Below are 72089 nucleotides of genomic sequence, written 5' to 3'. Positions count from 1 at the left end.
CCCCCTTCCCTTTACCCCCTCACTTTCACCCACTCCCTTTCGCCCCTACCCCACACCCCCTTTCCTCCCCACCCCCTTCCCACCCCTTCTCATCCCCCTTCTTCCCCCACCCCCCTTCTCACCCCCTTCCTCCCCCACCCCCTTCCTCCCCCACCTCCTTCCTTCCCCTTCCCTTCCCCCCTTTCTCCCCCCCACCCCGCTTCCCCCCTCCACCCTTTCCCCTCCCCTTCCCCCCTCCCCCCCTTTCCCCCCCGCAGCCCCTCTCACACCCCCTTTCCCCCTCGCTCCTCCCACTCACACCCCATTTCCCCCTCCCTCCTCCCCCCTCACACCCCCTTTCCCCTTCCCCCTCCCTCTCCCCACTCCCCCCTTTCCTTCCCTCTCCCCCCTTCCCACCCTCCCTTCCCTTCCCCTCCCACCTCCCACCACCCCCCTTTGCCCCCTTCCCCCCACCACCCCCTTCCCCCCACCGCACCCCCCTTCCCCCCAACCACCCCCCTTCCCCCCTCCCACCCCTCCCACCTTCCCTCCTCACCTCCCCTTCCCCCACACCCCCATCCCACTTCCCCCCACCCCTTCCCCCACCCCCACTTCCCCCACCCCCCTTCCCCTACCCGCTTCCCCTTTCTCTCCTTCCCTCTCTCTCTCATTCCCTCTCTCTCTCTCTCTCTCTCTCTCATTCCCTCTCTCTCTCGATCTCCTTCCCTCTCTCTCTCTCTCCTTCGCTCTCTGTCACTCTCTTCTTCCCTCTCTCTCTTTCTCTCTTCCCCCCATCTCTCACTTCTCCCCCCAGTCACTCTCTCTCTCTTTTCCAACAACAACATGCCCTCAAAAACTGTCGGCACCGCCGGGAACTCCAGCGAGTCTCTATATATATAAAAGAGCTCTTCTGTCTGTCTGTCCTTCCGTCTGTCTGCCTGTCTGTCTCTCTGTATGGTCGCTATACACTCAAAAGTTATAGCGCTTACCTACACATGTGTTATATCAAAAGAAAGCTTATGATTCTGGAATGGTCATAAGCGTATTTGCTTTTTGGTCAGGCAAAAATTGTTCAGACGGAATACAAAAAACGTTCAAAATTCCGCTCATTATCCGCTCATTAGCATTGAGTGACATGAAGGTTGACCAATCATACAGTCGAGCGATGTGACATTTGACCAATCGCTGCATCAAGGGGGCGGGTTCATTGCGTGTGTGGGCGGGCCATCCTAGCGTTGAGTGACATGATGATTGACCAATCCGACAGTTGAGTGACATGATGGTTGACCAATCGGTGCGTCACGGGGGCCATTTCATTGCGTGTGTGGGTGGGCCTAATCATTCTGAGCTGAGGTGAGTGGCCGTCATCTTGATTCCTAACTCTTCATTTATTTTTCCCACTTTCTGCGTGTTTATTTACAAATATAGATTTCCAGCAAAAAAAAAAGTTGCTTTTAAAACACAATTAAATTGTTTTAAAGAAAAGTAAATTAATTTGTGAATATTTTTTCTAAGCTGATTAATTATCCTACCTTTCACCCTCTTTTGTTCCTGTTGACTCGCTACCTCCGCCGGGCGCCGCAACCTTCCAGGGTTACCCCGACTGCAGGTCTCGAAGCCTCGGCATCTCCTTCCCAGCCACGACCGAGCTAGGCACCTCCCGTCCCGCTCAACAAGTGGCCTGCGATCACCGCCATCTTTGTAAAGGCTGGCAGGGCGGGAATGAGCCGAGCGTAGCCACCACCGCCATCTTTGTAAAGGCTGGCGGGGCGGGGCGGTACGGAGTTCCGCGGAGCCATCGCCGGTGCTGGGCTCGGGTGCTTTGTGGCCTGCGGCCGAAAGGCGGCTGTGGAGCTCGAGCTGCCCAGGGTGCTGGGCTTGGCTGGGCCATGACAGTGCGGGTGCCTGAGGCCCCGGGGCCTAGACTTTTCCAACCGCCGGCAGCGCAACTCTCAACACTGGCAGAGGGGAGAGGGTCTGCCAGCTCCCCCACTCCCTTTCCCCCCCCTTCCCCTCCTTCCCCCTCCCTCCCCCTTCCCTCCGCTCCCTCCCCTTCCCCCCTCTCCTCCCCCTACACCCCCTTCCCCCCCTTTCCCCCCCACAACACCCCCCTCACACCCCCTTTCCCCTCCCTCCTCCCCCCTCCCTCCACCCCCTCACACCCCCTTTCCACCCCCTCCTCCCCTCCCCCCTCCCCCCATTTCCCTCCCTTCCCCCTCTCTCTCCCCCCCCTCCCCAACTCCCCCCTTCCCTTTCCCCCATTCCCCCCTCCCAACCACCCCTTCCCCACCTCCCCCCCTCTCCCCCCCTTTTCCCACCACTTCTTCCCCCCTTTCCCTGCTACCTTTCCCCCCTTCCCCCACACCCCCTTTCCTCCCCCACCCCCTACCCACCCCCTTCCTCACCCACCCCCCACCCACCACCTTCCTCCCCACCCCCTTCCCTTCCCCCCTTTCTCACCCCACCCCCCTTCCCCCCCCTTCCCCAACCCCCTTTCCCCCCACCCCCACTTTCTCCCCCACCAACCCTTCCCCCCCACTCCCCCTTCCACCACACCCCCCTTCCCGCTCCCACCACCCCTTCCCCCCCAGCCCCCCTTCCCCCCTTTCCCCCCTTCTACCTTTCCCCTTCCCTGTCCTCCCCTTCCTTTTCCCCCCTCCCACACCCTCCTTCCCTCACCCCTCCCACCTCCCCACCACCCCCACTTTCCCCCCTTCCCCCAACCCCCGCTCCCCTTCCCCCCACCCCCTTCCCCCACCCCCCCTTCCCCTACCCCCTTCCTCTTTCTCTCCTTCCCTCTCTCTCTCCTACCCTCTCTCTCATTCCCTCTCTCTCTCCTTCCTTCTCTCTCTCTCTCCTTCGCTCCCTGTCTCTCTCTCCTTCCCTCTCTCTCTCTCCTTCCCTCTCTCTCTCTCTTCCCCCCATCTCTCTCTGCTCCCCCCAGTCGCTCTCTCTCTTCCCCCCAGTCACTCTCTCTCTTCCCCCCAGTCGCTCTCTCTCTTCCCCCCAGTTGCTCTCTCTCTTCCCCCCAGTCGCTCTCTCTCTACCCCCCAGTCGCTCTCTCTCTTCCTCCCGGTCGCTCTCTCTCCCCCCTGTCGCTCTCTCTCTTCCCCCCGTCGCTCTCTCTCTTCACCCCAGTCGCTCTCTCTCTTCCCCCCAGTCGCTCTCTCTCTTCCCCCCAGTCACTCTCTCTCTTCCCCCCAGTCGCTCTCTCTCTCTCTTCCAACAACAACATGCCCTCAAAAAACCCTTGGCACCGCCGGGCACTTCACCTTCTATATCTATATATATAAAGCGACTCTTCTGTCTGTCCGGATGTCTGTCTGTCCGCCTGTTCTCTATACGTTTGAAAGTTAGAGAGTGTACCGACGCGCGCGTCGCCTCAAAAGAAAGCTTGCGATTCCGGACCGGTCATAGGCGTATTTACGTTTCGGCCGGACAAAAATCCCACCCGCGGTATCCGAAAAACGTTCAGCGTTCCGCTCATTAGCATCTCATTAGCGACCATGTGACGTCGAGGTTGACCAATATGACGGGCGCGTGCCATCCTACAGTTGAGAGTCGAGTGACTCGACGATTGACCAATCCTACGCATCGGTGACCTGACGGTCGACCAATCGGTGCGTGTGTGGGCGGGCCTTATCCTTCTGAACCGAGGTGAGTGGCCGCCATCTTGATTTTTCACAATTTTTTCCCCCACACTTTCTGTGTGTTAGGGAACTAAGGTAAACATTTTAATGATGTGTTAGGGAACTAAATAACAATTTAATGGGGGGGGGAGAGCCTCGGGAAATCACGGGGGGGGGAGAGCCTCGGGAAATCGCGGGGGGCGGAGAGCCTCGGGAAATCGCGGGGGGGGGAGAGCCTCAGGAAATCGCGGGGGGGGAGAGCCTCGGGAAATCACGGGGGGGGGAGAGCCTCGGGAAATCGCAGGGGGGGGGAGAGCCTTGGGAAATCGCGGGGGGGGGGAGAGCCTCGGGAAATCGCGGCGGGGGGAGAGCCTCGGGAAATCGCGGGGGGGCGAACCTCGGGAAATCGTGGTGGGCTCGCGCCGCCCGCACTGACCGCGCATGCGCCCCCGCACTGACCGCGCATGCGCCGCCCGCACTGACCGCGCATGCGCCGCCCCGCCCGCCCACAGCGGCCGTCCATCAGCCGCGCGATACGCGGGGGACCTCAGCTCCGGACCTCAGGCGCTAGGCAGGGGGAGGGGCCAGAGAGAGGGACAGAGGGGAGTGGGGGAGGGAGGGAGGGAGACAGGGGAGGGGAGGGAGGGAGTGGAGGGGGGAGGGGAGGTAGAGGAGGGGAGGGAGGGATAGGACAGGGAGAGGACATGACAGGGAGAGGGGGGACACACAGGGGCAGGGAGACCAAGCGCCCCAAAATTGCCCTCGCAACGCGGGGCTCCCCAGCTAGTATATAATAAAAGAGCTCTTCTGTCTGTCTGTCTGCCCTTCCGTCTTTCTGTCTGTCTGTCTGTATGGTCGCTATATCCTCAAAAGTTATAGAGCGTACCTACACATGTGTTATATCAAAAGAAAGCTTATGATTCTGGAATGCTCATAAGCGTATTTACTTTTTGGTCAGACAAAAATTGTTCAGACGGTATGCAAAAAACTTTCAAAATTCCGCTCATTATCCGCTCATTAGCATTGAGTGATGTGAAGGTTGACCAATCGTACAGTCGAGCGATGTGACGGTTGAAAATCGCTGTGTCACTGGGACGGACTCATCGCGTGTGCGGGCGGGCCATCCTAGAGTTGAGTGACGTGATGATTGACCAATCCTACAGTTGAGTGACATGATGGTTGACCAATCGGTGCATCACGGGGGGCATTTCATTGCATGTGTGGGCAGGCCTAATCCTTCTGAGCTGAGGTGAGCGGCCGCCATCTTGATTCCTATCACTTCATTTATTTTTCCCACTTTCTGCGTGTTTATTTTCAAATATAGATTTCCAGCAAAAAAAAAGTTGCTTTTGAAACACAACTAAATTGTTTTTAAAAGAAGTATATTAATTTGTAAATATTTTTTTTAAGCTGATTCATTTTCATAACTTTCACCCTCTTTTTTTCATGTTGACTCGTTACCTCCTCCGGGCGCCGCAACCTTCCAGGGTTACCCCGACTGCAGGCCTCGAAGCCTCGGTGTCTCCTTCCCAGCCATGCCCGAGCTAGGCGCCTCCCGTCCCGCTCAACAAGCGGCCCGTGATGATCGCCATCTTTGTAAAGGCTGGCGGGGCGGGAATGAGCCGAGCGTAGCCACTGCCTCCATCTTTGTAAAGGCTGGCAGGGCGGGGCGGTACGGAGCTCCACGGAGCCATCGCCAGCGCTGGGCTCGGGTGCTTTGTGGCCTGCGGCCGAATGGCAGCTGCGGAGCTTGGCCTGCCCGGGGCCCTGGGATCGGCGGGGCCATGTCAGTGCGGGTGCCCGGGGCCACGGGGCCCAGCCTTTTCCAAACGCCAGCAGCGCAACTCTCAACACTGGCAGAGGGGAGAGGGTCTGCTAGCTCCCCCACTCCCTTTCCCCCCTTCCCCTCCTTCCCCCACACACTCCCCCCCTTTCCCCCTCCCCCTCCCTCCCCCTTCCTCCCTCCCCTCCCCCTTTCCCCCCCTTTCCGCCCCACACCCCCCTCACACCCCCTCTCACCCCCTCCTCTCCTCCCCCTTACACCCCTTTCCCCCTCCTCCTCCCCCTCACACCCCCTTCCCCCCCTTTCCCACCCCTTCCCCCCTCCCACACCCCTTTCCCCCCTTCCCCCTCCCTCTCCCCCCTCCACCCGTTCCCTTCCCCCCTTCCCCCCCTCCCACCCCTCCTCTCCCCCCTTTCCCCCTCCTCCCCTCCTCCTCCCCCCTTCATCCCCCCTTTCCCCCCTTCTCCCCCTTCCCCACTACCTTTCCCCCCCTTTCCTCACACCCCCTTTCCCCTCCCACCCCCTTCCTCCCCCACCCCATTACCACCACCCTCCCCCCATCCCTTTCCCTCCCCTTCCCTTCCCCAACCCCTCTTCCTGCCCCACCCCCCTCCCTTCTCCCCCCTTCCCTTCCCCCCTTTCTCCCCCCACCCCCTTCCCCCCCACGCCCCTTCCCCCCCACCCCCCCTAACACCCCACCCCCTTCCCCCCTTCCCCCTTCCCCCTTTCCCTATCCCTTTCCCCCCTTCCCACTTCCCCCCTTCCCCTTCACTTTCCCCTGCTCCCACCCCCCCTTCCCTCCCCCCTTCCCCCCCATCCCCCCCCTTCTGATTAGGGGATTATCATAAGCGTTTTTACTTTTTGGTCAGACAAAAATTGTTCGGACAGTACACAAAAAACTTCCAAGAAACGGTAAAAATCCGCTCATTAGCGTTGAGTGACGTGATGGTTGACCAATCCTACGGGGGAAGCGCGGTGCATCACGGTGGGCATTTCATGGCGTGTGTGGGCGGGGCCTAATCCTGCAGCCTGCCGTCAGTGCGGGAGCAGGGAAACAGATAAACAGACAGAGACTGAGACAATCACGCGGCCCAAGACCCCGAGCGACATCGAGCATACACCGACAGAGACAGATACAACTGTGCGGCCCAAGAGCCCGAGCGACAGCGAGCAGGGGAGCGGTGGCGGCGGTCCGGAGCGGGAGCCGCCATGCACGGGGACTCCAGGTCGCCAAGGCCTGGCTCTGAGTCCTTCCCCTTCCCCGCGGTCTCTTCCTCTCTTCTCTATCTCCTTCCCAAACTCTCTCCTTCACTCACTCTCTCTCTCTCTCTCCTCTTCTCTCTCTCTCTCACTCTCCTTCCCTCTCAATTCAAATTCAAATTCAAATTCAAATCGCTTTATTGGCATGATAAGGTACATCTTATGTTGCCAAAGCATCAAAATACATTTATGGTTGAGCACATAAACGCAGTTCTATTCATACAGTGTATAAACAGGTATATCCCTGAGTGTATAAATATACATTCGCATTATTTATATATACTCTTTTCTTAGTTTACTGGTTGTCCCTCTGTTCATGGCAAGCTGTAACATAGTGTGCCGCCAGTGTTACACAGCTTCTCTCCTCCCCCAGTAGGTATGGGAGTCTTTGGTTGTCATTCAGATTTCTGAATTCAGGGCATATTTGTGAGAATTTTTGATAGAAATTCTCCCTGATGCCCTGATATTTTCCACAGGCTGTGAGGAAGTGCATCTCTGTCTCCCTCTCTCTCTCACTCTCCTTCCCCCTCTCACTCTCTCTCCTTCCCCCTCTCTCTCTTTCTCCTTCCTTTCTCTCTCTCTCTCTCTTTCCCCCTCTCTCGCTCTCTCCTTCCCCCCCTCTCTCTCCTTCCCCCTTTCTCTCTCTCTCTTTCCCCCTCTCTCTCCTTACCCCTCTCTCTCTCTCCTTCCCTCTCTCTCCAATTTCCAATTCCAATTCCAATTCAAATGCTTTATTGGCATGAAAGTTTACAGAGAACCATATTGCCAAAGCTTCCCCCTCTCTCTCCTTCTCCTTCCCTCCCTCTCTCTCTCTCTCCTTCCCCCCTCTCTCTATCTCCTTCCCCCTCTCTCTCTCTCCTTCCCCCCTCTCTCTCCTTCCCCTCTCTCTCTCCTTCCCCCTCTCTCTCTCTCCTTCCCCCTCTCTCCTTCCCTCTCTCTCTCTCCTTCCCTCGCTCTCGCGCTCTCCTTCCCCCTCTCTCTCTCTCTCCTTCCCCCTCTCTCTCCTTACCCCTCTCTCTCTCTCCTTCCCCTCTCCATCTCTCTTTTTCTCTTTCTCTCTCCTTCCCCCTCTCTCTCTTGCTCCTTCCCCCTCTCTCTCTCTCTCCTTCCCCCTCTCTCTCCTTCTCCCTCTCTCTCTCTCCTTCCCCCTCTCTCTCTCTCCTTCCCCCTCTCTCTCCTTCCCTCTCTCTCCTTCCCTCTCTCTCCTTCCCCCTCTCTCTCTCTCCTTCCCCCTCTCTCTCCTTCCCCCCTCCCTCTATCTCTCTCTCTCCTATGTATCTACACAGAGAGATCCGCGCGACCCGAGAGACAGCGAGCGGGGCCGCGGCCGTGGCGGGCCGGAGCGAGAGCTCAGCTGAGGTGAGTCAGGCCGGGCCTGAGGTGCTAGGCCGCGCACGGGGGCTCCAGGTCACCGCGGCCGGGCTCTGAGTCCAACCCCTTCCCCGGGGTGTCTTCCTCTCTTCTCTATCTCCTTCCCTAACTCTCTCCTTCCCTCTCGCTCTGTCTCTCTCTCCTTCCCTCTCTCTCTCTGTCTCCTTCCCTCCCTCTCTCTCTCCTTCCCCCTCTCTCTCTCCTTCCCCTCTCTCTCTCTCCTTCCCCCTCTCTCTCGCTCCTTCCCCCTCTCTCTCTCTCTCTCCTTCCCCTCTCTCTTTCTCTCTCTCCTTCCCCCTCTCTCTCTCTCTCTCTCATTCCCCCTCTCTCTCTCTCTCTCCTTCCCCCTCTCTCTCTCTCTCTCCTTCCCCCCTCTCTCTCTCTCTCTTCTTCCCCCTCTCTCTCTCTCTCTCTCCTTCCCCCTCTCTCTCTCCTTCCCCCTCCCTCTCCCTCTCTCTCTCTCTCCTAACCACACTTGGAGTTACTATGAAAGGTTCCGGTCTCCATCTATTTTGTTCTGCCCTGCAGCTGCCCATCAACCTGCTCAAAGCCAATGCTATCCTCCTCCTCGGTGGCAACTTGCATTCATCTGGCACTTCTCTTGACCGGGGCAGGGATGGGCAGCAAGGACCAGGCGCGACATACCCAAGCCAGAGCCTCAGAGACTCCTGACCAGACTCATGCACGTCAAGCTGTTGACCAGGCGAGACTTACCCAAAACTCTAAAACCTGGAGTATATGGCTAATGGCGATCCGCATTCACAAAAAAAGAAGTTAAAGAACCACCTCCTGGGTGCTTAGGGAGAGTTCTTCAATCCCAACAGTTTTATGAACAGTTTTATAAACATGGCAGAGGGTTTTTCAGTTCCCTCGGCAACGCCGGGTACTCCAGCTAGTTATTAATTTCAATTCAATTTCAATTTCAATTTTATTGGTCACATAACTAAATACAGGACGTGTAATCTAGTCAGTGAAATGCTTTTTTCTTGATGAGCCGAGAGCACCAAGCAGCAAGAACACTTAGCTGCCTGGTACGCACGGAGCTCGCAAGGACGGCAGCCATCTTCATCGGCGCCATCACAAAAAAACACATACCGACATATACACGCATGCATACTTTAAATATAAATAAAGCAGACATAAAATAAATAAAAGACATAAAAAGACGTCACATAAAATGAACAAGCAATAATGTAAAAAAAGTAATTTCTACAGTAATTACATTGATATTTCTACCCAGGCTTCTAGAATAATCTCTGGTTACAGGGTGGCCGCACTGGGAGAGCATCGTGAGGAACTCACAACTTATAATTAAATAAATTTAATTAATTAATTAATAAATTAATAAAATTAAATAAATAAAGTGCCCCCTCAGTCTTTCTCGATGTTTCCATCTTGGTTTCTCTCGATGTTTCCCCTCTCTCTCTCTCGATGTTTCCTCTCAGTTTTTCTCGATGTTTCCCCTCGGTTTCTTCCACACACCTGGCCTGCACATTACCCTGGCTGTCCAACTTGGCGTCCTGGTAACCGGGTTCCGCTCCAGCTCTCATCCTTCAAACTGTCTCTCCAGCTCTCGACCTTCAAACTGTCTCTCCAGCTCTCGACCTTCAAACTGTCACTCCAGCTCTCGACCTTCAAACTGCTCTCTCCAGCTCTCGACCTTCCAACTGTCTCTCCAGCTCTCGACCTTCAAACTGTCTCTCCAGCTCTCAACCTTCAAACTGTCTCTCCAGCTCTCGACCTTCAAACTGTCACTCCAGCTCTCGACCTTCAAACTGCTCTCTCCAGCTCTCAACCTTCAAACTGTCTCTCCAGCTCTCGACCTTCAAACTGTCTCTCCAGCTCTTGACCTTCAAACTGTCTCTCCAGCTCTCGACCTTCAAACTGTCTCTCCAGCTCTCGACCTTCAAACTGTCTCTCCAGCTCTCGACCTTCAAACTGTCTCTCCAGCTCTCGACCTTCAAACTGTCTCTCCAGCTCTCGACCTTCAAACTGTCACTCCAGCTCTCAACCTTCAAACTGTCTCTCCAGCTCTCAACCTTCAAACTGTCTCTCCAGCTCTCGACCTTCAAACTGTCCTCTTTCCCCCTTGGTTGTGTTCCACACTCTGGGCTTTGGGCCTTCCCCGGGGATTCTCAGTATGAACAGGTGGGATGTGTTTGGAGACAGGGTGTCCCGGCTCTCCACCTTTAATAAAAGACATACTGGGTTTAAAAGACACAAGTCTCAGCAGAGAAGGCTGTGAACAGAAATACAGGCTTCTGAGACAAGATCAGTTGATAACAAATTTGAAAACAAGCTTTGAAATGGGAATTAGTTAAATATTCTAAAACAATGAAAGATTGAAGCGAACCATTGGTGGTTCCAAAAGGTCTACAGTTTGCAACGAAGACAATGGGAAGACCCAATTTAGAAGTTACAAACTAACACGTTGAAACAGAAATACAAACATTAAAAGAGGCTTGTGCCTTTGAAAACATGACATCAAGTAAAGAAACCTGCTGGTCAAATAGTTTTATGTTAAACTTGGATGACAGGAAATGAGATTAAATATGCAACCAATTGAGATAGCTAGAAAACAATAAACAAACAGTTAAAGTGGTTTTGATTTACAAATAGTAAAAACCATACCAACAAGACTTTGAAGATATAACTTCAATAGATGACACCAATCAATTACATTGTGTTTGTATTAAACTTGAAGCAGAACAGAGTCAAAATGTCTGCTAAAAAGCAGTTAAGCCAATATTAAGAAATGAATGAAGAATCATTGGTAAGAATGACATCAAACAAAAACCATAACTGACATTTTTATGATAGTTTTTGAAACACCTAAAAGTAGATAAATAATTATGCATGCAATAGTTGAATTGATAGTGACATAGAAAGCATTCAAACAGAGGGATCAATAAAAACAATTAGCTGACATCAGCAGAGAACATCAAAGAAGAAACCAAAGCCAAAAGGGTATAAACATAAGTCCTTTTTAACAGAATGTCAGAACACGCTGAATGGGCAGGGCATTTCTCAACTTTCCAGAGGCATCTCTGCAAGTTTTTAACTATGAGCCTCTGGTATATCAAAGTGATTGATTTTTGGTGGAGGTCCTGGATTTAGAAATAAGAAATAAGAAATGTTCTGGATTTAGAAATAAGTAAGAAATAAGAAATATAATGAAGTAAAGATTTGAGAATAAGGATCTCTGAGAAATAAGAAATGTAACCTAATTGTACTTTGAATTGTTAATGTTGCGACTGATTCAGCAGATGTTAACTGAATGCCAGCTCTTAAATAAAACTATATATTTTTAGAATTGTCTCAAAGAGTGAATCTGTATAGACTCGTGAACCCACATTTCTGTACACTCTTTTGTAAGGAGTTGCAGAAATCTGGGGGATATTCCGGACCCTCATAATATCCGGAAGATTACAGTCTAGTTCAACTTATTAGAAGTACTATCCGGAGGGCGGTATCATCTTTAGTCGTTCCTTTCCTTTAGGGAGAGATAGCCTGAACCTTTAGACCCATTTAAGCATCTTATGGAATTCGGCTATCTCTAACTTAAGTTGAGAGTGAACGTCTGGGGAATACGCCTGATCTGGAATAGCCCAAGAGGGCTACGACTGTAATTAACCCTTCAGCATCAGCAGCTTGGTTAATTACATTCCTTATCATATATGCATACAACTCTCTAGTTTTAGTAAATCTTTCACAATATCCTGGCCATTGTAGCATGATTAAGTTCATTAGTACCGGTACAATTTTGTGTCTCACATTATCATACAATTGTTCTCCCTCGGTAAAAAACACCAGTCCATTTTCGAGCCCAGGCGTCAATTTCGGACACCTTCGTTCTTCAGGCATCATTGTGATTGGGGGTGTTGTTGGTTCTAGGGTTACTCCTTGTGGTGTACTCCTTGTTGTTGGTTGCAGTGTTGTAACGCCGTGTACAATAGTCCATCGTATGATATCGTCCATGCAGCTCAGGACATATCCTTCCCCTACTTGACCCAACACCTGCCAGTGTCTACTATATCTTACCATATTGCTGGTATCTGTCATTCTACAGGTCCGCATGTTGTTGATCCAAGTTCACCCAGATACCGTTACACCTGTAGCATCCTTTTCCTTGTTTTTCACACTCGTAACTTTGTGATATAATGAAGTTCCTCGTGGAGTCTCCACTAGGGGGATCTTAACTTGCAGTTCATTTCTTCCAGCCCGTTATTTGGACTTTTAAGTGTTGTCATCAGAGTAGTTATGATAATCCATCTCACTGGATCCATGTTTATCTGTAATTTAAAAAGAGGTCTGGTCATCTTCCAAGCTCTTTCCCCTAGAGGAGAGGGTGGAATGGGGATATTTAGTGTTAAATGGTTTCACCTGGGTCCAGTGCTTCCATTGCATACCCGTCGGTTCCTGTAGACAAACACACGTATCACTTGTCATTAATACAGTATATGGCCCCATCCAACGGGGTTCCATTCCCTTTCTTCCGATAACTTGCATCATCACTTGTTGACCTATTCTGGGCAACTTGTCTGGTTTAAGTCCAGCATTCTGTCTTTCTAGATCTTTAATCTGTTGTTGGTTCCTTACTTCTTTATTTAGTGCTTGTACCTCCTGATTTAGTTGTACTAAGTATCAACTTAATCTATCTTGCATTGGTCCTGGTTCTCCCACCCCTCCAGCCAAATCCTCTGGTAGTCTCATAGCTCGTCCTGTCATTAATTCATAGGGGGTCAGTCTGGTTGTTTGTCCTGGGGTGGCTCACAGCCTCATTAATATGCTGGGTAATAATTCCGACCATCCCTTCCCTGTCTCTTGGATGGCTTTTGTCAGCGCGTTTTTCAGTGTCCCATTCATTCTTTCTACCATCCCCGAGATCTGAGAGTGATATGGTATGTGGTGTTTTTGTGTTACGTGTAACAGCTTACAAGCTTTTCTCATTGTTTTACCGGTAAAGTGAGTGCCGTTGTCTGAGTCAATTTGCAGAGGCACTCCCCAACAGGGTATAACCTCGGTAGACATAAGAACATAAGAACATAATAACATAAGAAGTAGGAGCAGGAGTAGGCCATATGGCCCCTCGGGCCTGCTCCGCCATTCAATAGGATCATGGCTGATCCGAACCTAGACTCACGTCCACTTCCCTGCCTGCTCCCCATAACCCCTAATTCCCTCATCAGCTAGGAAACTGTCTATCTCCGTTTTAAATTTATTTAATGTCGCAGCTTCCACAGCTCTCTGAGCTGACAAATTCCATAGATTTACTACCCTCTGAGTGAAGAAGTTTCTCCTCATCTCAGTTTTGAAACGGCAGCCGCTTATTCTAAGATTATGCCCCCTAGTTCTAGTCTCACCCATCAGTGGAAACATCCTCCCCGCATCCACCCGATCAAGCCTCCTCACAATCTTATATGTTTCGATAAGATCACCTCTTATTCTTCTCAATTCCAATGAGTAGAGGCCCAACGTACTCAACCTTTCCTCATAAGTCAACCCCCTCATCTCTGGAATCAACCGAGTGAACCTTCCCTGAACTGCCGCGAGAGCAATATATCTTTTCATAAATATTCCAGGTGTGGCCTCACTAGTACCCTGTATAATTGAAGCAAGACTTCCCTGCTTTTATACTCCATCCCCTTTGCAATAAAAGCCAAGATTCCATTGGCCTTCCTGATCACCTGCTGTACCTGCATACTAACCTTCTGTGTTTCATGCACCAGGGCCCCCAGATTCCTTTGTACTGTAGCGCTTTGCAGTTTCTCTCCATTTAGATAATAACTTGCTCTTTGATTTTTTCTGCCAAAGTTCATAACCTCACACTTTCTAATATTATATTCCATCTGCCAAATTTCTGCCCACTCACTTAGGCTGTCTATGTCCTTTTGCAGGTTTTTTATGTCCTCCTCACTCACTGCTTTCCCTCCCATCTTTGTATTGTCGGCAAACTTGGATACATTGCACTTGATCCCCTCCTCCAAATCATTAATATAGATTGTAAAGAGTTGGGGTCCCAGCATTGACCCCTGCGGAACACCACTAGTCACTGATTGCCAACCCGAGAATGAACCATTTATAACATAAGAACATAAGAACATAAGAAATAGGAGCAGGAGTAGGCCAATCGGCCCCTTGAGCCTGCTCCACCATTCCATAAGATCATGGCTGATCTGATCCTAACCTCACATCTTCTATCACTCTCCATCCCACCCGAACCCATGTGATCTCCCGGGAGAGGCGAAAAATCAGATAAAAAACCCAATGGCCAATTTGGGAGAAAAAATCTGGGAAATTCCTCTCCGACCCATCTAGGCGATCGAAACTCTTCCAGGAGATCACTCTGTCCCTATATTTTCTACAGTACTTACCTTCTGTAAAGGCGATCTCCACCCCAGCCAGGAACAGGAATAAAACCATCTCCTGAAATTTAACACAGAATTAGAACACAAGAAGAGCAGAACCAGGCTACACGGCCCCTGGGCCTGCTCCACTACTCACAGGGCCATGACCATTCCGAACCTAGACTCATGTCCAATTTCCTGCCCGCTCCCCGTAACCCTTAATTCCCTTTACTTCTAGGAAACTATCTATTTCTGTTTTAAATTTTTTTAATGATGTAGCTTCCACAGCTTTCTGGGGCAGCAAATTCAACAAACCTACCACCCTCTGAGTGAAGAAGTTTCTCCTCATCTCAGTTTTGAAAGAGCAGCCCCTTATTTTAAGATTATGCCCCCTAGTTCTAGTTTCACCCATCATTGGGAACATCCTCACCACATCCACCCGATCAAGCCCCTTCACAATCTTATATGTTTCAATAAGATCGCCTCTCATTCTTCTGAACTCCAATGAGTAGAGTCCCAATCTACTCAACCTCTCCTCATATGACCACCCCCTCATCCCCGGGATTAACCGAGTGAACCTTCTTTGTACTGACTTGAGAGCAAGTATGTCTTTTCTTAAGTATGGTTTTATCCCAACTCTCTGTTTTCTGTTAGATAGCCAATCTTCCACCCATGCCAGTACATTACCCCCAATCCCATGATTTTTTATCTTGTGCAGTAATCTTTTGTGTGGCACCTTGTCAAATGCCTTTTGGAAGTCCAAATACGCCACATCCACTGGTTCCCCTTTATCCACCCTGTTTGTCACATCCTCAAAGAATTCGAGCAAATTTGTCAAACATGACTTACCCTTCATAAAACCATGCTGACTCTGTCCGATTAAATTATGCTTATCCAAATGTCCTGTTACTGCTTCCTTAATAATGGACACCAACATTTTAACAACCACAGATGTTAGACTAACTGGTCTATAGTTTCCAGCCTTTTGTCTATCTCCCTTTTTAAATAAGGGCGTTACATTAGCAGTTTTCCAATCTGCTGGGACCTTTCCTGAATCCAGGGAGTTTTGGAAAATTACCACCAATGCATCCGCAATCCCTACCGTTACTTCTGTCAAGACCCTAGGATGTAAGCAATCAGGTCCAGGGGATTTATCCACCTTAAGTCCCATTATCTTACCGAGTACCATCTCCTTAGTGATTTTAATCGTGTTTAGCTCCTCCCCCCCATAGCCCCCTGTTTGTCCAGTGTTGGGATATTTTTAGTGTCCTCTACTGTAAAGACTGTTGCAAAATATTTGTTCAGCGTTTCTGCCAACTCCATGTTCCCCACCACTAATTTCCCGATCTCGTCCTCTAAGGGACCAACATTCACTTTAGCCACCCTTTTTCTTTTTATAAAACTGTAGAAACTTTTGCTATCTGTTTTTATATTTTTTGCTGGTTTACTTTCATAATCTATCTTCCCTTTCTTAATTAATCTTTTAGTTATTCTTTTTTGGCTTTTAAATGCTTCCCAATCTTCTATCCTCCCACTAGATTTGACTACTTTATATGCCCTTGTTTTCAGTCGGATACTAGCCTTTATTACTTTACTTAGCCACGGATGGTTGTCTTTTCATTTACATCCCTTTTTCCTCAGTGGAATATATTTTTCTTGAAAGTTGTGAAATATCTCCTTGAATGTACACCACTGCTCTTGTACCGTCTTACACCTTAATCTATTTTCCCAGTCCACTTTTGTCAACTCTGCTTTCATACCTTCATAGTCTCCTTTATTTAAGCTTAGTACACTGGTTTGAGATCCAACTCTCTCACCCTCCAACTGAATTTGGAATCCAACCATGTTATGGTCACTCAATCCAAGGGGATCCTTTACTAGGACATTTTTTATTAATCCTGTCTCATTACACAGGACCAGATCTAAGATTGCCTGCCCCCTGGTTGGTTCAGTAACATACTGCTCAAGGAACCCATCCCTAATGCACTCTATGAACTCTTTATCAAGGCTGCCCTGCCAATTTGATTTGTCCAGTCAATATGAAAGTTAAAATCTCCCATGATTATAGCTGTTCCCTTATTACAAGCCCCAACTATTTCCTGATTTATACTCCGACCAATAGAGTTGCAACTGTTAGGAGGCCTATAGACTACGCCCACTAGTGACTTTTTCCCCTTATTATTCCTTATTTCCACCCAAACCGTTTCACTATCCTGATCCTTTGACCCAATATTATTTCTCACTATTGCATCCTTTATTAACACAGCCACCCCACCTCCATTACCTTCCTGTCTGTCCTTCCTAATAGTCAAATACCCCTGGATATTTAGTTCCCAGTCATGGTCACCCTGCAACCATGTCACTGTAATGGCCACCAGATCATACCCATGTGTAGTTATTTGTACCGTCAACTCGTCTATTTTGTTACGAATGCTGCGTGCATTCAGATAAAGAACTTTTAAATATGTTTTGTGACAATTTATTCCTGCTTTTACCCCCTTTACTACATTACCTTTATCTTTATATATTCTGTCCCTTCCTGAAACGCTCTGGTTTTTAATTCCTCCACTGCTACCTTGCTCTATTGCCTTCTCTGCTGACATTTTTATTTTTCGCTCTCTTGAAACCTCCCCCCCGCTAATTAGTTTAAAGCCCTCTCTACAGCCCTAGTTATTCGATTCACCAGGATTCTAGTCCCTGCACTGGCCAAGTGAAGTCCATCCCAATGGAACAGCTCTCTCCTGTCCCAGTACTGGAGCCAGTGTCCCAAGAAGCAAAACCCATTTCTCCCACACCAGTCTTTGAGCCATGCATTTAACCCTCTGATTTTATTTACACGAGCCAAATTTGCTCGTGGTTCAGGTAGTAATCCAGAGATTATTACCCTTGTGGTTCTGCTTTTTAATTTGGCCCCTAGCTGCTCATACTCCCTCAGCAGAACCTCTTTCCTTGTCCTATCCATGTCATTGGTACCAACATGGACCACGACAACTGGATCCTCCTCCTCCCACTCCAAGTTTCAATCCAGCACAGAGGGGATGTCCTTAACCCTGGCACCGGGCATGCAGCACAACCTTCGGGACTCTATCTATCCCCGTAATGATACTATCCCCTACAACTACAACATTTCTTTTTACTCCCCCCACTTGAATGGCCACTCGTTCCATGGTGCTGTGGCCAGGTTCCTCATCCTCCCTGCAGTCCTCGTTCCCGTCCTTACAGGGAGTAAGATCCTCAAAACTGTTGGACAAGAGCAAGGGCTGCGGCTCCTCCAACACTACCTCTGGATCCCTGTACCTGCCTCACTCATAGTCACACCCTCCTGTCCCTGACCACGGACTTCATCTGAATTAGTTAATCTAATTGGTGTGACTACTTCCTGGAACACAGAGTCCAGGTAACTCTCCCCCTCCCTGATGTGTCGCAGTGTCTGATGCTCGGATTCCAGCTCATCAACATGGAGCCGGAGTTCCTCGAGCATCCAGCACTTACTGCACATGTGATCACTGTGAACATCAATGGTGTCCACTGTTACGTCCGTGTATAATAAGAAACGGACTGCGGAGAACGGTACAACAGGTGTTTACTCAACGTGGTACACATTACTACTCAGCGTTATATACAGTTGTGGTCACTGCCGGTACGACAGTATACATGAGCTGTACAAAGTAGTTCCCCCTTTAAAGGTACATACATTACAATTCCTCCCCTTTTAGATTAACAGTACCATAACACTCATTTAACAATTAAATATCAAACTAATTAAAATTAACACTTTTAACATGCAACATTAGCTGAAAATAGTCTATTTATAAATTCAGTCTTTGGGGAGGCTTCCTGATCCTTTCTGGATAGCACCTTTCCCGAGTGTCTTGCTCTTGATGCGGAGGCGATTCTGGCCCCCTGTCGTCGGTTGGTTCATCAGCTTCCGATGCTACTGTTTCTGGGGTAGATGCGACCTGTACGTCGGTTTCATCACCAGGTACGTATGAGCGAGGCATGGGGTTGACTTGTTCCTGTGACCCTAGGATCTGGTCAGCATGGCATCTCACGATGCTCTCCCCAACGTCCACTGTGTACAATAGTGGGCCCTGCCATGTGCATATCGTTCCTGGCTGCCATTTTTCTGTTCGGTAGTCGCCGCCCAAGACTGGTTGCCCTACATTGAAGCTCCTTGTAGGCTTCTCATGCATGTGCTGGAATTGCTTACTCTCAACGTCTCTTCGTACGTTTGGTCTGAGCAAATCCAGGCGAGATCTTAACCTTCGGTTAAAGGACATCATGGCTGGGGCCTGGTTGGTGACTGCATGTGTCGTATTCCGGTAGGCAAACAGGAAATTGTCCACCTTGTGCTGCAGCAGAATGTTGTCATTGTACATAGCTTTTATTGCCTTCTTAAAGGTTTGTACGAACCTTTCAGCCAATCCATTTGTGGCTGGATGATATGGGGCGGATGTGTAATGCCTTACCCCATTCTTTTTCAAGAACCTCTGGAACTCTTCGGACATAAACTGTGGTCCGTTGTCGGAGCAAATCTGTTCTGGCAAGCCATTCCTGGCAAAAATGGTCCGTAGGACTGCAATAGTTTTCTCCGTGGTGGTGGAGGACATTTTGATGATATCAGGCCATTTCGAGTGCGCATCAATGGCTATTAAAAACATTGAGTCCATGAATGGACCAGCAAAATCAATATGCACCCATTGCCATGGAGATGAGGGCCACTCCCATGGGTGTAGAGGGGCCTGTGGTGGTGAATTTTGGACATTCTGGCATCCTGAGCAGCTCTTGGTCAGGTCCTCGATTTGTTTATCGATTCCCGTCCACCACACATAAGCCCTGGCTAGGCGTTTCATTTTTACCCCTCCCAGCTGACCCTCATGAAGCTCATTGAGCACTCTATCCCTTAACTTGGGTGGAATTACCACTCGGGATCCACACATCAAGGTCCCCGGCACACTGACAGCTGTTCTCTCCTTGTCGAGAATGCTGGCAGCAGTGAGTCGCCATGTGCTAGCCATCCCTTCACTGTCAAATCATATACCCGAGACAGTGTCGGGTCATTTCGGGTTTCCTTTTCGATACAAGCATTAATTACCGGTAGGTATTCAACTATAGTCGAATGGAATATTTCGACAGGATCCACTGCTGGTGCTTCCTCCGCAGTAGGCAGTGGCAGGCGTGATAGCCGATCAGCATTTCCATGCTGTTTCGTGCCCTTATATTCAACCTCATAGTGGTGCGCCCCTAGAAAAAGTGACCATCTTTGTAGTCGTTGCGCAGTCATCACCGGAACGCCCTTCCTTGGATTAAAAATGGAGCAAAGAGGCTGGTGATCAGTCAGCAAGGTGAATTTCTGCCCGTGCAGATAGTGATTGAACTTTTTCACTCCCCACACTAGGCTGAGTGCCTCCCTGTCAACCTGGGCATAGTTACGCTCGGCTGAGGTTAGTGATCGTGACGCAAAGGCTATTGGCCTCTCTGAGCCGTCCGATAATTTGTGCGACAGCACCGCTCCAATGCCGTAGGGTGACACATCACATGCCAACCGAATTGGTAATGCTGGGTTGTAATGGGCCAATACCTCTTTCGATGTGATTAGTGTTTTGCTCTTCTGGAAAGCTCGTCTACATTCGTCACTCCACTTCCATGGCACCCCAGTTTGCAGTAGGGTGTTCAGTGGGTGTAGTATTGTAGACAAATTTGGCAAGAACTTATGGTAGTAGTTTACCAGTCCGAGGAACGACCTCAGTTGTGACACGTTTTCCAGTACTGGAGCCTTGACTACTGCCTCAATCTTCTCTGGGGACTTATGTAACCCCTCTTTATCGATAACGTGGCCACAATACGAGATCTGTTTTCTAAAATACTCGCATTTGGGGCGGTTAGCTCGGAGCCCATATTCCTGCAATCTAGTGAGCACCTGCTCCAGGTTGGCAAGGTGATCACTGTCATTTTCGCCCGTGACCAGGATGTCATCCAAATAACACTGGGTCCCTGGGATCCCTTGCAGGACTTGTTCCATTGCCCTCTGCCAAATAGCCGGAGCTGATGCTACTCCGAATACCAGCCGGTTGTATTAGTAGAGATCTTTATGGGTGTTGATTGTGAGGTATTTTTTTGATGCTTCTTCAACCTCCATTTGCAGATACTCCTGGGCCAGATCAATCTTAGTGAAGCGTTTCCCTCGAGAAAGCGAGGCGAAAATATCTTCAATCCGCGGAAGTGGATATTGTACGGTGTGAAGGAGCGGGTTCACTGTTACCATAAAGTCACCACAGATGCGAACCTTCCTTGGTTCCCCAGGCATGCTGCTCAACGACTTTTTCATCACAGGGACGATGGGTGTAGCCCACTCGCTCCAGTCTACCTTGGACAGTATACCTGAGCGTTCCAGACTCTCCAGCTCTGCTTCGATGGCTGGGCGGATCGCTTAAGGTACCGGTCTGGCCTTAAAAAATTTTGGGCTTGCGTTTTCTTCAATTTTAATCATCGCTGTCATGCCTTTTAGTGCTCCGAGTCCTTGCTGGAACACTTCCTTCGCGTCAGTTAGGATCTTTGACAGTCATCCTGGTGTGACGTCGTCATCCTTTTTGTCAGCCACAGTCAGTGCCTGTATGGAATGCCAATCCAGTTGTATTTTCCGGATCCATTCAAATCCCAGTAATGGTGGTCCTCCATCTTGCAATACATACAGGTCTAGTTTTGGTGTTTCCAAAATATATAACGGTCACCCTTATTTTTCCTTTGGGGTAGACTTTTTGCCCCGTGTACGTCTTCAAAATAATTTTTGTGTCTCTCAAGGGTATGTGTGAGAATAGCCGCTCATAGTCCCGTCAGTTTATGACTGTTAGAGCTGATCCTGTGTCCAATTCCATCTTTACCTGGACTCCTGCTATCTTGAGAGTGACCCAAATGGTTTGGTGATCCTCCGTTGTGATCACATTATGTAGTTTCAGACAACTCAGTTCCCTGCTTTCGGAGTCGTTATCACTCTTTTGTTCATCTGAACTATTCTCCGTTATCTTATGTACCTTCTTGTACTTCCCTTTGGTCGGTTTCTTATTGCTGGTTTTCTTTCCCGACCTGCAGACTCGTGCTATGTGTCCTAATTTTCCACACTGTCTGCACAATTTGTCTTTGAACCAGCAATCATTCTGGTCATGTGTTGTTCTGCCACAGCGATAGCACTTCTCTGTTCCATGTGACATTTCGTTTGTGCCATATTCTTGCGGTCTCTGTTGTATCTCTGCAGCGCCCCGTGCTGTTGCTTCATATGTCACCGCAATGCTGAAAGCCTTTTCCAGCATAAGGTCCTTTTCAGATAAAAGCTGTTTCTGGGTTCCTTCACTTTAAAGCCCACACACAAACTTGTCCCTTAAGGTATCTGCCAGTCCCGCTCCAAACTGGCAGTGTTTCGATAGTTTGCACAGTTCTGTTAAATAATCAGCGTTGCTTTCATCCTTATGCTGGTTCCGTTTGTGAAACTTGAATCTTTCTGCTATCAGCAGCGGTGTGTGGTTTAAATGTTCCTGTAGTATCGTTACTATGTCTTCAAAACTCTTTTCCATTGGCTTTGTTGGGGTTACTAGATTTCGTAATAAACCACACCTCTTTGCACCCATTAAATTTAACAATACCGACGCTTTCTTGTCATCTAACACCTCATTTGCCTTGCAGTACACCTCTATTCGTTCGACATATGTAGTCCAATCTTCGACTTCATTGTCAAATGCGGTGATACTGCCACTCTTCGGCATTTTGGGTGTGGTTTAAAATGGCGTCTCCCAATGGCTTATAATGGCATCTCCCGCGCTTTCCTTCCTCCCCTGCTGCTGCTGACACCACTCCCGGCGGTTCTCGTGGCAATGGCGGCGCCTCGCGGGTTTCTGCGCGTCTCTCTCTCCCTCTCTCCGATGCTGCTCAGCCCCTGAACACTGGCTGCACCCTGTGCGCTCTGCCCTCTCTCTCTCTCCCCGTCGACGCTGCTCGGCCCTTTGCTGTGCCGCTCGGTCGGGCTCTAGACCGCCGCCGTCCGGGAAGGGTCTGCGCACTACCTGTTGCCAGCCCATTTCACTAGACCACCTTGACTGGAAAGCCAAGCCTGACTCTCGACAGCCTCCCCCACAATTCTCGAGTCTCTGCTGGATGACTGGGCAGTTGCCCGTGGTCGACGCCCGAGTCTCTGGCCTTGACCTCCAATCCACTGATCTCCAGGAACGAATCCCCGGGAGGTGATGCAGAGTTGCAGGTAGGTTCGAACCTGCCTCGTCGCCAATGTTACATCCGTGTATAATAAGAAACGGACTGCGGAGAATGGTACAACAGGTGTTTACTCAACGTGGTTCAAACTGCAACTGATCTGTACAGATTATTACTCAGCGTTATATACAGGTGTGGTCACTGCCGGTACGACAGTATACATGAGCTGTACAAAGTAGTTCCCCCTTTAAAGGTACATACATTACAATTCACCAGCTCCCACATATTGCAGCAGTAACACATCACCTGCTCTCCCATTCTATGTAATTAATTAAATTTATTATTATTATTTTTAAATACCCTCTGCCCCAATTCTAGGTGATGAATGTAGGATTTTGCAATAATTTCGAAATTTCCTACCGTTCTGAAGATTAATTTTGATTAAAGAATAGCTGGGTAATATACCTTTAAAAATCCAGGGGGATCAAAATGGCCACCAGACCGCATGGCAAAAGACAAAGGACTTGAAAAGGCAGCTTGTGTGTGTGCCTTTGAAAAAGGTGAAGACCAAAGATGGCTGTCCAGACTGCCAATCAAAGGCAGTTCAGGGAGCTTCCCCTCCCTGCAGAGACAATCGATGTGTTTGCAGAAACTGCTACACAAAGGATTAACCACTTGAGACTGGTTTCAGTCTGACCACAAGGACAATAACTTTCTGTTTACAATACCTTCAGGGCTATTTACTCAAGCAATCAAGGAAATGGTCACATTTAAACTGCAACTTTATTCAAAGCCATCACAGACAGAGAGGATACATTTAAACTGAAAAGGAACAGTTTAAACAAATGTGTAATTCATCCAAACCCATCCTAGACAATGGGGCAGCTTGGATCCCTTTTGTTTTAGCCCAGATACATCCGGATCTGGGCAGGAACATTTCAGCCCCAAATTGGGGTATAAAAGATAGCTTCTCAGAAGCCTTCTCTCTCTCTGTGGCCTCGCCTCCGTGCTCCCTTCAACGTGGGAGTCTGCCTGAAGAAGTGGAACACCAGCAGTTTACTTTTAAAATACTGGGGTGTTTTTATTTCGGAGCAGTGAAGATCAAAGATCGCAGGGCATGGAGAAGGCGTTTTCATTGGTGAGCATATATTTTTCTGGCCCCTTTACAAGGCAACTTAGAATAGGTATAGGGGTGGGAATTAAGTGGGAATTTTGTTAGAACTGTGATTTTAGTCAATCTTCCCTCATTGTGTCCGTTCTCTCCTCCCCTATTCAAGTAACAGTGTTGCACTAGCAGATAAGGCTGTAGCGAACACTGAGAGTAGCTGTACTAAAGTGCTGTTTTAAGTAAAAGCCACGAAGCAAAGGTGCTGTAGTGAGCAAGGTGCTTCAGTATTTAAAAGTGCTGTATTTTAATAAAGGAGTGTTGCACTGAGCAGAGAAGTGCTCCAGTGGACACTGAGTGCTTCTATATTAAAAGTGCTGTATTTTAATAAAGGAGTGTTGCACTGAGCAGAGAAGTGCTCCAGTGGACACTGAGTGGCTGTATTTAAAAGTGCTGTATTTAAATAAAGGAGTGTTGCACTGAGCAAGGAGCACTCTAGTGGACACTGGTTGTACTGCGTTAAGCAAAAGTGCTGTACCAGGCATAAGTGCTGTATCGATTATTTTAAGTTGTTTCTTTCTTTTTGTTTCAATAAATACTGATCTGTTTTGCACCCAAACCACGAGTCACGTTTTCTGTCCACATCGCTACTGAATAAGTCCGGTGGTCAGAACCAAGAATAGGGGAGCACTTCGAAACCGCACGGGGGTCCCTGGAGCAGCTCAGAGGCTTCTAACTGACCAGAGAAAAATAACCCCAACCCCGCTAGCGTGTGCTAATTCCTTACATGAATATCACACCTCTATTTAATTGAACTTACCAACTTATAAAGGCTTAAAAGGGAAGGAAAAGTACTCACCAACCAGCCAATCACCTACCAGCTTGGCTGTGATGTCACTTTTGAATTCTGACCTCCCCTTGGAATGTTGCCTGTGGAGCCTGGTTAAGGATGCCTCGCCTCGCTGCTGTGGCTCGACTCGACACCCGCTGCTGCTCCCGGCTGCCTCTACTGGGCCTCGCCTCACTGCTCCGCCTCTGCATTGTCCAAACTCTCAATGGCACTCTCTGCTACTCGCACTCAGTGCTGCTCGCACTGGCACCGGTCTTTTAATACTGCTGGTTTGCCAAGATTAGTGCAACTGTTTTTGCAGAGCAATCTCGGGTGGCAAAAGCTTCCACCCACCTGGTAAATTGGTCAATTATTACCAGGCAATATTTTTTCCCCTGGTCCTGCGCTAAGGGGCTGGCAAAGTCAATTTGTAAGTTTTCCCAGGATCTTTGGGGCCTGGGTTAGTTTACTACTCTTGCTCTGCATCTCTGTCCTACATTATTCTTAGCGCATATTGTACAGCGGTGGCAATTATTCGTGACTTCCCGACCCATTTTTGGCCACCACCAGTACTGTGTCAGTCGGTGCAACATGTTATTTCTGCCAGTATGTGTTACACCATGGTATAGCGCCATCAGTTGTTGCCTGCAACATTCCTATGCCACCACCTGGTTACGGAGGCCCCATTTCCAAGTTCCATTCTGTAGTCAAGCACCCACTTGTCTCCATCTCTCTTTTCCCTCTTTACTAGTATTTTCTTGTACCTCCATTTTATTCACTTCCTGTATGGGAGTGAGCCTTTGGCATAGCGGTAGCATCCCCGCCGCTGGGCCAGAAGACGTAGGGTTTTGAACCCCACTCCAGACAGTCCCGGCAAGTGGAGTCGGAGCTCCAGCTCTAAATTCTGGGTTGACATCCAGCGGGATACTTGCGTCCGTGGGTGTGGGTGGCCCCCCCCTTGTATGGGTTGTGGGAGCCCGTAAAACCCTCCCGCCATAGGACTAACCACCCTAATGGCTGGTACGAAGATGGTTACGGTCACGGAAGGAGCGTTAATCGCGGCCAGAAATCCTTCCACCACTTCATACAGTTCCCCAAAGGGAACAGTGTGAAGACACGTACGACGACAACTTCCTGTATCCCACTGACTGCCATGACCATATTTATTTTGTTTTTGAATGTGTCCTCTGGTTGCATTTCTTCCGCAGCTAGTTTGGCGGCTAGATCTGCATATCTATTCCCTATAGGAGCCTGGTCCTGGGGTTCCTGTGAGTCCAATTCCTCTGTCTTTGTGTGGGCTTTTATTTTAATTACTGCTGCCTCTAAGGGTGCCCGTGCAGCCTTAACTAACCTTTCTATTAGTTTTCCATGTTTTACTACCTCTCCAGTGGAGGTCATATAACCCCTCCGGGCTCATAGTGGCATATAATCATGCACCACTCCGAAGGCATAACGGTTGTCAGTATAAACATTTATCTGTTTGTTTCTTGCTATTTCCATCGTTTTTTATTAAAGCCACTATTTCTGCTACCTGTGCTGACTTATCCCCATAAACGGCTCCTTTTAACAGGGTCTTTCCTTCTTGATTTACTACTGCCCACCCTGTTCTGGGTTCTCCATTGATATACTTTCGGGATCCATCTACATAGATTATCATATTGGGATTTTCCAGTGGGTCTTCCTTTACTCCACTACCTCTTTCTTCCTCCATTTCCATCTGACACCTGTGCTCTTCTCCTTCCGTCAATATGCCCGTGGCTGGATTAACCCCGGTAAGTTTTTGTATTATCACAGTTCCATCCCTGGGGAGTAATATAGCTTCCCATTTAGCTTTCCTGTTATCCGATATAGCCTGCAATTTTCCTGTGTTGAGTAGTTCCACTAATGTATGTTGAGTATGCAAAATTACCTTTCCCATCATCACTATTGGTTCGCTTACTTGCACCGCCTAGGTGGCGCAATCTATTGCAGCCACACATCGTGGCATCGCCTTCGCTACTGGGTCTTTTTTTGCAGAGTAATATGCAACGGGTCTCTGTTTACCTCCGTGATCTTGCATTACCACGGCTGAATAACTCTCATGATCTAAATGACAATATAGGTGGAAGGCTCGAGTGGGATCTGATAATCCTAGGGCAGGGGCAGTTATTAATTCCTGTTTAAGGGCCCTATATGCTTCCTCCTGCTCTGTCTCCCATTCTATCTTATCAGGGGCAGGTCTCCCCCCTTTAACTAATTGTTGAATCGGCTCTGCTTTCCCTGCAAAGTCTGATATAAAATTCCTGCTGTCGTTAAATAGTCCCAACACTTTCCTCATTCCCTGGATGGTCACTGGCCTTGGCATATCTTTTATGGCTGCCTTTTGTTCCTGCGGGAGTGCCTTATAGCCCTGGCTAATTTTGTGCCCTAGATACTTTACTTTGGACAGTCCAACCTGTGCCTTTTTGGGTTAAATTTAAAGCCAGCTTTCTTAAGTATCTGGAGGGTGGCTAGTAATGCTCCCATGTGTCCTTTGGCATCCTTTGAAGCAATCATTGTGTCATCGATATATTGGAGTAGGGCACTCTGGTACTTTGATAGGTCTAACTTGTCTTAAGGTTTGACTCAGTACATGGTGGAATATATTTGGACTATTGTGGAACCCCTGTGGGACCCTGGTCCATGTATCATGTCTATACCTGACAGTAAAGGCAAATTTCCCTTGTGATTCCTCTGCCAATGTTATGGACCAGAACCTGTTTGCTATATCCAAGACTGTAAATATTTTAAAGTCTGGTTTCAGACCATTAAACATCTTATTCAATACGGTCTACACAAATTTACACCAACCAGAATTTCACTGTGGCCACAATGAAAGTCTGGTTTTATTAGGTTAATTAACCTCAATAACTCCAATTCAAGCCAGGTGAATTTTTTTTTAAACTAACCAGTATCACTTGGAAAAGAAAGAAACCATAGCCACATTAACAAAGAAACAATTACCCATGCCTTGTAAACATTCAAATTCATTTTCTTCCAGGCACATTGGCAACTGTGACTTCAAGGATGAAGCTAATCCTTTGTAAAACAATTAACAAACTTAAAACAACACATGTTTGTCCATCCTTCAAGACAAGTCTTCAAAGGGTTAAACAGCTTTTAGCTCTCTGTACAAAAGAGTGTGTGGAGCTAAAACACACAACAGACATTTTTTTTTAAGGACAGCCTTTCAGACAAATGGAATAATGTAACATCTTAAACATCCATAGTCAGGAAAATTGCGATCGGAGCCGTTGCGCCCACCGGAAATTCAGCTTGAGCACCCCAAGAGGGACGCAGGGCGCTGCTCGAGGCGCCCCGCGTCCCTCTTGGGGCGCTGAAACTGAATATCGCAGTGCAACGTGCCGCAGCACCACACGCCTGGGGGGGGATCAGGAGGCCGGGGACGGAGGTGCCGCCCCGCACCTCCACCTTAATTTGTGCCACTACCGCCACAGGTAGGCCCCGTGAACCGGGCGCGATTTGCGACCGGCGTTACAGAGGCGGGCGCGACCAAATATCGCGATTGGGGCGGTAGCGGGGCGCTGTGCACACCGATGACATCATCGGTGGTGGCGCAGTGCTACAAGCTAACGCCGCCATTAGCGCCCCGCTAAATATCGCGGGAGGCGTGGCCAGTGGCGCTAAAGCCACTGAGTGCCCTCTTTGGGCGCTAACTGGTGGCGCAGCCCACTGAATTTCTAGGCCTAGGTTTCTCTTTCTAAACCATCCTAATCAACCTCCTCACTATCATTCCTTTCACTATGCACTGACCTTGTCTTCATTACAGCGGCGCACTTGGCGCCTACCTTTTTTAACTGTTCCACTAACTCCTCTTTTTCCCTCTCCCGTGTGGCCCCAATCTTACACATTTTTCAGGTGATCCTGACAAAGAACCACTACAGTTTCCTCCTCCTTATTCTTGCTCTCCTTACTCCACCATTCTTTCTGTCGGTCGGGAACCCATTCAAGATCCCACCTTCCTTTCCCATTCTTTTTATTACCTTGTCATCATATCTCTTTTTTTTAACCATCTTTTCCTTAACTTTCTCATAATTATCAGGCACAAATTCATACAGCAAGTTACGTTATGCCATCCTGTTTGTCCATCGATTTCGTTCCTGGACATTTTCTAGCCGCTCAGGAATTTCCGTGAGGTTTTCTCAATTCCCCGGGGTCTTTTTACCACGCCCCTATTGGAATTTCCATTATCCGATACTATCGCATACAAATTCATACAGCAAGTTACCTTATGCCCTACTGTTGTCCGTCGATACCTATCGCGTACAAATTCATATGGGAGTTTAGATCTTTTGGCGTCCTTTTTGTTTGCCATCCTTTTAGGGTGGATTTGTTAGTTCCCCCCTTGTTTGCTACCTCTGGGACTCCCCCGGACCTTCAGGGGCCTTTCCCTGCTTACGCGGTTTTAACTCTGCCTAGATTGGATTTTCCCTATATCCAATCGTATGTAACCCGAGCTCCTCAGCTTATTCAGACATTTTCATTTCTACAATATCCTAGCATGCACCCATGTATCCGGACTCTGCCTCAGATTTGTTGGATCTCCGGCACTGGGCTTCGATGCGAGGAGGCAATGCCTCTACTCAGCCCGTCCGGTAGATCCTGCCGACTACGCCAAGTTGTAAGGATAAACTAGGAGAGCTTATTCTCCCCGAGACGGATCCTCTGATATAAAGGGTTGACATCCGCCTTATTCCCAATCAATCACTCAGAGTCCGGAGGTTCGTTCAGTAAAGCAACTTTAATTACAAGTTGACAGGGGAGACACTAATCCTGGGATGAATGCTCCCCGATCGCTGAAAATCTCCTGCCTTATATACAGGTTTTGTTCTGAGTCGTGGCTACTGTTTGCAATTAGGTGCATTACACGTATACATTTCTTTCATCATACAGTTGGCTTCGGGTGCAAATTCTTGTGACCTGTGTGCATTGATGTTGTGACCCCATACGTTATCTCTCAATACATTCCTCAGTTAGTGATTCATGGTTTGTGCACTTTTGCCACGACTACACCAGACTTTCATTCTGGACATTGTTCATAACCATTCCTTATATGGTTGGATATATCCTCTGTTCCTTAATCCCCTCATCTTAGCTCTTTTTAACACTTTTATTCGGCTTCCACACGTGGGAAGCCTCCAATCGGAAAATACGGCCCATTGAGATTGTTTCACAGGATGGCAGATTGATTTTTCTTGTTGCTCATTGGATTAATACATAGCTTGGATTTGACACGATTGCAATAAATTGAACTGAGAGCTCTCATCTTGTCCAAAGGGTTCCAAATCAAACTATACAGGTTTTGTAAAGCATTCAACTGAGACCAATGATGATGACATTGCAAAGGCCTGCAACTCCTTCATCTGTTGACATACAGATGATATATTTGATGTAACTGTAGCAATCCTATGCATTGCATGGAATTTTTGCAACTTTATTCATACTATTTTTGGCACGTCTTCTTATGACCTCTGTGGGTGGTAATACAAATTTTGTGCAACAACGCAAAAGTTAAATTTCCCACTTAGTCTTCATTTTCCACTAACTACTGTCGCCACCGTACAATGTCACATTAATTAGTATAGGTCAAACAACTCGTTTCCTCTTATTCAGGCGGTCAAGGATGTCTCAGAGCGGCTGCAGAACATCTTGGAAGGGGAGGGTGAACAGCCAGTTGTCGTGGTATATATAGGTACCAATGATATAAGTAAAAAGTGGGATGAGGTCCTAAAAGCGGAATATAGGGAGTTAGGAGGTAAATTAAAAAATAGGACCTCAAAGGTAGTAATCTCAGGATTGCTCCCAGTGCCACGTGCTAGTCAGAGTAGAAATAGAAGGATATTTCAGATGAATACGTGGCTAGAGGAATGGTGCAAGGGGGAGGGATTCAAATTCCTGGGACATTGGAACCGGTTCTGGGGGAGGTGGGACCAGTTCAAACCAAACGGTTTGCACCTGGGCAGGGCCAGGACCGATGTCCTAGGGGGAGTGTTTGCTAGTGCTCTGGGGGAGGGTTTAAACTAGAATGGCAGGGGGTTGGGAACCTGAACAAGGGGACAGCGGAAAGGGAAACAATGATAAAAGCAAAAGATAGGAAGGAGAAAAACATAAGTGGCAGTCAGAGAAATCAATGGTTTCAATCAAACATGGCCACAGTAAATAATAATTCTAACAGGTGTAAGAGCATTAAAAAAACAAGCCTGAAGGCTTTGTGTCTTCATGTGAGGAGCATTCGCAATAAGGTGGATGAATTAGCTGCGCAAATAGAGGTAAACGAATAAGATTTGATTGGGATTACAGAAACATGGCTCCAGGGTGGCCAAGGCTGGGAACTCAACATCCAGGGGTATTCAATATTCAGGAAAGATAGGCTAAAAGGAAAGGGAGGTGGGGTAGCATTGCTGGTTAAAGAAGGTATTAACACAATTGTAAGGAAGGATATTAGCTCTGATGATGTGGAATCTGTATGGGTAGAACTGAAAAATACCAAGGGGCAGAAAATGTTAGTGGGAGTGGTATATAGACCTCCAAACAGTAATGTGGAGGTTGGGGACAGCATTAAAAGGGAAATTAGAGAAGCGTGCAATAAGGGCACAGCAGTCATCATGGGTGACTTTAATCTACATATAGATTGGGCTAAACAAATTAGTAACAGTACTGGGGAGGAGGAATTCCTGGTGTGTTTAAGGGATGGTTTCCTGGACCAATATGTTGAGGAACCAACCAGAGATCAGGCCATCTTAGACTGGGTATTATGTAATGAGAAAGGATTAATTAGCAATCTTGTTGTACGAGGCCCCTTGGGTCGGAGCGATCATAATATGATCGAATTCTTCATTAAGATGGAGAATGAAGTAGTTGACTCAGAGACTAGGGTCCTAAATTTAAATAAAGAAAACTACGATGGCCTGAGGCACGAATTGGGTAGAATTGATTGGGGAATGTCATTCAAAGGGTTGAGGGTGGACAGGCAATGACAAACATATAAAGACCGCATGGATGAACTACAGAATTTGTTCATCCCAGTTTGGCATAAAAATAAAACAAAAAAGGTGACTCAACCGTGGCTAACAAGGGAAATTAGGGATAGCATAAGATCCAAGGAGAGGACATATAAATTGGCCAGAAAAAGCAGGAAACCTGAGGTTTGGGAGCAGTTTAGAATTCAACAAAGGAGGACAAAGGGATTAATTAAGAAAGGGAAAATAGAATATGAGAGTAAGCTTGCACGGAACATAAAAACTGACTGCAAAAGCTTTTGTAGATATGTGAAGAGGAAAAGATTGGTGAAGTCACGCGTAGGTCCCTTACAGTCAGAATCAGGGGAATTTATAATGGGGAACAAAGAAATGGCAGACCAATTAAATACATATTTTGGTCCTGTCTTCACAAAGGAGGACACAACTAACCTCCCAGAGATGTCGGGGAACATAGGGTCTGATGAAAGGGAGGAACTGAAAGAAATCAGCATTTATAGGGAAATGGTGTTAGGGAAATTGATGGAATTGAAGGCCGATAAATCCCCAGGGCCTGATAATCTACATCCTAGGGTACTTAAGGAAGTGGCCCTAGAAATAGTTGATGCTTTGCTGATCATCTTCCAGCATTCGATCGAATATGGAACAGTACCCATGGATTGGAGGGTAGCTAAAGTTACCCCACTATTAAAAAAAGGTGGTAGAGAGAAAACGGGGAAGTCTGACCGGTAAACCTGACATCGGTAGTGGAGAAAACGCTAGAGTCCATTATAAAAGATGTAATAGCAGAGCACTTGGAAAACAGTGACAGGATCGGACAAAGTCAACATGGATTTACAAAAGGTAAATCGTGCTTGACTAATCTACTGGAATTTTTTGAGGATGTAACTGGTAAAATAGATAAGGGAGAACCAGTGGATGTGGTGTATTTGGACTTTCAGAAGGCTGTTGATAAGGTCCCGCATAAGAGATTAGCGTGTAAAGTTAAGGCACATGGGATTGGGGGCAAGGTATTGACTTGGATAGAGAACTGGTTGGCAGACAGAAAGCAAAGAGTTGGAATAAACGGGTGTTTTTCCGAGTGGCATGCAGTGACTAGTGGGGTACCGCAGGCCCCAGCTATTCACAATATGTATTAATGATCTAGACAAGGGAACTAGATGTAATTTCTCCAAATTTGCAGACGACACAAAGCTGGGTGGGCTGTGAGGAGGATGCCGATAAACTCCAGGATGATTTGGACAGTTTGGGTGATTTGGCAAAAGCATGGCAGATGCAATATAATGTGGATAAATGCGAGGTTATACACTTTGGTGGCAAAAACAGGAAGGTAGATTATTATCTGAATGGCAATAGATTGGGAGAAGGGGAAGTGCAATGAGACCTGGGTGTTCTTGTGCACCAGTCGCTGAAGGAAAGCATGCAGGCGCAGCAGGCGGTTCAGAAGGCAAATGGCATGTTGGCCTTCGTAACGAGCGGGTTTGAGTACAGACACAAGTATGTCTTGCTGCAGTTGTACAGGGCCTTGGTGAGACCACATCTTGAGTATTGTGTGCAGTTTTGGTCGCCTTATCTGAGGAAGGATGTTCTTGCCATGGAAGGAGTTCAGCGAAGATTCACCAGGCTGATACCTGGGATGGCAGGAATGACGTATGAGGAGAGATTGGGTCGATTGGGCTTGCACTCACTGGAGTTTAGAAGAATGAGAGGGGATCTCTTTGAAACTTATAAAATTCTGACTGGACTGGGCAGACTAGATGCAGGAAGGATGTTCCCGATGGTCGGGGAGTCCAGAACCAGGGGGTCACAGTCTAAGGATAAGGTGTAGGCCATTTAGGACAGAAATGAGGAGGAATTTCTTCACCCAGAGAGTGGGGAACCTGTGGAATTCTCTACCACAGAAGGCAGTAGAGGCCAATACATTAAATATACTAGCTGGGGAGCCCCGCGTTGCTGAGGGCAATTTTGGGGCCGAGGCTTTTTCGAGGGCATGTTGTTGTTGGAAGAGAGAGAGAGAGAGTGACTGGGGGGGGTGGGGGGGCGGCAGAGAGAGACTGGGGGGGGAACAGAGAGAGACTGGGGGGGAACAGAGAGAGACTGGGGGGGGAACAGAGAGAGACTGGGGGGGGAACAGAGAGAGACTGGGGGGGGGAACAGAGAGAGACGGGGGGGGAGCAGAGAGAGACTGGGGGGAGGGGGGGAACAGAGAGAGACTGGGGGAGGGGGGAACAGAGAGAGATGGGGGGAACAGAGAGAGACTGGGGGGGGAACAGAGAGAGACTGGGGGGAGGGGGGGGAACAGAGAGAGACGGGGGGGAACAGAGAGAGACTGGGGGGGAACAGAGACTGGGGGGGGAAACAGAGAGAGACTGGGGGGGAACAGAGAGAGACTGGGGGGAACGGAACAGAGAGAGACTGGGGGGGGAACAGGGAGAGACTGGGGGGAGGGGGGAACAGAGAGAGATGGGGGGAACAGAGAAGCTCCACCCCCCCGCGATTTCCCGAGGCTCTCCCCCCCCCGCGATTTCCCGAGGCTCTCCCCCCCCATCCCCTGCGATTTCCCGAGGCTCTCCCCACACCCCCCGCGATTTCCCGAGGGCAATTTTGGGGCGCTTGGTCTCCCTGCCCCTGTGTGTCCCCCCTCTCCCTGTCATGTCCTCTCCCTGTCCTATCCCTCCCCTCCCCTCCCCTCCTCTCCCTCCCTCCCTCCCCTCCCCTCCCCTGTCTCCCTCCCTCCCCTCGCCCACTCCCCCGCTCCCCTCTGTCCCTCTCTCCGGCCCCTCCCCCTGCCTAGCGCCTGAGGTCCGGAGCTGAGGTCCCCCGCGTATCGCGCGGCTGATGGACGGCCGCTGTGGGCGGGCGGGCGGCGCATGCGCGCTCAGTGCGGGCGGCGCATGTGCGGTCAGTGCGGGCGGCGCGAGGCGGCCCGCGGGGAGCAGGCAAGACCGCCGGCGTGCCCCGTTGCCCGGGTAACGGGGGCCGTGGGAATGCATGCCGTCATCAAGGCGGCCGCGCAACTGGCGGCCTCTTGTTTTTTTTAAACTCATCAGCTCTCCCCCCACCCCCCCGCGATTTCCCGAGGCTCTCCCCCCCGTGATTTCCCGAGGCTCTCCCCCCCCACCCCGCGATTTCCCGAGGCTCTCCCCCCCCCGCGATTTCCCGAGGCTCTCCCCCCCGTGATTTCCCGAGGCTCTCCCCCCCCGCGATTTCCCGAGGCTCTCCCCCCCCTATTAAATTGTTATTTAATTCCCTAACACATCATTAAAATATTTACCTTACTTCCCTAACACACTGAAAGTGTGGGTAAAAAATTGTGAAAAATCAAGATGGCGGCCACTCACCTCGGTTCAGAAGGATAAGGCCCGCCCACACACGCACCGATTGGTCCACCGGTCAGGTCACCGAAGCGTAAGATTGGTCAATCGTCGAGTCACTTGACACTCAACTGTAGGAAGGAACCCGCCGTCCGATTGGTCGACCTCGATGTCACACGGTCGCTAATGAGATGCTAATGAGCGGAAGGCTGAACGTTTTTCGGATACCGCGGGCGCGGTTTTTGTCCGGCCAAAACGTAAATACACCTATGACCGGTCCGGAATCGCAAGCTTTCTTTTGAGGCGACGCGCGCGTCGGTACGCTCTGTAACTTTCAAACGTATAGAGAACGGACAGACATCGGGGCAGACAGACAGACATTGGGACAGACAGAAGAGCCGCTTTATATATATAGATTCAAGAATGAGTTGGATATATTTCTTAAGGCTAAAGGGATCAAAGAGTATGGGGAGAAAGCAGGGACAGGGTACTGAATTTGGATGATCAGCCATGATCGCATTGAATGGCGGAGCAGGCTCGAGGTGCCGAATGGCCTACTCTTGCTCCTATCTTCTATGTTTCTATGTTTCTTCAAGAAGGCATTTGTCATTTTGACAATTTCTATCACAAATAGTTAACTTAACATGGACAAATTTATTCTCAACTTTATTGACCTGGCAAGGCGTCATACACGCTAGCACACAATGTAACATTCCTTGGCATCCCTATATTCTGATCAGTCAGAGTATGATTGACAAAACCATTGCTGGATCATACAGCTCTTTGCTATTTCATTGAGAAGAAATTATTTTATTGAATTCATTCTACTCAGATCAGTGTCTGATAAATATGTTGCTGAGCCATTCAACGTTTGGTTGATTAGAGATTGGAAATTTGCGTGTTGCAGCTGTGGCTCTTAAAGTCCTGCAGCAGCTTAAATGACAATTGGGTTTTATTTGTTCTGCTGCTGATCTACTGGAAGGAGCACCAGAAAATGTTGGAGAACAATGCTGGCATTAGTAGGGCCCTACAGTTCAAGGAAGAGACCTCATAAACTTTGCTGCAGCAAATACAGTAGAGGAGGGGTGTCCTCTTTCACCCTCCCCCAGTTCATAGCTATTGGGTGAGCTAAAGGGTGGGTTGGGGCTTGACAGGACGTTACTGATCAAGTCAATGCCAGCAGCACTGTGCAGGGAACCCCAGTACAGCACTGGACTGGAAAAGGTTAAATGACCCCACCAGGAGTGACAAGGTAGGGTACCATATTTTAACTTCATGTAGGCTGGTTATTCTGCAGTGAGTGATTCACCTCCTGATTTGCCAAAGCCTTTCCACCATCTATAAAGCACAAGTCAGGAGTGTCATAGAATATTCCCCACTTGCCTGGATGAGTGCAGCTCCAACAACACTCAAGAGGCTCGACACCATCCAGGACAAAGCAACCTGCTTGATTGGCACCCCATCCACCACCTTAAAAATTCACACCCTCCACCCCTGGCGCACTGTGGCTGCAGTGTGTACCATCTACAAGATGCACAGCAGCAACTCGCTAAGGCTTCTGTGACAGCACCTCCCAAACCCGCGACCTCTACCACCTAGAAGGACAAGGGCAGCAGGCGCATGGGAACACCACCACCTCCAAGTTCCCCTCCAAGTCACACACTATCCTGACTTGGAAATATATTGCTGTTCCTTCATCGTTGCTAGGTGTAAATCCTGGAACTCCCTCCCTCACAGCACTGTGGGAGTACCTTCACCATACGGACTACAGCAGCTCAAGAAGGCAGCTCACCACCACCTGCTCAAGGGCAATTAGGAATAGGCAATAAATTCTGGCCTTGCCAGTGACGCCCACATCCCATGAATGAATAAGAATATATAGTACAGCTGCTAATACTGGCCTGAACTGTTCCCTCCCAACAATACATTGTGACATTGTTTGGTTAGCTATCCATGGTTACCCATTAAGCAGCACTGTACACTTACCCTCTCCCGGCACTGCTGTTAGGGTAGCTCCAACCCATTGCCAACTCCCTCCAAGTACAGTGTCTACATGATGCATGTTTGTTATCCTCCCAACCCCTATGGCTGCCACTCTAATACATGGGACTGGTATAAGTCATTCCACTAATGTCAATTACTCAAATGCATGCATTGGCTTTGAAGAAGAAGAGAGCACATAATATGGAGAGGGAGATAATGGGCATAGGACCATCAAGCATGAACCCTCTCCCTATTTTTGAGGAATAGACCCTCCAAATACAGGGATGAGACTTTGAAGTAAAACCAGGAGACACAGAAGAAGGAGGTCTCACTCCAGCTCAAGATTCATTGCACATTTATCCTTCCTTTAGTTGCCATCTTATTGAGTCATGTGCTCAGTGATACTTGAACAGCAGGTCAATACCAGTACTGTAGGCGAAGGCTGCAAGCCACCAAGTTGTAATGAGGACATCTTTGTAATACTTTTTCTCCTTTTGTCTACATAGGTATGGCAGAAGAAGCTGAGGCTGTGACCAGGAGTAACCATCTTCAGGTGCTTCATCAATGACCTTCCCTCCATCATAAGGTCAGAAATGGGGTTGGTCAGCTCCATTCGCAATTCTTCAGATAATTCTCCTTATTTACTCTATCAAAGCTATTTATAACGTTGAACATCTGTATTAAATCTTTCTTTAACCTTCTCTGCTCGAAGGAGAACAATCTCAGCTTCTCCAGCTTCTTAGAAGTATATCGCCGATCCTTCATCATCACTGGGCCAAAATCCTGGAACTCCCTCCCTAACAGCACTGTGGAAGTACCATCACCACATGGACTGCAGCGGTTCAAGAAGGTGGCTCACCACCACCTTCTCAAGGACAATTAGGGATAGGCAATAAATGCTGGCCTTGCAAGCGATGCCCACATCCCATAAACAAATAAAAAAAAGTCTAGTTGAGAGAGGTGGTATGGTTGGCAGCTATGTAGTAAATGAACACATTTTTGTTCCAGGACATGGGAAGGATGGAAGGAGGATTGTTGATGCAAAGGGTGGATAGGGTAATTATGAAAATGTTTATGAGAATCTATAAGAGACTGCTCACAGCTTCCAAACGTGCTTGTGACATTGAATTCCTCAATCCCGTGAATGATAGCTCCTTAGTGATGTTCAGTGCCCTCCTGAGTCAGTTGGTCCATATTGATTCCTCTGTTGCCGATTGACCTTATCAAGCATGCAGCAAACAACAGTTATTTGTGACAGATTGGCCAGGCTTTACTATCAAATACCCCATATCTGTCAAGACATCATAATCTTTAGTTCATCATGCCTATGGCATGCTCAATCCTGGCTGTGATCAATGAGTGCACCTCATTGTATCTGTGCTGGGGCTACAGTGAGGTGTCATGGTTAAAAAGAGTAGCTTTGGTTACCTACAAGTCAACGGTGAACTATTCTTTGTGAGTCAAACAAAAAGCAAATGGTAAATTGCTTAACATGACGGCGGCGTGAGGAGGTGCTGGCAGGCGGCCAGCAAAAAAGTGGCCGCCCTGCACCTCCCCTTTAATTAGCGCCACTACCGCCGCAGGTCAGCCCCACTGAACCGGTCGCAGATTGCGACCGGTGTTACAGAGGTGGGCGCAACCCAATATCATGATCGGGGCGGTAGTGGGGCGCTGCGCACACCGATGATGTCATCGGTGGCCGCGCAGCGCTACAGGCTAACCCCGCCATTAGCGCCCCGCTAAATTTCGCGGGGAGCATGGCCAGTGGCGCTAAAGCCACTAAGTGCCCTCTTTGGGTGCTAACTGGTGGCGCAGCCCACCAAATTCTAGGCCTAGAATTCTCTTGGGCTGTTGCTGGTTGGCCATAGGGAAAACCACCCCAAAAAGCCCTTTGACTCACACAGTTGACCAGAAGGAAAAAAAAGTGGTAAAAATAGCTCATCTATAATTAAAGAAATTATACTTAAATTGTAGTCTACCAATTGTCAACAACTAATTTATATGGGTGAGAAAAGGAAGTGGCACTGGACTAGCGTAAGGCTCGAAAAAGATACAGGAGGTGTAATGACACACTTCTGTGTCATTCAAATATTATGAAACTCCTGCCTGATTTAGCCAAGAGTATCTGAACTTGCCGCAAGTCCCATCAGTAAATGCATGTGATGCACAAAAGGGGCAGAGACCCAGAGCAGAACTTCCACAGGGATTCGGGATCTCCCGCCGTAATTTTGAATCAGGTGTAGGGGGTGGTGTGAGGTTGGCGCATGCGCCCAGTCAGTTATGCCTCTGACTGTTTATGAGCAGTTCGAATCGCTCCAACACCCCTTCGTTCTAGATACCGGACTTAGGTACAGGCGGCGATAAAGAAAAGACTCAAGTAGACAGGTGGTTCGGATGTAAGCAAAACCAAGATTTTATTGAAATAGAAATTAACACAATCTTATGAAAAGTTACTAGTATAAAATTTACAGGCAAATACAAAATAAATATACTTATACAGGGAATGGGGAACACACGGCACATCGAGGGAAAACGACTATCTTAACAATCCCCTTATCCTTATCCCAGCCCCTATACCTAACTAGATTAAGTTGGAGGGATCAGAATTCGTGCTCACCAATCAAAAGATCTGCTGAATCCAAAACAGCGGTGGGGTTTGGGGTTCGCACTTTGTGCTCTTTGGAGCCTGCCATCATCACGTGGTCTCGGGGTGCTGCAAGGGCGTTGTCCAGGTACAAGTACCCCAAAGTTAAAGTCTCTGTTTGGGTACTTTATCTCGCAGGGATGATGGTTCCTCTTCCTCGGCCAGCAGTTGGAGTTTGCATGAAGATAGTCGCAGGTCAGCTGGAATGAAGGCCCGATTATTCGAAGCTTTTCTTCAATCGTCTTTCCATTCGTCTTCCTCACCACCTCGCCTCTTCGCATCCCGCCTCGCCTGGCCTTGTTTGTCCGTGTCCGCCTGGCGCAATGCCGGGCGTCCTGATGGAATGGGGAAGGCACGGGCAGTGGCCAGGCGGTAAGCGCGGGGCGGGGGAAGAGCAGTAGCCACGAGGGCGAGGGGCCAGAGCAGGAGCTGGGAGCAAGGGAAGAGAGCAGAGAGAGAAGGTTGCCAGTGGGCCTACAATTATACTCCTTCGGATGGCCCTTATCTGCGCGCCAAATCATGTTAGTTCTTTGTCCCAATCTTGGTGGGCTAGTTTAAATAATTGTAGCAATTTAAACTAACTGTTTTTAGATGGCCGGTAATCGCATCTACTGGCCCGATTCCTGATTTGCTTTTGTTATTAATACATTTTTATCGGCCTGCCCAGCTTCGATGGCTTCCCTAAGCTGTTTCCAATTATTTATGCAAACAACTTGATGGCCTTAAGTATAGGCCTCACTGGTTTTGATCTGTCTCCGATTTGACTTAATGCATAATTCAAAGTCCTGTCTGCTTTCAAAACACAAAAGTATCTCTTCACAGAAACTGCAGCCTGGGTTTCGATTTCCCAAAAACTGCTTGTGCCACAGAGTCCAAGCTTTTAAAATCTTGCAGGCTTTTGGCCACGAGGTGAAGACAACATCTTGGGAACACCTTTTCATTAAAATGTCCATGCAGGGTCCCTTTTCTTATTAATAACCTTTGGGGAAATGTAGAAATTTTGCGAATCTTACACTCCCCCCTGTGATATTAAAACTTGCTTGAAGTATCATACTTTTACAAGGTGAGCAAAAATTTTCTGACACTCCATAGTCAACCTTCCCCTGTAATTACCTATCCGATACACCCACGACACATGCACTTCCCATTCCGCGAAAATGTAGTGTACATCAGCATACAGAGAGTAAATTACAGACTTTACACACATCCAAGCATGGAGGGGGTCCAGCACCCCTGCACCACTTGGTACACATACATCTTTATTAAACACGTCACAAAAAAAAAACAGAAAAACCTTTATTAAAAATAACAAAACACAAAAAAGAGCAACAACCTTTAATCAAAAGTACAAGTAAAAAGACTTAAACAGGCGTATATCCCTCCACCTTTACATAATGTTCCTACCAGATCTTCTGAATACGGACCTTTTCCCTTACATTGAATGCAAACTAGATACAACACTATCCCTAACTGGCAAACTACGAGAATGTGGGAAGCCAGTCTGATCCACGAAGGGACCTCTATGTTATTGAAAATGTCCCACCAGTGTGGAATCTCAATATCCAATATCTTAGTCCCTATCTCTACTGCTTTCTGCTCTAGAGTGTAAAAATGTTTCTGCGAAACTATGACGGCTTTGAGTATCTTGATAAGGTGTTCAGGGAGAGGGGGAATTTTGTAGGAAAAGTGGGCTACGTACTTTTGCAAATCCGTGACATTCTCCTTCACAGTGAGGTGAACGGTGGAGGGTTCAGGAATGGGGACAATTAGCTCCTGGGCCACTTGAACTTCTGCCTCGGGTTTAAAACAGAAACTGCTGTCACTAACCGGACACCAGTTATGCTGTCCATGCTGGGAGTGGGATGCGCCGGTGGTGACACAATATGTCCCACCTTCTATATATGCTACCTGCGGGGGAACATGGCCTTGTGCCATTGCCTCCATGGTACAATTTATAGGTTTCGCGCCAGCAGCTCTAAACCCACACTGCGGTTTCGAATAGGCATTCAAGTGCTGGGGACACAGGATTATGTGTGCTCCCCGGCTCCAGCACCCTGAGAGGTCAGTACCTGTCATAGCATGCTCCCACTTAATGACGTAAGGCGGGACCGCTGTGAAACGAATGTGTGCACCCCCTTGAATGACCCCAATGTTCTCAACCCTGTATATTGGCGCGGGTCGGGCTGTCCTACCCAGGACCGGCATCCTAACTACTACTCCCATGATTGTGTGGTTGGACCGCCCACAATCCACGGGGACTGGGTAGGCTTCGGAGGCTAGCCGAAGTTGGCACGGGCTCAATGTGTTCTCAAACGGGTGGAGGGCTGCGAGGTGCTTGTTGCTAATCCAGGAGGGGATTAAACCCTGTTTTATATCCTCCAGATTATTGCGACCCTCGCCCAGTAACCACGTCTCGTATAACACGCACACCTCATTCTGCACAGCCTGGTCAGAAGCATTTCTGTCCTCCCTTAAGAGAGCATTTACCGTCTTTGCGTGCTTTTCCAACTCCGCTATAATTTCTTTTAAATGGACCGTCATGGCCTGGTCCTCATGCAAATCTGAGCCCAATACCTTGTTCTCATCCAATAATATTTTCTTTAACTGTTTTTTTAAATTGTTTATCTGGGTCTGTATCTATATGTCATCTAAACTGTTGATGACAGAGGACCCAGTATTAAACGCAGTAAAAACATCATTCCATACAGCCCTTCTTTGCCTCCCTGCATTACCCAAACACTCTTGGTGTGTGATGTACAGTTCGGTCTTGTCCACGTGGGTGAAATCGAACTCGTAAAACTTCTTGAACATGTCCTTTAATAGGGCCTGGTATAGCTGCTCTGTTTCTTTGGGACACCACTCCGGCAAATGTACCTCGGTGAGATTTAAAATCACGGAGGCTACCACGTAGTGTACCCCCTGGTACAGCACCTGATCGTTAGTGTAGTGGCGCTTCTTAGTTTCCAAACAGGCAGCCACTGAGCTGTGGGGTTTTTAACAACGAGTAGACGCGTGTCGAAATAAAACGTTCCCAAACGTAGCTTTGTCTTTTAAACTGTTTACTATAACACTTAACAAACGGAATTACAAAGCAAACACGTATAAACGAACACGGTCAAAAACTGTACTGCTCCAAACCTCACAACTTCTGCCTCCTTCAACCACGTGCAGTTTAAACTGTAAAATGGCTGCACCCATGTGTGGCTTAGGGACTGTTCCATTGTGGCAAGAATGAAGGGGTGTCTCGGACTATACTACTGGAGCAAGAAAATAGGGGGTTTCTTAATACAATAAGTCGGTCAGGTAAATTAACTGTATTATGCCATTTAACCACTATTTTAAAGTATTTTCTTAAGCTTTTATGGCTCTTACATTCCGGCCCCTAATTGACTAGGCACATGAAGCATATCAATTACTCAAACATTAAGAGTCATAAACTAATGAGTTCAACATATTTACAATATAAGTGTCCACTTTTTTTGTTCGGAAACCTTTCACGCTGCTTCTTGTAGCAGGCAGAGCTTTGTGATCGGTCTTTCCAGGGTACTGGTCTTGGTTTGCAAACAAACGCGACGAACGACGCCTCTGGAGTCTGGCATGGTCTTAATTATTTTTCCCATCAACCAAGAATTTCTAGGGGCTGAATCATCCACAATTAAGACAATGTCTCCGACAATGAAGTTCCTCTTTATTTTGGACCATTTTTGACGCTCCTGTAGCAGAGGTAAGTATTCTCTTGTCCATCTGGTCCAGAAAAGGTCTGACATATACTGAACTTGCCTCCACTTCCGACGGGCATACAGATCTTCCTTTTTGAAGACTCCCGGGGGCATGGCTGGCTGTGTTTTCAGCAACAACAGGTGGTTCGGAGTCAGGGCTTCGAGGTCATTGGGATCATCTGATGTCTTAGTTATCGGTTGGTCATTAATGATGGCTTCGACCTCGCACAGAACGGTTTGGACTCCCTCGTCGTCAAGCGCTTGCTGCTTCAGTACAGAACTGAGTAGTTTTCTTACGGTGCGTATCTGTCTTTCCCAGATACCTCCGTGGTGGGATGCAGCCGGAGGATTGAAGATCCACTTAATTCCTGTTTGCATCATGGCTTCCTGTATTTTAAGCTGATTCCAACCTTCAATAGCTTCCCATAGTTCTCTCTCCGCTCCGACGAAATTAGTGCCATTATCAGAATGCATAATGGACACCTGTCCTCTTCTACAGACAAAGCGCCGCAAGGCGTTAATACAGGAATCAGTGTCAAGCGTGTGTGCCACCTCAATATGAACAGCTCTGATGGTCAAACGAGTGAAAAGCACACCATATCTCTTGACAAGGCTCCGTCCTCGCTTTACCTCGAAAGGCCCGAAATAGTCCACCCCTACGTTTGTAAATGGGGCCTTGTCTGGTGACAAACGGTCTTCAGGCAGGTCTGCCATTTTCTGCTCCCCAGCTCTAGCGTGTAATCGTCTGCAAACAATGCATTCAGAGAGTATTTTTCTTATTACGGAATTAGCTCTTGGAATCCAGTATCTTTGTCTTAGCTTCGCAAGCACGTGATTCCTCCCACTGTGTCCAATACTCTGGTGTATATGCTGAAGAATGAGGGTAGCAACCCGGAGGTCCTTAGAAAGGATAGCAGGATGCTTGGCCTCCTCTGGCATAGCAGATTTGTTTAGTCTCCCTCCCACCCTCAGTACTCCATCTTGCAGTGTAGGGTCCAGCTTGTAGATATGACTACCTTTCTTGATTGGAGTATTTCGCTGTAGAGCTTCGATTTCTTCTGGGTATCTTTGTCTTTGACTGAAGCGAACTATCTCCTTCTCAGCCTTGGCCAAATCCTCCACGGTCAATGAATTATTGCCCAATGTGGTCTTGTGATGATGCGTATACTGCTGTAGAAGCATTCTCTGCTTATCAGGGTTACTTTCAGACTGACTGATAGTGGCTCGGTACTCTTTTCTCTTACCGCTCAGGTGTAGCAGCAACTCTTTCAACCTTAGAAACCATGCAACTGCTTTCCTCAACTGGTGCGATCCTGAGAAATGGTTAACAAGCTTGTTCACTGTGTCAAAGTTCTCTTTCGTATTTATGAGATTTACTGTGACTGATCTCTTGACTTCGACGTCGTCTTCAGCAATCTGACTTGGCATATCTGGTCTTTCTGGCCATGATCTCTCTGTTTCCAGCAGATAACTTGGGCCTTGTATCCAAGTTTCACTCCTCATGAAGTTTTCAGCCTTCAATCCTCGTGAGGCTTGATCTGCTGGGTTTAATGAGGTGTTTACGTACCTCCATTGAGGTGGTTGTGTAGCTTCTCTAATGGATGAGATCCTGTTTGCTACGAAGGTCTTGAAGCGTATCTTCTCATTCTCTATATACTTCAGCATCGTCGTGCTATCCGTCCAGAAGACAGATTCTTCTAATGGGAGCTGTAACTCTTTCCGCATCACCTGGTCAACTTTAACTGCAACAACCGCTGCCGTCAATTCCAGTCTCGGGATGGTGACCTGCTTCAGCGGAGCCACCCTGGATTTCCCCATGAGGAAGGCACAATGTTTCTGGCCCTGTTGATTTGTCAGCAAGAGGTAAGTAGCCGTGCCATAGCCGTCCTCACTGGCGTCAGAGAAATGATGTAGTTGAGCCGTCTTTGTAACTCCAAAACTCGCGGGCTTGATGCATCTACTGACGTTGAAGCTAGAAAGTTGTTGCAAATCTGTCAACCATCTGTGCCATCTCTGAGCTTGACCTTCTGGGATATCTTCATCCCATCCTCTCTTGTCTCTACACAGCTCTCGTAGCATCAGCTTCACCGGCAGAATGAGTGGTGCCAGGAATCCAAGAGGGTCGTAGATGGAACTGACCACGGAGAGAACCCCTCGTCTTGTGGATGGTCTTTCGTTCACCATTATCCTGAAGTTGAACGTGTCTGACTCGATGCACCATTGTACACCAAGAGCTCTCTCGATAGGAAGGACATCGTGGCTCAGGTCCAGATCTTTGACTTCAGTGGCTCTTTCCTTTTCTGGGATAGAAGCTAGAACTGCTCTGCTGTTGCTTATCCACTTAGTCAGATGGAATCCTCCATTCGAACACAGAGTTCTAAGGTCTCTTGACAGTGCGATGGCATCGTCTTCTGTTGACACGGACTTCAGACAGTCGTCGACATAAAAGTTTCTGAAGATTGTCTCCACAGCCTCTGATGGTGCTTTGCCTTTGCCATCTTCTGCAGTTTTTCTGAGAGCGTAGCTTGCACAGCTGGGAGATGATGTGGCTCCGAACAAGTGTACGGCCATTCTACATTCCACCATCGCTTGACTAACGTCGCCATCTGGCCACCAAAGGAAGCGTAGAAGATCAGCATCTTCATCAGGAATTCTAACTTGGTAGAACATTGATTCTTTGTCTGCCATCATGGCAACGAGCTCTTGTCTAAACCTAGTCAAGACGCCAATGAGGGTATTAGTAAGATCAGGACCTTGAAGCAGCTGGTCATTCAGTGAAGTTCCTCTGAATGAGGCGGCGCAGTCAAACACTACACGGATCTTTTTCTTCTTTGGGTGATACACCCCGTGATGAGGAATGTACCAGACCCTTCCATTGTCTCTGTTCAACTGTTCCTCGGGCACCTTTACAGCATAGCCTTTCGCTATGATGTTTCTCATGAAGTCTTTGTAGTCTTCGTGAAAGTCGGGGTTCTTGTTCAGCTTTCTCTTTAGACTGATGGCGCGTTGCTCTGCTATGCAGCGATTGTTCGGCATCTTCGCGGTCTGTCTTCTCAGTGGCAAACCAATGTGATAGTGGCCATCAATGAACTGTGTAGACCTTGTCATCAAACCCATGAACTGATGGTCTTCTTGTGACATCTCTGTCTTTTCCTCACAGCTGCGTTCTGAGAAGTCTGCGTTGAACTGCTGTATCAACAGCTCTTCAATGCTTGCGATAGAGATGCGATTAACTGTGACGTTTTGTCGTTCCTCCTTGTTCGACTTGTGGCCATCATCTCTCCTTACCGGTCCATTGACTACCCATCCAAGGGCTGTCCTGACGGCATAGGGTCCGTCATCCTTGCTGTTTGTCACCTGCCATGGCTCCATAGTTTTGTAGGCATTGGTTCCAATTAATAGGCCAATTTCTGCTTCAATGTATGGGAGACGCACTTTTCTAGGTAAGGCCATCTATCCACATCCTTCTGCAGGGCTAGGTTCCCTATTCTAACAGGAATCTCCCTCTGTGTGAAAACATTAGGCAGGTCTATGAAGTCCTTCTCTTCAAGTCCACACACTTCTAGGTCTGACAGGATATAACTTTGCATTGACTTCTCATGACCCATGGTGCGTAATAGGATTTCTGTTCTTCTGCCTCTAACGTTCAGCTGTCGCATGAGTGATTCTGTGCAGAACGTTGCTGAGCTACCTGGATCCATGAAGGCGTAAGTCTCCACAAGCTTCTCGCTCCTCTTAGACTTGATCTTTACTGGTACGATGGCAAGAATACAGTCACTGTCACCGGCCCCAGTGAATCCACAAGTCTCTGGTTCTAGCGACACCAGAGCACTTGAAACGACCTTCTCGTCGGTATTGTTTTCTTCACTCTTCTTAGAGACTTGTTCTTCTTTATGGATATGCAGCAGACTGGGATGTTTCCAAGTGCACTCTCTGCATGTTGTTCTTTGCTTACAGTTTCTACTCAGGTGCCCCTGAGAGAGACATCCAAAACATAGGCCATTGTACTTCAGGAATTCGATTCTGTCCTTATGTGGCTGTGCTTTGATGTCACTGCAGAAATCCAATGTATGATTCTTCTGGCAGAATAAACATGGCTTCTGAAAGGCATTAGCAGGCGTCACTGTACTGCTCTTTTTGGGAGATGAGTTCTGGGGCCTTTCTTCCTCGGCCTGGGTGACGATAGTTGCAAAGCTGCTTCCCCTGGAACCACCTTTCCTGAGAGTCTTTGATTCAACGGGCTTGGCTTTCACTCTTCCATCGGTGGTCGGGCTGACATCCTGGATGTTTCCAAACAATGGGTCCCTAGCAATTTTAGCCTGTTTGTCTATGAAGTTCACTAAGTCTGCAAACCTGGCTCTACCTTTCCGTCTCTCCATTATCTCAAAGGCTGTTCTTCTCCATTGTTCTCTCATCCTGTAAGGAAGCTTAGAGATGATGATTCTCATAGTCGTAGGATTGTCCATCTCTTCCATGAATTCAACATCCTCCATGGTGTTGCGACATCCTATGAGGAAAAGAACATATGCGTTCAATGCCTCTCCGTCCTCCGATCTGATCTGTGGCCACTTGGTAGCCTTTTCGATATATGCAGTGGCTATCTTCAGCTCGTTACCATAGTGCTCCTGCAGCAACTTCCTGGCTTCTATGTATCCCCGGTCCGGTCTCATGTGTTCACAGCTTCTGACCAGGTCTTGTGGCTTACCACTGGTGTACTGTCCCAGGTAGTACAACTTATCACTGCTGCTCTCTGTTTTGGAGTCAATGGCTTGTTCAAAGGATCTGATGAAGGGCTTATACTTGAGTGGGTCGCCTTGGAACACTGGTATGTCTCTTTGAGGGAGTCAAAACAGATTCTGTTGTTTTACAAGCATCTCTGTAATTTCGTTCTGATGTTGCATCACTCGGTATAGGCTTCTCCCTGTGTCTTCAGGCCTCTGGTGGTCATCAGCAGGGTCTAGTCTAGACCGTCTGACGTCTGGGGTAGCATCACGTGCTCCTGTTAGTGGAGAGGCCACTCTTCCACGCTGTAATGCCAGGGGATTGCCTTCGGGCTCTGTTGTAACTCTTGAAGGTGCCCTGGATCCAACTCTATGTGACGACGTTGACTGGCAGTGGCTCCCGCCATCCCGTGAGCCTTCATAATCTTCGTACGCACTCAACCTGGCATCTGAGACCTCGATAGCTGTTTTTATCTCCAGCTGTTCATTCTTTGCCTGCACCTGGGCCCGTTGGGCCTGCAGTTGGGTCTCTTGGACCTGCACGGTGGCATAGTGGTTAGCACTGTTGCCTCACAGCACCAGGGACCCGGGTTCGAATCCGGCCTCGGGTGACTGTCTGTGTGGAGTTTGCACATTCTCCCCGTGTTTGCGTGGGTTTCCTCCGGGTGCTCTGGTTTCCTCCCACAATCCAAAGATGTGCAGGTTAGGTTGATTGGCTATGATAAATTGACCCTTAGTGTTAGGGGGATTAAATACGTGGGGTTACGGGGATAGGGTGGGATATGTGTCGGTGCAGGCTCGATGGGCCGAAATGGCCTCTATCTGCACTGTGGGGTTTCTGTGATTCTGTGATTCTGTGCAGTTGGGCCTCTTCCCATTCAAGAGCTTGCTTCTCCGCTAAAGATGCTGCGCACGCCATCAACGCCGCCCGTTCGGCCTCCGCTCTCATGCGTCGCGACGAGCTTGTGGTAGAAGCGACTGACCTGCGTCCAGAAACAGAGCTACCTTCTTTTCGATTTTTGCTCGGTCTGGCGGAAGTCTCTGAAATGCTATCGTCTGGTCCGACTTCATCGTCAACTTTATCTTTCTCTGCTGTATCAGCGTCTTGACGAATCTTTAACATCCACTGTTCCGTGGCCTTGATATAGTCCTTAATGCTGGTTGATTTAAGATCAAACCAGTTGTGCTGATCAGCGTTTCCCTCTTCTTCAGGCAGAAGTGCTAATACATCTTCATTGAGTACATTAAATTCTTCATGCAGCTTGGAGAAATCGTAATACATCATGTCTTCAGCTTTCTTAATATTAGCATTATCTTCCATGAGACGATCGATTATCTTCATTTTTCCAGTTATCTGAGCTAATTTAGCCTTCCTTGCACCTATGCTTCTATGTAACTTCTCTTCCATTGCCTTTGGGGAGAGCTTTATTTCCCTCTTTTGGCCAGCAATCTTTCTGGCTGGTGGAAGCTCCTGGCTCCGTAAGGCCTCGGCCATTTTACCCGCAGCTCTTATTTAGCTTCTCAATAGAATGAACAAAGCAAGTCGCAGTCACTGTACCTTCGCTTTCTTATATTGTCGTCTGGCTCCGTGACCATTCGGGTATACGTTCGCCGACGATTCCGTCCCTTCCTTCTTAGGGAGCAAGTTTTTGACTAATGTAGTGGCGCTTCTTAGTTTCCAAACAGGCAGCCACTGAGCTGTGGGGTTTTTAACAACGAGTAGACGCGTGTCGAAATAAAACGTTCCCAAACGTAGCTTTGTCTTTTAAACTGTTTACTATAACACTTAACAAACGGAATTACAAAGCAAACACGTATAAACGAACACGGTCAAAAACTGTACTGCTCCAAACCTCACAGCTTCTGCCTCCTTCAACCACGTGCAGTTTAAACTGTAAAATGGCTGCACCCATGTGTGGCTTAGGGACTGTTCCATTGTGGCAAGAATGAAGGGGGTGTCTCGGACTATACTACTGGAGCAAGAAAATAGGGGGTTTCTTAATACAATAAGTCGGTCAGGTAAATTAACTGTATTATGCCATTTAACCACTATTTTAAAGTATTTTCTTAAGCTTTTATGGCTCTTACAGTTAGGGACCAGTAGCAACCCATTCCCTGGTCCCTTGGTGGTGGTGGGGTAACTTTCCCTGGGTAACCTCGCTACCTGCGCCGTGGGCAGGGGCTTACTGGGACGGGTTACCAGCTCAGTGGCGTTGACTGGGATTGGGGAGAATGGGACTGCACAGGACTTCAGGCTGGTATCCCACTTCAGCCCCTCCCCAGCATCTTGCCACTGTCGGTGGAAAATAATGGATATGCCTGTGGGGCAGACCTTCTCTGACCCCCACATACAGACATAAATACCTTGGTCCGGTTCCCACCACTTGTCCCAACACACACTTAATCCTCCGTGAGTCCCTATAATCATCCAGTGGGTACTGTTCCACAACCGTTCCCACTCGACTTCGGGGTTCCTCATGTCTTTGCTCAGCTTCCTGAGCCACCACCACCTATCCAGTGGAATGTGTCCTTTACACGTCAAACATATTCGCTTTCCAACGGTGATGCTGGCCCTCGTGGTAACGACCTGTACCCTGGGGCACAGCAGGGAGGTCTCCCCGTACGTGAATCCGGTTTGGCTGGAGTACTGAGATGAATTGGACCCCAGCCATCCTGGCTACCTTCCCTCGTGGAAGTAGATGGCGGTCTCCTCCGCATCCCGTTCACTGCTTCCATCGATCGCTGTGGGCGCCTTGTCTCCCGAGCACCCGTAAATGTGGGAGTCCTGGACGTTGCCTCGTCTTCCCACGCTCATCCCAATCAGGGCGAATAGGATCATGACCCCCTTCATCCTGATAGTCTTTCTGCAAAAAGATACAAAACATGCAGCCAGGTCCCCAAGAGATTCTCTGGCTTGGTGAAGCATGGTCGGGTCTGTATTGATTTGTATGTGGGTTCAATGACGACACATTCATGAAAGAGAATGTCTTTTAATCTAATGTTTGTTCATCTAAGTTAACAGCATTACAGGAGACACCATGTTAGAGATCCATCTAAAACAAAACTAAAACTAAACTGCTTGTCTCTCACATGCCCTCTGCTGTTCAGGCATAAATAATCAAACAGGCAAATATGCTGGTAAGGCATCATAATCAAACAGGCAAATACCATCACTATTTGCTGATATCATTACAGGGTCCCGCGACCTCGACCCAAAAATATACATACTCTTAGCAGACTGCTTACTTAAAACTACCCATCACCTTATTTAACTTAAACTAAAACACCCAAACTTAAGCCAAATAATTAACTTAACAATAAACACTAACCAAGACTTAAACTATACTATATACATCTGCCACCCGTTTCCGTGCGGCCAGGCTAATCCCTGGTGGGACTGCGGCTCACCGCCACCCCCGGCGTGACCGTACCATCCTTAACTGTTGGTCCCTCGCAGCCCGTGGCTGCTGGCTGAAGACCTCTGTCCTTGGACCTTTCCCTGGCTCCAGGGGCGGCCCTTGGTAACTGGAGGGCTGGTGACCATGGTTTTCTCAGCTGGGGCGTCCGTGGGAACCTTCTGGGGTGTTGTATCTGTGTGTTAATGGAGACACGGAATGCAGGAGTTGGTTTAACAGGTGTTTACTGAACAAAGTCTGGAGGTGAACTAAAAGATACAAGACGCTATACAGGCTTATATACCCGAGTGGTCACTACCGGTATTACAGTACACAGGGGCTCTTAAAGGTACATACACTACTATTCCTCCCCTTTTAGATAATTAGCACATAACATTTTAAGTAATCATTAATTAACATGTTTACAAGAACAATAATCTACACATTTGCTGCAGTTAATCAATTATAAGTCAGTCTCTCTGGAGGCTTCCTGACTTGGTCTGGATAATGCCTCGGTGGTGTAGTAGTTTTTGGTGGTGTAGTAGGTTCTTTTGGCAAGGTCGATTCGGCTTGAATGCCAGTGTCGGGTTCATCTGGTTCCAGTATCACCGGATCGGAGGTCGATGCTATGGGTATCTCTGCTTCATCATTAGGCGTATAGAGTTGTGGTGTAGGTTGTCCCTTTTCGGATGACTCTATGATCTGGTCAGCATGGCGCCTTATTATGCTTTCACCAATGTCCACGGTACACATCAGCGGTCCTAGTCGTGTGCAAATAGTTCCAGGCTGCCATTTCTCAGTACGGTAGTCCCAGGCCAAAACTTGTTGACCTATCTGGAAGGTTCTAGTTGGCCATTCATTCATGCCTTGAAATTGCCGGTTCTCTACGTCCCTTCTGATGTTTGGCTTGATCAAATCCAGCCGGCACCTTAGTCTTCTATTGAAAAACATCATGGCGGGAGTTTGGTTTGTAACCACATGTGTTGCATTCCTGTATGCAAACAAGAAGTTATCTACCTTATGTTGTAGATTTATGTCTTCATTACCCATGGCCTTTATGGCCTTCTTGAAGGTCTGGAGAAACCTTTCAGCTAATCCATTGGTGGCGGGATGGTATGGGGCGGAGGTGTAGTGCTTAACCCCATTGTTTTTTAAGAACTTCGGGCCTTTTACCCGAACCGCTGCTCCCCCATGCTTGACCCCTCCCGAACCTGGGCTGGGGGCAGGTAACTTTTCGCAGCCTGCTGCTGCGAGCTGAGAGTCTCCGCCCCCAGGTCCCATGTCTGGGTCCGAGGCGGGGTTTTCGACCTCAGGTCCCTCCCTCTCTACACCTGGGTTAGGGGCGGGGTTTTCGCCCTCAGGTCCCTCCCCCTTGTCTGGATCCCAGTAGAGCGGGGGAGTGTCCCAATCGATGGGTGGGATGGCTCCTCCCTTCAAGCAAGCCACAGCGCCTGCCTGTGCAGTCTGTGGTCTTGCTCCTGCTGCAGGCTGAGGATCTTTATCCTCAGACCTTTCCCCAACTGGCTGTTTTCCCCTTTCAGGTGTAAACAGCTTACACTGGTTGATATGAAACCATTTTGTGCACCGGGGCATCTTCACGGCGTATACCATGGGGCTGGCTTTATCTACAATACTGTAGGGCCCCATGTACAATGGTGCCAAACTCCCTACTCGGGCATAGTTTCTTACCATGAGCTGATCTCCTACCTCCCACTCGTGGTGCTTTCTGGGTTCGAGCAGCAATCGGTTACTCCGATGATGCCTTCCCATGTCCCCAGCCGTCTGCTCATAGACCTGCTTCAGGTGCTCAAAGAGGTTTTGGGTGAGCCTGTCCCGGTTCACCTCTCTGAGCTGAACCTCCGTGAGCACCAGGGCTAGTACATGGGTGTGGGTCCACATAACCCTGCCAGTCATTAGCTTGTACGGGGAAAACCCCGTGCTTTTTGACTGGCTGGCCCGGATCCCCATCAAAGCCAACGGTAGGACCTCGGCCCATTTACGGGGCGAGTCCACCATCTCCTTTCTTAACCTTTCCTTGAGGGTCCGATTCATACGTTCCACAATCGCTGATGACTACGGGTTGTGGGCCATATCCCATTTCCCTTCAATGCCTAACAGCATAAGGGTGTTCTGCATCACCTGTCCGGTGAAGTGACTCACTTGGTCGGACCCCACGAACTGTGGTAGTCCCCACCGTGGGAACACTTCCCGGACCAGGATCCTGGCAGTGGCTGCTCTGCAGAGAAAGGCCTCTACCCACTTGTTAAACACGTCCACCAGGACTAGGCAGTACTTATAGCCTCTCTGGGCGGTGGGCAGGGGCCCGATGTAGTCGACCTGTATCAACTGCCATGGCCCCTCTACCCTCCTGACATGTCCCATAGGTACCTTCCCTTTGTGGGGGTCGGGATTATTCACAGCGCAGACAAGACAGCCTGCACAGAACTCGCGGACATCGACCCTGAGTCCCGGCCATCTTCCCGCCTGTTCCACCCGCTGCTAGTTGGTCTCAGGCCTGGGGTGTCCCGCTCCTGGACACTTATGGGCCAGTTGAAGGAATTCCCTCCGGTGGTGCTGTGGCACAGCCCACTTTTCCCCCCGGAACAGCATGCCCTCTTTAACGGAGAGTCGCTGTGCCATACGGACCCTCTATTCCCTTTCCCTCAGCGACTGCACTGAGGACTGCTTTGAGGACGGGGTCTTGGGCTTGGACCGTCTTAAGGTCCAGGGCTAACGCTACCCCTACACTCCCTTGGGTCCCATCCCTACCTCTGACCGCCGCCATGGGTCTGGACCCAAATGGGTCCCAGAAAGTGCCTGTGCGGGCACCCTCCTTGGCGAACAAGTCAGCCTGCTGGTTGCCTTGGCCGTGGGTTTCTGTGGAGGAATGGGCCTTCACCTTGTGAATGAAAACCTCCCCTTCCTCCCCCACTGCTGCTAGGATCTTTTCCAGCATGGGCATTACGGTGAGGGGTCTCCTGTCAGCGGAGGTGTGTCCGCGGCGGGACCAGATGGCCAGGTACTCCGTACATGAATTGCATGTGAACATGCTGTCCGAGCAACTCGTGTAGGGGGTGGGGAAGATTTCGGGGTGTGTAACAACGTACACCACCGCAGACAGTTCAGCCTGCTGGGCACTCATGGTGCTGGGGAGCTTAATCGCCAGGGTAATGTTTGCCGCTGGGTCGTAAACTCCACAGCCCGTGAGACGCTCGCCAGCAGATACCGTGCTGGAACCGTCTACTTAGATCTCACGGCCTGTGGGATGTATCCCGGCCCGTAAATCGATGTTTATTCCCAAACCCCTTCAATGGAACACCAGTGGGCTGTTCCAGTATTTACCAGGTTGGCTGCGAGCTTTGGCTCACAGAGACCCTTCACCTTCAGATCCATCTGTGAGAGGAGCAAGGTCCAGCAGGCAATGCGGGCAATGCGGGCAATGCGGGCGCTGCACACTGTTCCATCCTTGATCCTCCCGTCCAGAAGCATCTGGGTGCATGTGTGATGGGTGAGGAGGGTGATGGCAGAGGTGCCTGTGAAGATCAGTGATCTTTTCACAGCCCAATGTGTGGCCAAAAGGTGCCGCTCACAATTGGAGTAGCTCCTTTCCACATCTGTGAGTATCCTGGAGGAGTAGACCACCAGCTGCAGCCGTCGTGCCGCTCCTGGAGCAGCACAGCACTCAGGCTGTCCCCGCTGGATGCTACCGCCAGGAAAAACTCTTTCCCATCAACTATGGCCCCTAGAGCGGGCGCGGTCTGCAAGTCTTTCTTGAGCCTAACAAATGCTGCCTGGCAACCCTCATCCCAAAACCACTCCACTCCCTTGTGTAGGAGTCAGAGCAGAGGGGCTGCGGTGGCTGCATAGTCCTCAATGAAATCTCTACAGTACCCAGTTAGCCCTAGAAATGACCTCACACCCGTTACTGTGTTAGGGACCGGTAGTTCTTGTACCGCCTCCCTCCTAGCCTTATCTATGGCCCTTTCTCTAGCGCGGACGGTCAGGCCAAGGAATTTCACCTCCTGCTGGTCCTTCTGCGCTTTCTTGGGATTTACTTTGAAACCCTTCTGCCCTAACAGCTCCAGTAGTTCGGACAAAAGCAGGCCATGCTCCTCTTTCGAATCAGTGAACAGGAGCAGGTCATCCACATATTGAACCAACTGTCTGGGCTGGCTAAAATCCTTCAAACTGTTGGCCATGCACTGATGGAAGATGCTGGGGCTGTTGTGGAAGCCCTGAGGCAAACAGTTCCATGAGTACTGTTGCCCTTTAAACGTAAATGCAAACTTGTACTGATCCTCCCTCCTTACAGGGATGGACCAAAACCCATTGGAAATATCCAACACCGTGAAAGTGGTCGCAGATGCTGGAATACTTCCGATCAGGTCGGCAACTGCTGCTACTGTGGGTGCACAGGCTGGGATGTTATTATTGAGCACTCGATAGACCACCGTGGCACTCCAGGAATTGTCCGGCTTTCTGACCGGCCATAATGGAGAATTCACATGGGTAGCTATCAGTCTCAGAACTCCCTGCTGCACTAATGAGGACATGGCTGCTTCAATGTTCGGCTCTGCTTCCCTGGGGAAGTTATACTGTTTCTGTGGTCGGGCCATGCGGTCCCCGTCTACGCTGACCTCAAACCATGTGACCCTCCCGCAGTTGTGTTTGTGAGTGGCAAATGTGGCCAGGTGGGCCTGCACAAATGCCTGGAACTCTGGTGGCGTGTTGCTGACCATGAGCCGGAGGTTATAATCCTCTTTGGGCTTCATGGTGCAGAGGGTCCACTTCCCTTCCATTCCTGGAAAAACAATGATCTCTCCGTTCTTTACTTTAACTGCCCCCCAAAGGCAGTGATTCCTCAAATCCACTAGGATCCCGTGGCCTACGATAAATTCGGCTCCATGGACCCCTCTTCCACCCTCCACGTCCCATTTCATCAGGACACATGTCCACTTGGAGCAGAGTGGTCCTAACCGAATGGTGAGCGGGATGGAAAACGAGCCAGCCTGTTCCCTACCCGTGAACACCGATAGACTGTATGGGACACCGCTGGAGAGAGGTGAGGTGGTGGGTTTAGCTGAGTAGACCACGGTGCATGATGCCCCCGTGTCTAACAGATAGGTCCTCATCACCTTCTCCACCTCCATCTCCAAATGGGGTCTTTTCCACTCATCATATCGGCGAGAACACAGATAAACAGGCTGCGCTGGCTCTAGTCATGGCTGTGGGTTCGATGGGGCTGACAGGGTGAGAGCACTGGTGGTGGCTGCTACTCTCCCCTGGCCAGTCAATAAGGAACTCATGGTGTCCAAAAGTGACTCGACCTCTGCGGAAGGGATCCCTGCCCCCGCCTTTTGGGCGGGGGCTGTGGGATGCTTTCCCTTGTTATCTTTCCAAGAGTTTTTGCACTCCTCCCGCCAGTGACCATCCTTCCCACACCCGTAACCATTGGTCTTGGTGTTGGGGGATTACTCCCTTCCTGGTGCCACTCTTTCCTACTTGGTCCGGGTTTTACCTCATGCACCTTTCCCTTGGGTGGGTGTGCATCGGCTCCCCTACCGTTTTTATAGGCCAGAGTGAGCTGCCTAATCACTGTAAGTTCGGTGGTCTGGGGATTTTTGGGGTCGAACCAGACTTCTGCCTTGGCCCGGACCTGTGGCAAGCTGTTTGCCACCAGGCAACGGAGCAAATGCATCAGGGAATCCCGGTTCAGGAACGCCCGGTCCGGCGTCCCCGGACAGGCCCTCCAGTACACTGGCCACAGCCGGTGCGCAAAAGCCTGCAGGGTTTCCCCTGAGAGCTGGATCGTCTTCTCCACACGGGAGAAAGGACTTCCCTCATCCATCCCCATGGCCTCCAGAACCGCATCTCTAAGCTCCTCATACCCGCACTGACCCTTTTGCACTCGTCAGAGAGGGATTGGAGGACACTACTCTCCAGGGAGAATAGCAGCATTTTGGCCTTCTCAGCGTCATCGCAGTCATTGACGCTGGCTGTCTGCTCTACTTCCCTGAAGTGGATCGAGGGGTCTCCCTTTTCGGAGAGCCTCGGGAGATGGTTGACCATAGCCCTAAGCTGTTGGGTGTTAAAGGGGAATACATACTAGTTTTGGAGGGGTCCCTCAATGTCGCCATTGGCGGGTGGGCTGAACATCTGATGCCGTGCTGGGCACATCGGTCTCGGCTCCGACCTCTCTGGTGGGGGTTGCTCTACCTCCGCCTCCACCTCTGGCTCCACTCCGGGTTCCACTCCCGGTTTCACCCCCCCTTGCTGCCAAACCTCACTGAAACTTGGCACTACGGGTGGTGGTCGTGAGGTCTCCTCTCTCTCAACCGGTTCGTCCCTAGACACTACCGGTGACGTTGGAACTGTCCTCCCCTCGTTCCCCATAAAATCTGCCTGGCCTGCCTTTGGGCTTATGAGGCATACCATGCCTTTTGCCTTCCAGATGGCCCGGCTCAGATTTTCTGTCCTCTCTTTACAGGGGCCATGGCGTGCCTCCTCAAACCCCTGTTCGCTTGGCCTCAGTGACTTGGCACCGTAGGCATTCCAACTGGGCCTTGTGTTCTCCCACTAAATGCACTCTCTCCTGATTCAAAGCCTGCAAAGTAACTAATAACTTTTCCCCTGCAAGCGTCTTATCCTGGATGTGCAGGGCTGACTCCCTTAACTCAACTGTCAGTGCTGCAATGAGCCTGTCCAAAAGCTGGACCTGCTTTTTAAAACACATCAGCCAAACTGCCTATTCTAAGGACTTCTTGTGTTTCTTTCCCTCTGTCCATTTAGCTGCTGCATCTACCGGATGCCCAGCCTTTAACAGAGTGGTGATCCACTTCTTAGTGATATTCACCTTGCTAATCACATAATCAGAAATCCTTTCCTCCATCATGGTTCGCTCATCCGAACCATTGTCTACTGTATCGCAACCCTGTTGCCGGTGTCCTGCCATGGTCACCATTTCTGTAGGGGGTAGTGTGCGGTTGGCACGTGCGCCCAGTCAGTTATGTCTCTGACTGTTTATGAGCGGTTCGAATCACTCCCGCGCCCCTGGGTTCTAGACATCGGACTTAGGTACAGGCGGCGATACAGAAAAGACTCGAGTAGACAGGTGGTTCGGATGTAAGCAAAACCAAGATTTTATTGAAATAGAAATTAACATAATCTTATGAAAAGTTACTAGTATAAAATTTACAGGCAAATACAAAATAACTATACTTATACAGGGAATGGGGAACACATGGCACATCAAGGGAAAATGGCTAGCTTAACAATCCCCTTATCCTTATCCCACCCCCTATACCTAACTAGATTAACCTATGAGGTGTCAGAATTCATGCTCACCAATCAAAAGATCTGCTGAATCCAAAACAGCGGTGGAGTTTGGGGTTCACTCTTTGTGCTCTCTGGAGCCTGCCATCATCACGCGGTCTCGGGGTGCTGCAGGGGCATTGTCCAGGTACAAGTACCGCAAAGTTAAAGTCTCTGCTTGGGTGCTTTACCTCGCAGGGATGATGTTCCTCTTCCTCGGCCAGCAGTTGGAGTCAGCATGAAGATAGTCACAGGTCAGCTGGACTGAAGGCCCGATTATTCGAAGCTTTTCTTCAATCGTCTTTCCATTCGTCTTCCGCACCACCTCACCTCGTCAATTCCCGTCTCACCTGGCCTTGTTTGTCCGTGTCCGCCTGGTGCAATGCCGGGCGTCTCTGATGGAATGGTGAAGGCACGGGCAGTGGCCGTGCGGTAAGCACGGGATGGGGGAAGAGCAGTAGCCACGAGCACAAGGGGCCGGAGCAGGTGTAGAAAGGGAGGGGTATTTGGTTTTGGGGTTATTGTCTCTGGCCAGTCAGGCGTATCTGAGCAGCTCCAGGCCCCATGCGGTTTCGAATCGCTTCCCTTTCTGGTTCTGACCGCCGGACTTATTTCAGTAGCGATATAGACAAAACGAGACTTGTGGTTGGGTGCAAAGAAGACCAATGTTTATTGAAAATAAAGAATAAATTGCTATACAGTGAAAATAATTATGAATACAGCACACTTGCACACTTTACTTAACGGGGAGGAGAGAAAACAGACACATTGAGGGAAAATTGACTAAAAATGACAATTTAACAAAATTCCAAATTAATTCCCACCCCTTATACCTATCTAGGTTGCCTTGTAATGGGCCAGAAAGTTTATGCTCACCAGTAAACACCTGCTCCGTGCCCCTGCAACGTGCCTTGAATTCTTCACTGCCCCGAAGTAGAGATACCCCAGTAATTCAAAAGTAACTGCTGGTATTCCACTTCTTTGGGTGGGCTGCTGAGCTGTTCCTCTGGTAAGCAATGCACTGGAGTCGAGGCGGCAAAGAGAGAGAGAATGGCTTCCTGAGAGGGTATCTTTATACCCCATTTGGGAGCCCTTATCTTCATGCCCAAATCTGGATGTATCCGGGGTACACAAAAGGGACCGATCTGTCCCCATTGACCATAATAGGTTTGAATGCGTTTCCCATTCATTTAACTGGTTTGTGCTCAGTTTAAAATGTCCCACTGATTTCTCAAGTGCTGGACAAACAAATCCTTAAGTGTTCAGTAAACAGTCCTTTGTCCTGCGGTTACATTCCATCCGCAATTGATTGACAGCTTCAAATGCTTAAGCCCTTGAGTCAACACTGTTATCATAGAGTCATAGAGTCATAGAGTTTTACAGCACAGAAAGAGGCCCTTCGGCCCATCGTGTCTGCGCCGCCCATCCATCCCTGTCCAGTCTAATCCCATTTTCCAGCATTTGGTCCATAGCCTTGTATGCAATGGCATTCCAAGTGCTCATCCAAATGCTTCTTGAATGTTGTGAGGGTTCCTGCCTCTACCACCCTTTTGGGCATTGAATTCCACATTCCAACCACCCTCTGGGTGAAAAAGTTCCTCCTCAAATCCCCTCTAAATCTCCTGCCCCTTACCCTGAATCTATGCCCCCTTGTTATTGACCCCCCTACTAAGGGGAAAAGTTCCTCTTTGTCTACCCTATCTATGCCCCTCATCATTTTGTATACCACAATCAGGTCCTCACTCAGCCTTCTTTGCTCCAAGGAAAACAACCCCAGCCTGTTTAGTCTTTCTTCATAGCTGAGGCGCTCCATCCCAGGTAACATCCTGGTGAATCTTCTCTGCACCCTCTCCAAAGCAATCACATCCTTCCTATAGTGAGGCGACCAGAACTGCACACAATACTCCAGCTGTGGCCTCACCAGCGTTTTGTACAGCTCCATCATAACCTCCCTGCTCTTATATTCTATGCCTCGGCTAATGAAGGCAAGTATCCCATATGCCTTTTTAACCACCTTATCTACCTGTTCCGCTGCCTTCAGGGATCTATGTACATGTACACCAAGGTCCCTCTGACCCTCTGTACTTCCTAGGGTCCTACCACTCATTGTGTATTCCCTTGCCTTATTTGTCCGTCCAAAATGCATCACCTCGCACTTTTCAGGGTTAAATTCCATTTGCCACTTTTCCGCCCATCTGACCAACCCGTTTATATCGTCCTGTAGCCTGAGGCTTTCCTCCTCTCAATTGACCACCCCACCAATTTTCGTGTCATCTGCAAACTTGCTGATCGTACCTTTTACACATTCTCATCAAAATCATTTATGTAGATCACAAACAACAAGGGACCCAGCACCGATCCCTGAGGTATCCCACTGGACACAGGCTTCCAGTCACAAAAGCAACCTTCGACCATCACCCTCTGCCTTCTGCCACTCAGCCAGTTTAGGATCCAACGCGCCAAGGCACCCTGGATCCCATGGGCTCTTACCTTCTTGACCAGTCTCCTATGCGGGACTTTGTCAAAGGCTTTACTGAAGTCCATGTAAACCACATCCACAGCATTTCCCTCATCCACCCCCCTAGTCACCCCCTCGAAAAATTCAATCAGATTTGTCAGTCATGATTTACCCTTGACAAAGCCATGCTGACTATCCCCGATTAATCCTTGCCTCTCCAAGTGGAGAGTAATTTTGTCCCTCAGAATTTTTTCCAATAATTTCCCTACCACAGATGTTAGGCTCACTGGCCTGTAATTCCCTGGTTTATCCCTGCTACCCTTCTTGTATAATGGTACTACATTAGCTGTTCTCCAGTCCTCTGGTACATCCCCTGTGGCCAGAGAGGTTCTGAAAATTTGTGTCAGAGCCCCTGCAATCTCCTCCTTTGCCTCCCACAGCAGCCTGGGATACATCTCGTCCGGGCCTGGGGATTTATCCACTTTTTGGCCTGCTAAAACCGCTAGCACCTCCTCCCTCTCGATGCTAATATGTTCAAGTATGTCACAGTCCCCTTGCCCGATTTCTATGTCTGCATCGTCTTTCTCCATAGTGAACACAGATGCAAAAAATTCATTTAAAACCCCACCTACATCATCTGGCTCTACACACAGATTGCCACTTTGGTCCCTAATGGGCCCTACCCTTTCCCTGGTTATCCTCTTGCCCTTAATATACGTATAAAACATCTTAGGATTTTCCTTTATTTTGCTCGCCAGTGTTATTTCATGGCCCCTCCTCGCCCTCCGAATTTCTTTTTTAAGTATGCCCCTGCACTTTTTATACTCCTCTAGGGCTTCTTCCGTCTTTAGTCTTTTGTAACTGCCAAAAGCCCCCCTTTTATTTCTAATGCATTTTTGTATATCCCTCGTCATCCAAGGTTCCCTTTGCTTGTTGGTCCCACCCTTGACCTTTACAGGAGCATGTTGGCGCTGTACTCTCTCTATTTCCCTTCTGAAAGTCTCCCACTGTTTTGATGTGGATTTTCCTATAAGTAGCTGCTCCCAGTCCACTTTGGCCAGATCCTGCCTTATCATATTAAAATCGGCCTTCCCCCAATTTAGACCCTTATTTCCGGGCCGTCTTTGTCTTTTTCCATGACCACCTTAAATCTCACCGAATTATGGTCACTGTCGCCAAAATGCTCTCCTACTGATACTTCCACCACTTGCCCGGCTACATTCCCCAGAATTAGGTCCAGTACCGCCCCCTCTCTTGTAGGACTTTCTACATGTTGGCTCAAAAAGCTCTCCTGGATGCACTTTAAGAATTCTGCACCCTCTAAGCCTTTCACACTCTGACTATCCCAATTTATATTGGGGAAGTTGAAATCCCCCACTATTATTACCCTATTATTTTCGCACTTCTCTGAGATTTGCCTACATATCTGTTCCTCTATCTCCCCCTGACTGTTTGGGGGCCTATAGTACACTCCCAGCAAAGTGCCTGCCCCCTTTTTGTTTTTAAGTTCTACCCATATGGCCTCATTAGAGGAACCCGCTAATATATCGTCCCTCCTTACAGCAGTAATTGACTCCTTAATTAATATTGCAACATCCCCTCCCCTTTTACACCCCCCTCTGTCTCGCCTGAAGATTCTATACCCCGGAATATTGAGCTGCAAGTCCTGACCCTCCCTCAACCATGTCTCCGTGATAGCAACAATATCGTACTCCCATGTGTTCAACAACAACTTCAGTTCATCCACTTTATTTGCAAGACTCCTTGCATTAAAATAAATGCCTTCCAGCCCTGCCATATTCCCTTTTGCCTTCACATATTTGCTCTGCCTTCCCAGCTGACTTGTTGAGAGCTTGTAAACAAACAATCCTTTATTCGATGTTGAACTTCCTAAACCGCAGTTGATTGAAAGTTTAAGTACCTCAAGTACGTCAGCCAGTGATGGGAGATGTTCAGACAGGCTGTCTTTCTCTTTGGCCACGAGGCCTGGCAGCCATCTTTGATGCCCTGGGTTTTTAAGGTACATTCCAACCAGGTTTTCTTTAATCAAATAATCTTCGGGGGCTGTTGAAATTTTCCAAAATTTTGCGAACCTTACAGTCCCCCTGGGATACTAAAACTTGCTTGCAGTATCCTATTTAAAGGTGAGCAAGAATTTCTGACCCCCCACAAACAACCATCCCTTATACTTATCTATATCTATCTGTGATCCCTTAACACCTCCATCCCTCTTCCTCAGAGAGCATCGCAGTGCACGGTAGGCATCTATCGATAGAAAAAACATGATTAGTTACAATAATTCAAGAATGGGGGGACCAATGCCCCTGCACCACTGAGTATTTACAATAATTCAAGCATGGAGGGGGATCTAATGCCCCTGCACCACTTGTGACATGGTTTTAACATGATACAACATCTTTAATGAGATTACCACCAAGCCAAAACATATCAGTTAAAAATACAAACCGAAGAAACGAGTTTCCCCTTTTTTTTGTAATGCAATTGCCTGACACTTTAATAAATGGCACCATTCTTCAGCCATAAATGTATTTCAAACTTCGACAATCTACAAACACAACAATCCATAGGCATATGCAATTTGTTCAATTGACTCTAAACAATTATTACAATCTCACAGATCGGAACTAAATTCACACATTATTTCCTTTGGAGTTGGGACCAGTACATGATACAAATATAAAATAATTAACAAGCCTTTTGTAAACTCTTAATCTTAATCTGGATTTCCAATAACAGTTTAATTGCTGTACACATTCTACACGTCAATCAATGTTTTCTAGCGTGTGAAACTGAATAGAAAATGTAAATTACTTCTCACGAATAGCATCTGCCATCACCCATGATTAGTTACAATTTGGACTTATTGGCCTCCGAAAAGTCAAATTTACAGAATTCCTGAAGCATCTTTTCTTGGGGTGACGGTTCGTATCCTCGGGCACTGGAGGGAGGCCTCCCCATATGTGAAACCGGTCTCACTAGAATACTGGGTTGCCTTGGATCCCAGTCATCCTGGTCAGCTCCCCTCGTGGGCATCTGTCTCCTGTAGACCCCTCCCTTCGTGGGCTAGGGGTGCTCCCTTCCCCGAGCGTCCAAAGACACGATGGTCCTCTGCACCTTCCGAAACTCTGAAAAAGACTTAATAAAAAATCTAGCCAGGTTCCCTGGCTTGGGGGAATGTGATTGGGTCCCGCGACCTCGGCTCACATAGACAACACTCTGGAACGATACCATACTTAAAACTTATACTCTAATAATTAACACTACCGAATTGCAGTATAAAATTAAAATTGACACATTCTAACTTAATCCTCTATACACATTACTTGAACAAAGCTATATACAAGCGCCGCCCGTCTCCGGGCAGCCAGCCTAATCCCTGTTTGGACTGTTGCAGGCTACTGCCTGCAGCGAAGCTGGACTGATCGCAACTTCTGGTCCCTCGCAGCTTATGGCTGCTGGTTGGGAACTTCTGTCTTTGGGCTTCCCCCTGACTCGGGAGCCCGCCCTATTCCACTGGAAAGTGGGTGACCATACTTTCTTGTGCTGGGTTACCCGAAGAGATCTCCTAGGGAGTGTCGCTGATGGGGCTACCATGGTGGGCGGACCCTTAGCTCGGGTCACAGTCCTTGCTGGCTGGGGACCTTCTCCCTCGGGTCCCTCCCTTCCCAAACCTGGGCTGGGGGCGGGCAATCCCTTGCCACCGGCTGCCGCTGGCTGAGAGTCTTCCCCTACAAGTCTGAAACCTGGTCCAGATTCCTCCCCGGAGTCCCATAAGAGAGGGGGAATCGCTCGGGCCAAGTGCTGGGGAACTTCTCCCTTCACGCACGCGACTGCGCCTGCGTGTGCAGTCTGTGTGAGTGTATGCGCTGCAGGCTGCGGATTTCTAGTCTCAGGTTCAACCCCAGCTGCCTGTTTCCCTGCCTCCGGCTTAAACAATTTGCATTGATTAATATAACTAGCAGCCTGCCAGTAGCCCTGTTCTAAATTATTTCTCCTCACCAGGGCGGCCTTAAAGGTGGAATCTTGGGCTTGGACCTGCTTTTGGTCCGGGGCCAAAACTATCCCCTGTGTGCCTCCCTTGTCCTGGATTGCTGCTACTGGACCCGCTCTACAGGGGTCCCAGAATTCCCCCTGCTTGGCCACCTCATTGGTCTTGTGGTTACCCTCCCACGTGGTATGGAGGGATCCTAAACCTATGGCCAAAGGTTTACACCTTTCCTCAGCCTGCTCATTCCCTGTGGGTCCCATTAAGCTAAATGGGACCTTGTTAGACAGGGGTGAATTGGTTAGGTCTTCCGAATGGACCACAGTGCTGGAAGCTCCAGTGTCCACCGAATATCTCCCCTGCACCGTCTTCACCCTCATCTTATCATAGGGCCTGCTCCCCTCAGCATTTTCATGGGGATACAGGTCGACAGGCTGCACTGGCTCTAGTCATTGCTGGGAGTGAGATGGGGCAGACCGGGTCAAAGCACCAGTGGTGGCTGCTATTCTCCCCTGGCCAGTCAGAAGAGACTGTAGGGACTGTAAAAATGACTCAATCGCAGTGGGAGGGATATCTGGCCCTGCCTTTTGGGGTGGGGCTGTGGGATCCTTTCCCTTGTTATCTTTCAAGGGATTCTTGCAGTCTTTTCTCCAGTGACCGCCTTTCTCGCACCCATAACAATTTAACTTAGCCTGGGAGGGATGGTTTCCCTCCTGGTGCCACTCTTTCTTACTCCGGCTCCCAGGTTTAACCTCATGGGCTTTTCCCTTGGGTTGGGGCACCTTGATACACCTCATGTTTCGAAAGGCTACTGTGAGCCGACGGATCACCGCTTCTTCGGTGGTCTGGGGGTTTCGGGGGTCAAACGAAGCCGTGACCTGGGCTTGGATCTGGGGTAGGCTGTTTGTCATAAGACAATGGAGCCAGTGAGTCAATTGGACTGGGTTCAGTGCTGCCCGCCCTGGCATTCCCAGGCATGCGCTCTGGTAGACTGGCCACAGCCTGTCTGTGAACGCCTGCGGGGACTCCCCTGGGAGCTGCACCATTCTTTCTACCCGGGCGAACGGACTACCATCATTGAGTCCCATTGCCTCCAACATCTCATTCCTCAGATCCTCATAATCCTTCTGCCCCCTTTTGCACTTACCAGATAGGGCCTGGGGGAGATCACCTCCCAGGGAAAACAGCAGCATTTTTGCTTGCTCTGCGTCATCGCAGTCATTAATACAAGCTGCTTGTTCTAACTCCCTGAAGTGCAGTGAGGGGTCTCCCTTTTTAGTGAGCTTAGGGATGTGGCTAACCATGTCCCTGAGCTAGTGGGTGCCATAGGGCACCACAAACTGATTCTGGATGGCCCCTGTGTCACCTTCATCAACGGGCATCCTGTACCTCCGTTGTCGGAGGGGGTACACTGGTCCTGGTCCTGGCCTATCTAGCAGGGCCTGCTGTGCTTCCTCTACCACCTCATCCTCCACCCCGCCTCACTGCCAGAGCTCCTGAAAGCTCGGAGCTGTGGGTGTTGGTCGTGGGACCTGTGCTTCCCTAACCAACTTCGTTCTGGGTGTTGCCTGTGGGACGGTTCTATTTGGGTTGCCGGTAAAGTCCGACTGACCTGTTTTCGTGCTGATAAGACATATCATCCCCTTTGCCCTCTTTAAAGCCATATTCAAGCTTTCTATCTCTTCCCTACAGGGGCCATAATCTGCTTCCTCCAACCCTTGGTCGCAGGCCAGCTTATACGCTGCCTTTACCTCCCTAACATTTTCCTCCTGCTCTCTTACTTCTTGTATGAGGCGGGTGTTCTCCTCCCGCACCCTCATCTCATTGCTCTTGGCCTCTGCAACTAGGCACTTCAGGTACTCTATATCGTACCTCGTGTGGCTTTTGCACTCTCTAAACTGGCGCTCTATCTTGGCCTGGTATTCTTCAATCTCCATTTCCTTATCCCAACTCTCTGCTTTAACTTCCCTAAGCCTGTGGGTACCTAACCACAGACATATCAGGGGTGTGATAAAAATAAAACCAATAATTGCTGCTCTCTCCAGACCCAGACCACCGTTGCTACATCGCATACTGTTGCTGACGGTCCTGCCGCGGTCATAATTTTGTAGAAAGGGAGGAGGTGGTTGGTTTTGGGGTTATTGTCTGGCCAGTCAGGCATATCTGAGCTGCTCCAGGCCCCGTCCAGTCTCGAATCGCTTCCCTTTCTGGTTCTGACCGCCGGACTTATTTCAGTAGCGATATAGACAAAACGAGACTCGTGGTTGGGTGCAGAGAAGACCAATGTTTATTGAAAATAAAGAATAAATTGCTATACAGTGAAAATAATTATGAATACAGCACACTTTACTTAATGGGGAGGAGAGAAAATGGACACATCGAGGGAAAATTGACTAAAAATGGCAATGTAACAAAATTCCCCTTTAATTCCCACCCCTTATACCTATCTAGGTTGCCTTGTAATGGGCCAGAAAGTTTATGCTCAAGAGTAAATGCCTGCTCCATGCCCCTGCGACCTGCCTTGAATTCTTCACTGCCCCGAAGTAGAGGTACCCCAGTAATTCAAAAGTAACTGCTGGTATTCCACTTCTTTGGGCGGGCTGCTGAGCTGTTCCTCTGGTAAGCAGGGCATTGGAGGTGAGGCAGCAGAGAGACAGAGAATGTCTTCCTGAGGGGCTATCTTTATACCCCATTTGGGAGCCCTTATCTTCGCGCCCAAATCTGGACGTACCTGGGGTACACAAAAGGGACCGATCTGTCCCCATTGACCGTATTGGGTTTGAATGCGTTTCCCATTCGTTTAACTGGTTTGTGCTCAGTTTAAAATGTCCCACTGATTTCTCAAGTGCTGGACAAACAAATCCTTAAGTGTTCAGTAAACAGTCCTTTGTCCTGTGGTTACATTCCAACTGCAATTGATTGACAGCTTCAAGTGCTTAAGCCCTTGAGTCAGCACTGTTGAGAGCTTGTCAACAAACAATCCTTTGTTCGATGTTGAACTTCCTAAACCGCAGTTGATTGACAGTTTAAGTACCTCAAGTACTTCAGCCAGTGATGGGAGATGTTCAGGCAGGCTGTCTTTCCCTTTTGCCATGAGGCCTGGCAGCCATCTTTGATGCCCTGGGTTTTTAAGGTACATTCCAACCAGGTTTTCTTTAATTAAATAATCTTCGGAGGCTGTCGAAATTTTCCAAAATTTTGCGAACCTTACACAGGAGCCGGGAGCAAGGGCAGAGAGCAGAGAGAGAAGCTTGCCAGTGGGCCTACAATTATACTCCTTCAGATGGCCCTTATCTGTGCGCCAAATCAGGTTAGTTCTTTGTCCCAATCTTGGCGGGCTAGTTTAAATAATTGTAGCAATTTAAACTAACTGCTTTTAGATGGCCGGTAATCGCACCTACTGGCCCGATTCCTGATTTGCTTTTGTTAATCGGCCTGCCCAGCTTCGATGGCTTCCCTAAGCTGTTTCCGATTATTTATGCAAACAACTTGATGGCCTTAAGTATAGGCCTCACTGGTTTTGATCTGTCTCTGATATGACTTAATGCATAATTCAAAGTCCTGTCTGCTTTCAAAACACAAAAGTCTCTCTTCACAGAAAGTGCAGCCTGGGTTTCGATTTCCGAAAAACTGCTTGTGCCACAGAGTCCAAGCTTCTAAAATCTTGCAGGCTTTTGGCCTCGAGGTGTGGACGCCATCTTGGGTACCCCTTTTCCTTATAATGTCCATGCAGGGTCCCTTTTCTTATTAATAACCTTTGGGGAAATGTAGAAATTTTGTGAATCTTACACAGGAGAGAAATGGAAGTGTGATGGAATACTCTCCACTTGCATGGATGAGTGCAGCTCCAACAACACTCAAGAAGCTCGGCTCCATTCAGGACAAAGCAGCCCACATGATTGGCACCCCATCCAGCACCTTAAACATTCACTCACTCCACCACCGGCGTACCGTGGCTGCAGCGTGTACCATCTACAAGATGCACTGCAGCAACTCACCAAGGCTTCTTCGGCAGCACCTCCTAAACCCGCGACCTCTTTTACCTAGAAGGACAAGGGCAGCAAGCTCATGGGAACACCACCACCTCCAAGTTCCCCTTCAAGTCACACACCATCCTGACTTAGAAGTATATCGCCATTCCTTCCTTGTCAGTTGGTCAAATTCCTGGAACTCCCTCCCTAACAGCACTGTGGGAGTACCTTCACCACACAGACTGCAGCGTTTCAAGAAGGCGGCTCACTACCACCTTCTCAAGGGCAGCTAGGGATGGGCAATAAATGCTGGCCACATCCCATAAACAAATTTTTTTAATGTTTTAAATGTTACAGTGTGTTCAATGGGATGGTAGGCCAATGTACGGAGCAGCAAAGAGATCTAGGGGTCACAGAGTGTTAAATGGCACAATGGGGACAATGCGCTAATATGGAGTACAGGAAGATTACCATGTTATGCCTAATTACGAAACACAAAGATTAAATTGCAGAATATGTGCTAGAGCATTCAGAGACCTTAAAATTCAGCAACAAGATTCTGCAGCTTAGATTTTATAATTATCGGGCAGACAAATATAAAATCTTGTCATTATAATCAAGTGTCCATACTGCATGCATAATTAGAAGCTATAAATCTGTGGGTGTTCCTGGATAGTGCAGGTGACCACAAATAATATTCAACCAGCAGAGAAGTGCCTGGAAAAGCTTTATTAAAACATTATAATAACACTGCGAAGCAACGCTCACCAGACCTGCTCAGCTTACAGTTCAGATGCACAGGATGGAGTCTCATAAAGGCACTCTCAGTGATTAGTTAAGTGCCATCATAAAATTATACAACAGGCTTAGGAATGACAAACAGGATAATGAATTATACAATGAGCAATAATTAATATACTCCAAAAGTTCTGAAAATCTACAAATGTAAAGTTTGAATAATTTTAAAATGGCACAATATGAGAGGGCTGTCCTATGAGAAGAGATTGAGTAGATTGGGCCTATAATATCTGGAGTTTAGAAGAATGAAGGGTGATCTCATTGAAACAAATAAGATTCTGAGGGGGACTGACAGGGTAGATGCTGAGAGGCTGTTTCCCTTGGCTGGAGAGTTTAGAGCTAGGGGGGCACTGTCTTAGGATAAGGAGTCGGCCATTTAGGACTGAGATGAGGAGAAATTTCTTCACTCAGAGGGTTGTGAATCTTTGGAATTCTCTGCCCCAGAGGGCTGTGGATTCTCAGTCGTTGAGTATATTCAAGGCCGAGATTGATATATTTTTCCACTCTAAGGCAATCAAGGGTTATGGGAATCAGGCGGGAAAGTGGAGTTGAGGTCGAAGATCAGTCATGATTTTATTGAATGGTGGAGCAGGCTCGAGGGTCCATATGACCTACTACAGCTCCTATTCTTATGTTCTTAGATTAAATTGTAGCCATATACTCACTATCATTAATTGTTCTACAATTTGTACTACAGTCTCAATAAAAGGAAAACAGTGCAAAGACATTTTTAAAACTTGCATTTATCTGGCAACTTTCACATTCTCGGGACATCCCAGAATACTTCATAGCCAATGAATTACAGTGCCATTGATGGTTACAATAGAGCTGAAATGACTTTGATTAAGATTAAATAATGTCAATAGTGCAAGAACAAGGCTACAAGAAAATTCAGAATGAGATGAAAACCATTTGATCCACTGCATCCTGAGCCTACATATGGTTATTCCATCATCGGCTTCCCTCTGTTATCTCCTTACTTTAGGGAATGCTAATTTCCTTTCCAGATCTCGAGTGGTGTTGATAAATATCACTAAAACCCTAAATCCTGCTTCCCATGATTGACAAAGGGAACAACAAGGGAATTATCTTGAATTATAAGGGAAGTAGAAGCCTGACATATATTGTTGATGGCCACGGAATATGATTTGAAGTGAAATACTCTGCTAATTTCATTCAGCTGAAATATCACAACAAACGCATTAGTCTATCTTTCACTTTCAGGCGCTGCTTGACCTCTGATCACAATCGGAGAGCTGCAGGGTGCTGGTACCTTTGCAACTGTACAAAAGTACGATTCATTTTCTTGAGGAGGGGAAAGAGGAGAGGGAGGAGAGGGTAGATGAGGAGAGGGGAGAAGAGGAGAGGGGAGATGAGGAGAGGGGAGAAGAGGAGAGGGGAGATGAGGAGGGGGGAGAAGAGGAGAGGGGAGATGAGGAGAGGGGAGATGAGGAGAGGGGAGAAGAGGAGAGGGGAGAAGAGGAGAGGGTAGATGAGGAGAGGGGAGAAGAGAAGAGGGGAGAAGAGGAGAGGGGAGAAGAGGAGAGGGGAGAAGAGGAGAGGGTAGATGAGGAGAGGGGAGAAGAGGAGAGGGGAGAAGAGGAGAGGGGAGAAGAGGAGAGGAGAGAAGAGAAGAGGAGAGGGGAGAAGAGGAGAGGAGAGAAGAGGAGAGGGGAGAAGAGGAGAGGGGAGAAGAGGAGAGGGTAGATGAGGAGAGGGGAGAAGAGGAGAGGGGAGAAGAGGAGAGGGGAGAAGAGGAGAGGGGAGAAGAGGAGAGGGTAGATGAGGAGAGGAGAGAAGAGAAGAGGAGAGGGGTGAAGAGGAGAGGGTAGATGAGGAGAGGAGAGAAGAGAAGAGGAGAGGGGAGAAGAGGAGAGGGGAGAAGAGGAGAGGAGAGAAGAGAAGAGGAGAGGGGAGAAGAGGAGAGGAGAGAAGAGGAGAGGGGAGATGGGAGAAGAGGAAAGGGGAGCAGGGAGAAGAGGAGAGAAGAGGAAAGGGGAGAAGAGGAGAGGGGAGAAGGAGAAGAGGGAAGGGGAGAAGAGGAGAGGGGAGAAGGAGAAGAGGGAAGGGGAGAAGAGGAGAGGGGAGAAGGAGAAGAGGGAAGGGGAGAAGAGGAGAGGGGAGAAGGAGAAGAGGGAAGGGGAGAAGAGGAGAGGGGAGAAGGGAGGAGAGAGGAGAAGAGAAGAGGAAAGAAGCGGAGAGGGTAAAGAGAGGGAAGAGGAGAGAGAAAAATTCTTAAACTTATTTGAAA

This window comes from Somniosus microcephalus, chromosome 1, assembly GCF_052327205.1.
Source record: "Somniosus microcephalus isolate GS21.2 chromosome 1, FLI_Smic_1.0, whole genome shotgun sequence".
Classification (NCBI taxonomy): domain Eukaryota; kingdom Metazoa; phylum Chordata; class Chondrichthyes; order Squaliformes; family Somniosidae; genus Somniosus; species Somniosus microcephalus.
The sequence above is the reverse complement of the archived record's forward strand: the minus strand, read 5'-3'. Positions refer to the sequence as shown.